The following is a 72089-nucleotide window of genomic DNA, read 5'->3' on the forward strand; positions in this document are numbered from 1 at the left end:
CTTTCCTCAGAAGCCTGTTCTGGAATGCAAACTTATGATACAACATGTGGTCCCTGGGCCACACAATGGAACATCTCCTGTCCCCAGAAGGAAACCGTGCCCTTTTATCTGTGCCAAAGCCCATGGTAGTAGAAGCCTGCACAGCACCTTAGCCACCAGCACATTCTAAGATCTCCCTGGTAACAAACCAGCATTGTGGCCCAACTGCAAGAGATTCCATTTCAACTCAAGGACTTGGTACTTCGCTCCAGAGACACCAGAACAAACCTGCCATATTCTTCAGCTGCAATGGTCAATGGAGTTGAGCTCTCCACGCATCCATGCGGTAGATCTCTGCTACCCAAACTTTCCACATGGGGGACCCTGGAGCAAATAAACCAGACTCTACCTGTCCAGTAGAAGGAAACATTGCTGTTTGGAGCATCTCAGAAGCTTCAGCATGGGAAATCCTCCATGGCCTCTTGACACCACCTCTCCACTTGTTGATCAGCATAGACACAATCTTCAGTGTGAGCAAAAGTCTGACATTTGCCCTTACTCAGTTGTTGGATGTCTAAAATGAGCTGCTGCACTTTGGAATGGTTTCTGCTTGGCACTGAATTAAACCGTAGCTTGTGATTACAATTCCATCCTCACCTGACTTGTCCCCATGCCCTCTTGATAGGGAATTCTGGAGCCACAATGCTGCATTCTGCCTTCCCCATAGAAAGAAGAATTGCCTGGTGAGTCTGCCCAGAAAACCCACATTAGGATCATTCTGCTCAGCCCTTGAGGGTACCACGATTTATAGGCTTCCCTGGCCACTAGTGCTGTGTCTGACAGAGCCTGACTATAAACAAAGAGCGAGTGGGAGGCGCTTTTTCAGGCTTTTGTCTCCGGAGTTTGTGTCAATGGTGGCCGTGGAATGTCGGGCTGGCCTCATCGGCCATGGACGAGTTTTTCTCTCTGTGGATCTGGCCCGATTCCAAGAATTTTGGGTCATTCTTTGGATGGTAGGAGTCCTTTCTCTATTTTATTTTACCTCATGTGTCCCACCAAAGAGGGATTCCAGAGAACCGAGTCAGTCATCCATTGTTTGGTGCCCATATCCAGCATGTTAGTGCGGCCATGGACCAAGTCCGTTCTCTCTACTCATCCTTGGTATTCAGGCATCTGTTCCCAGACCTTAGCTAGAATCCCTGCCAAAGGGGGAACCTGAAGCACAATAGATAACTGCTCCTTGGCTGTCCAAAGATTTGGATGGCTGTCCAAACCTCAGAGTGGAAGCCAGCTACATGGCCAATGAGACCATGCCCACTTATGAGGTCCGCCCTGGGCACAAGCAGGCATTGTGAACCTCAGCCTGAGCATGCATTCAAACAAGCCCTCTCAGTTGTACCACCAGAATCCCGCATTGCAGCCCTGGTACACCCCTTGGCCCAAATCCTAACACTTGGTAGAATTTCTTGGTGCCTGGGCACAGAGGCCGTCTCTAAAATCCCTGTTTTGGGGCACCCCTAAGAGAGAAAACAGTTCTCTTCCATTCACTGAATGGGCACCAAACTATTGGGAGCTGATAGGATTTTAGAGAGGAAAAATCTCCATGGCCCCTTCAGACCACACCTGCATTCCGAAGCCATCCTGGACACACAATTCAGATAACAAAAGCCTGTGCTACCACAGTCAGGTCACCCTAATTACAGTCCCTGATGAGCTGCCCTCCAGGTCTACACACTGCGCCTGTGATCACTTTGCCTAAACCCTAAACCGAGTTTTTGTTTGCAGACTACTCACCCAAAACCATGGCTCACATGCCCTCCAGGCTGGGGTCTTTGGAGCCACACCACAGGCCTGGACATGCCATCACCAAGAAATCTGTGCCCAAACCCTTAAGATTAAGAGAAATCTGCAAGACCCCTGAGCCCACCCCACTATTGGAGGCCACTCTGGAAGCAAATGCACATTCTGAAACACCCTGATAACCTGAATTCATGCACACACCCAAGTCAATGGTTCTGAGTAAGAAGATTGAAACTGACATGCCCCTTGGACCTCATTGGAACTCTAGATTAGGTTTCAGAAATCTGTCCTCAGAGGCCTGTCCTGGAATACCAACTTGTGATACAACATGTGGTCCCTGAGCAACACAAGAGAACATCTCCTATCCCCAGAAGGAAACGGGGCTCTTCTACCTGTGCCAAACCCTCAGGGTTGGAGAATCCTGCATGTCCCCTTAGCCACCATCACATTCCTAGATCCCATGGTAACAAACCAGTACTGTGACCCATGGGCAAGAGATTCCATGTCAACTCAAGGCTTTGGCACTTCGCCCAAGAACGAACCTGCTATGTACTTCAGCTGCAATGGTCAATGGAGGTGTGTTTTACAGGCATCCACGCGGGAGAGCTCTGCTACCCAAACTTTCCACATGGGGGACCCCAGAACAAACCAAGCAGACTCCACCAGCCCAGTAAAAGGAAACCTTGTTATTCAGAGCATCTCACAAGCCTCAGCGTGGGAAATCCTCCATGGGCTCTTGACGCCACCTCTCCATTTGTAGGTCATCATAGACACAAAGTCCAGTGTGAACAAACATCTGACATCACCCTTACTCAGGTGCTGGATGTCTCGAATCAGCCACTGAACATTGGAATTGTCTTCATCTTGACAATGAATTCAACCAAGCTTGTGTATATAATTCCATCTTCACCCAACTTGTCCCCAAGCCCACTTGACAGGGGATTCTGGAACAATGACACAGCATTTTGCCTTCCCCATAGAAAGAAGAAGTGCCTGGTGATTCAACCCATAACCCCACCTGAGGATCAATCTGCTTGGCCTTCAAGGGAACCCCGATTTATAGGCTGCCCTGGCCACTAGTGCTGTGTCTGACAGAGCCTGAGATCCGACTTAGTGTCAGCCTCCCAGGAGCGGGTCCTATATCTAGCATGTGGGATGGGCCATCTTACAAGTCCGTCAGCTCTTCTCATCCTTTGTATTCAGGCACCTGTTTTCAGACCTTTGCTGGAAGCCCTAATAATGGGGGAACCTGGAGCACAAAGAGAACTCCTCCTTCCCTATGGAAGGGGACCTGGCTGCTGGAATTGGTGTACAACCCCCAAAGTGGGAGATAGCTACATGACCAATGAGACCACGGCCAATCCTGAGGGACAACCTGTGCAGAAACCACAGTTATTGTGACCCTCATTCTGAGCATGCTTTCTAAAAAGCCTTCTCAGTTGCACGACAGGTATCCTGCATTGCAAGCCTTGTACGCCCTTCGGCCCAAATCCTAAAACTTGGTGGGATTTTCCAGGCATCCAGAACCAGAGCTCGTCTCAGGAATCCCTGTTTTGGGGCACCCCTAAGATGGAAAAGAGCACTCTTCCCTTCTCCGAAAAAGCCACCAAACTATGGAGAGCCACCAGAATCCTAAGTGAGATAACGTCTCCAATGGACCTAAGAGACCACACCTGCATCCAGAGTCCATCCTGGACACACAATACAGATAGAAATGTCTGTGATACCGCCTTCCAGTCACCCTAATTACAGTTTCAGACGAGCTCCACTCCAGGTCTATGTATTGTGCCTGCGATCCCCTCGTCACTAATCCTAACCCGAATTTGTGTTTGCAGACTTCTCTCACAAAACCATGGTTCCCATGACCTCCAGTATAGGGTCTCTAGATCCACACCACCGGACTGTGCCTGCCATCCCCAAGGAAATTGTGCCTGTCAAAGTTGCCCAAACCTTCCAGATTAAGAGAAACCTGCAAGGACCCTGAGCCCACCCCATTATTGTCAGAAGCGCTGGACAAAATGCGAAGTCTGAAACTTCCTGATCACCTACATCCAGAAAGACAGCCAAGTCATTGACCCTGAGTCAGAAGATGGAACCTGACATGCCGCTAGTACCTCATTGGAACCCTAGCTTAGGTTTTCAGGCATCTGTCCTCAGGGTCCTGTTCTGGAATACCACCTTAGGATACAACATGTGGTCCCTGAGTCACACAACAGTACATCTCCTGTCCCCAGAAGAAAACCGTGCCCTTCGACCTGTTCCAAACCCTCAGGGTTGGAGAATCCTGCACAGCACCTTAGACACCAGCACATACACTGAGTTTGTGCATTGCTCCAAACCATGTCCCCAAACCTAAGCCAAGTTTGTGTTTTTATACTTCGGTCACCATTATCCTGGCCCACACACCCTCAAGGCTGGGGCCCCTGTAGCCACATATCAGGACTGAGCCTGCCCTCTCCATGGGAATTCTGCTCATTCCTTTGGACACAACCCGATAGATTAGGAGAAACCTCCAAAGTCCCCGAGGCCATCCTAATAGTGTAGGACATCCAGGACAAACAGGGGCGATCTGATACAAGCTGAGCCACTACCTCTACTCAGACCTGTAGACAGATATCCATAGAAAAGAAGATTGAACACAACAGCCACCTAGGACCTAATCGGATCCATTGCTTTTGTTTCCAGGCATCTCTCCTCAGAGGCCTGGATTTCAATACCAGCATATGTGGGTTTCTGGAGCTATCAATCAGAACAAATCCCATCTCCACATGGGAATCATGCTCTATGGAGCTGTGTCAAAACCTCCAGTTAGAAAATTTCAGGTCACCGGAGCCACCGCCCCATTCCAATGTCTCCATGGACACAGACCCACATTATGACCCATCCTCAGGAGAGTCCATTTCAACTCAGCACCCTCGGTTTCTCACCCAGTGTCAGCAGATCAAAACTGCCTCGTCACTAGGAGACAATTGGAATGTGAGTTTGGTGCCCAGGCATCCATCTCTGGAGATTGGGTGTCCTTGATCCATCCAACCGGTCTCGAATGTCCCGCAGAAGGAATCCTTATGATTTGCAGCATCACACACTCGCACCTTGGGCAAACCTCCACAACCTCGTGATGCCCCCACCTTCATGTAGGGGATATTGTGGACAGAAACTCCAACCTGAGCCAACGTCTAATCCCCGAGAACACGTGGAGTCCATTTCATGTGAGGGGATGAACGCTCGAGGCAGAACGCGCGAGCCCTGCTATAGAGCCTGAGATAATCCCTTGAGAGAGGTACAAAGACCCAGCCCGTGTTCTTTGATACGGGACATTGTTTCAGAGCCTAAGATGCCTGAACCAAACTCTCCCCCCTGAGAGGTGTGTGAAGGCCCAGCCTGGTGCTTTCGGACCTGTGCCCCGTTCTCAGAGTCTGAGACCTGAGCACGACCCACAGTTTCCCCGGAAATTGGTGCACGCAAGCCGGGTACTCTTAGACCCAGGAAGACCAGGCACTCCCAGCCTGGGCCAGCGGAAGAATCTCAGTGTGCAATTGCTGCTTGGAACCTGTCTTGCAGTCTGGAGCTGCCCAGACAGCTGCCACGGCCTTGGCTTTGGGTACAAGCAAAAGATTCTGCATCCCAGGGACCGCGACTTGGAACCTGCTCTGCCAGCAGCCAAGGGGGAATTATTTAGGCTCTGCAGCCAGACTGAGGCTTCTCTCTGAGCGGGAGATCAGGGTGCAGTTTGTTTTCCTCCAAAACTTCAAAAACCATCAAAAGCAGTCAAAGTGAGAGAAAAAAAAAAGTGAACAAATAGAGAAACCGCCAGAGAAAAAAAAGCCTGAAAACAAACATACAAACAGAAAACAAACAAAAAAAACCCAGATTCCTCAGAGACAACCCACGTGAGGGGGGGGTACTTAACTCAGGGAACATCATTGACTGGAAACCCACATGGCAGCCCCCTCCCCCAGAAAACAAAGCAAGAAAGAAAAGAAAAGAGAAAAAAAAGGACTACAAGAGAACAACCACTACTTCATAGGAAGTTTTTCATTTTTCATTCATTCCCACTGTTCTGGTTCATTTTTTATATATATAGGTAATTTTAATAACCTATTCACCATCACAGCGAGCTGTCCAGTACATCAAATTCCATAACATTCTGACCTGAACTTTTTGATACATACACCTATGTTTTCCTTTTGCATTTCTATTTTTTGAATTCCTTTTTTTTAAATTTTAGTTTAGTTTAGTCTAGTTTATTCCTTTTTATCTTCTAATATTCTTATAGAGTTAAACTTCAAAGTAATCCCCTTTTCCCAATCAATACTACCCCTATAGGTAAACCAATTTTAATCACCCTTTATCTTAGGAAAGTTGAGTCCTTTAACAAAGATATCAAGATACATCCAGGAAGAATCAAAACAACCTTCCTCAGACACACTGAGAATCTATAACCACTCTCCCATCTTTTTCTTCCACCAGGGTTTCTGTGTTTTTGTGTTTGTCCTGATAGTATATAAATCTTACACTTGGGGCTCTTTTTGATGAGGTTCTTCCTTTATTTGCATATATATATATATTTTTTTTTCTCTTGTCATATATTTTTCTCAGTCTTTTTGTTTGTCTGTTTTTGTTTGTCTACTTCATAAATCCTACCTTGGGGCCCATTTGGGCTGAACCTTCTCTTTCATCTTCACTTTCTTTCCTGTCTCTCTCTCTATTTTTTTCTTTTTCTTTTTCTTTTCTTTTGTTGCTCGTTTGGGTGGGGAATCCTGATTGCTCAGAAGTGTTCCAGGGTGTACGTTGAATGCACCATGGTTGATACATCCAGCTACATCTGTTAAGTCATCTCCCACCAAAATGACTAGGAGGAGGAATGCCCAAGAGAAGAAAAATACAGAGGATGGACCTTCTGCAACAGAGCTAATGACTATCAACATAGTCAATATGTTGGAGATAGAATTCAGGCTAACAATTATCCAGGCAATAAATAGGTTGGAGAAAGCCATGGATGACCAAACGGAATTGATTAAGGCCGAGCTGAATGCGATGAGAGATGATGTTTACAATGTTAGGGTGGAGTTTAAAGCTACCAGGGAGGAGGCTCACAATGCTCTCAATGAGTTCCAATCTAATCCAAACTCTCTCAAAGCTAGGCTAACGGAGAGAGAAGATAGATAGTGTGATGTGGAGGACAAACAGATAGAGAGAAAGGATCAGGAGGAAGCCTGGAACAAACAACTTAGAAACCACGAAAACAGAATCAGGGAAATAAATGATGCCATGAAGCATTCCAACGTCAGAATTATTGGAATCCCTGAAGGGAAGGAGAAAGAAAGAAGTCTAGAAGATGTAGTGGAACAAGTCCTTCATGAAAATTTTCCCAATCTCGCGAATGGAACCAGCGTTCATGTACTAGAGGCTGAATTGTCTCCACCCAAGATTATAAATTCCATAAAATCATCACGACGCCTGATAGTCAAATTGAGGAATTATAATTGTAGGTATAATCTCTTGGAGGCCGCTAGGGCAAAGAGGCTTTTTACTTACAGAGGAAAGCCCATCAGAATAACATCAGAACTGTCCTCAGAGATCTGGCAAGCCAGAAAGGGTTGGCAAGATATATTCTGGGCACTAAATGAGAAGAACATGCATCCAAGAATACTTTATCTAGCAAGACTGACATTCAAAATGTATGGAGAGATAAAGAGTTTCCAAGACCGGCAAGGCTTAAAACACTATGCAACCACCAAGCCTACACTGCAAGAAATATTAAAAGGGGTTCTATAAAAGGGGAAAAATCCTAAGAATACCATTGAAGAGAAATACAGAGACAATCTACAGAATGAAAGACTTCAAAGGTAACTCAATGTCAATAAAAATGTATCTATCAATAATCACTCTCAATGTGAAAGTCCTAAATGGGCCCATAAAATGGCACAGGGTTCAGATTGAATAAAACGACAGGACCCATCCATATGTTGTCTACAAGAGACCCATTTTGAACCTAACGATGCACCCAGACTGAAAGTGAAGGGATGGAGAAGCATTTTTCATGCCAATGGGCCTCATAAGAAGGCTGGGGTAGCGATTCTTATATCAGATAAATTAGATTTTAAACTAAAGATTTTAGTCAGAGATACAGAAGGACACTACAGAATCCTTAAAGGGACTATCCACCAAGATGATCTAACAATTGTAAATATCTATGCCCCCAATATGGGACCAGTCAATTACATAAGAAAACTGTTAATCAAGATAAAGAGTCATATTGATATGAATACACTAATCGTAGGAGATCTTAACACGCCTCTCTCAGAAATAGACAGATCATCGAAGCAGAAAATCAGTAAAGAAACAAGAGCATTGAATGACACATTGGACCAGATGGACCTCATAGATATATACAGAACATTCCACCCTAAAACAACAGAATACTCATTCTTCTCAAGTGCACACGGAATCTTCTCAAGAATAGACCACATGCTGGGTCACAAATTAGGACTCATCTGATACCAAAAGACTGAGATAATTCATTGCGTATTCTCATGTCACAATGCCTTGAAACTGGAGCTTAATCACAAGGAAAAGTTCAAAAGGAACTCAAACACCTGGATGCTAAAGGCAACCTTGCTTAATAAGGCTTGGAGCAACCAGGAGATCAAAGAATAACTGAAACAATTCATGGAAACCAATGACAACGAAGACACTTTGGTCTAAAACCTATGGAATACAGCAAAGGAGGTCCTTACGGAAAAATGCATAGCCATCCAAGCTTCCCTCAAAAAAATTGAAAAATCCAGAACACAGCAGCTGTCTCTACACCTTAAAGAACTGGAGAATCAACAACAAATAAAACCAACTCCACACATAAGAAGGTAAATCATCAAGAATAGAGCTGAGATCAATGACATAGAAACCAAAGATACAGTAGAACGTATCAATGAAACTAGTAGTTGTTTTTTTGAAAGAATAAATAAGATTGATAAACCATTGGCCACACTAATCCAAAAGAAAAGAGAGAAAGCCCAAATTCATAAAATTATGAATGAAGTGGGAGAGATCACAAGGAACACCAAGGAAGTAGAAACAATCATCAGAAGTTATTATCAACAGATATATGCCAATAAGCTTAGCAAACTTGATGAAATGGATGCATTCCTGGAAAACTATAAACTCCCAAAATTGAACCAGGAAGAAATCAACAACCTGAATAGACCGATATATAGTAACGATTTTGAAGCAGTGATCAAAAACCTCCCAAAAAAAAAAAAGATCCCAGGACTTGACGGATTCCCTGGGGAATTCTACCAAACGTTCAAAGAAGAAATAACACCTATTCTCCTGAAGCTGTTTAAAAACATTGAAGGAGAAGGATAACTTCCAGAATCTTTCTATGAAGCCAGCATTACCCTGATCCCCAAATCAGGCAACGACCCTACCAAAAAGGAGAATTTCAGACCAATATCACTGATGAATATGGATGCTAAGATTCTCAACAAAACCCAAGCAAACAGGATCTAACAGCACATTAAAAAGATTTTCCACCATGACCAGGTGGGATTCATCCCTGGGCTACAAGGATTATTCAACATTTGCAAATCAATCAATGTGATATAACAAATTAATATGAGAAGAGAGAAGAACCACATGGTCTTCTCAACTGATGCAGAAAAAGCATTTGACAAAATCCAGCATCCGTTCCTGATTAAAACGCTTCAAAGTATAGGGATAGAGGGAACATTCCTGAACCTCATCAAATCTATCTATGAAAGACCCACAGCAAATATCATCCTCAATGGGAAAAAGCTTGCATCCTTCCCATTGACATCAGGGACAAGACAAGGATGCCCACTCTCACCACTCTTGTTCAACATAGTATTAGAAGTCCTAGCAAAAGCAATTAGACAACAAAGATAAATAAAAGGTATCCAAATTGGCAATGAAGAAGTCAAACCCTCTCTTGTTGCAGATGACATGATGCTTTATATGGAAAACCCAAAAGACTCCACCCACAAAGTACTAGAACCCATACATCAATTCAACAATGTGGCAGGATACAAAGTCAATGTGCAGAAATCAATGGCTTTCTTATACACTAACAATGTAAATACAGAAAGGGAAATTAGAGAATTGATTCCAATTACTATAACACCAAGAACCATAAGATACGTGGGAATAAACCTAACCAATGTGGTAAAAGATCTGTACTTGAGGAACTACAGAACACTCAGGAACGAAATTGAAGAAGACACAAAAAAGATGGAAGACCATTCCATGCTCTTGGATCGGAAGAATAAACATTGTTAAAATGTCTATACTGCCTAGAGCAATATATACTTTTAATGCCATTCTCATCAAAATTCCACCAGTATTCTTCAAAGAGCCGGAGAAAATAATTCAAAAATTTTTTTGGAATCAGAAGAGACCCTGAATCGCTAAGGAAATGTTGAAAAACAAAAATAAAATTGGGGACATCACGTAACCTAATTTTAAACTTCATTACAAAGCTGTGATCACCAAGACAGCATGGTACTGGAATAAACACCAACACATAGACCAGTGGAACAGATTAGAGAGCCCAGATATGGACCCTTAACTCTATGGTCAATTAGTCTTCGACAAAACAGGAAAAATTATACAGTGGAAAAAAGACAGTGTCTTCAATAAATGGTGCTGGGAAAACTGGGCAACTATATGTAGAAGAATGAAACTCGACCCTTCTCTTACACCATACACAAAGCTAAACTCAAAATGGATAAAAATGTGTGACAGGAATCCATCAGAATCCTAGAGGGGATCATAGAGAGTTATCTCTTCGATATCAGCCAGAGCAACTACTTTCAAGATATGTCTCCAAAGGCAAAGGAAACAAAAGCGAAAATAAACTTTTGGGATTTCATCAAAATCAAAGGCTTCTGCACAGTAAAGGAAACAGTAAAAAAAAACAAAACAAAACAAAACAAAAAAAAAACAAAGAGGCAATGCACGGAATGGGAGAAGATATTTGCAAATGTTAGTACAGAAAAAAGGTTGATATCCAGGATCTATAATGAACTTCTCAAACTCAACCCACACAAAACAGGCAATAATATCAAAAAATGGGCAGAAGATATGAACAGACACTTCTCCAACGAAGACATAGAAATGGCTATCAGACACATGAAAAAATGTTCATCACTAGCCCTCAGTGAGATTCAAATTAAAACCACATTGAGATATCACCTTACACCAGTTAGAATGGCCGAAATTAACAAGACAGGAAACAACATGTGTTGGAGGGGATGTGGAGAAAGGGGAACACTCTTACACTGTTGGTGGGAATGCAACTTGATGCAGCCTCTTTGGAGAACAGTGTGTAGATTCCTCAAGAAATTAAAAATAGAATTTCTCTATGACCCTACAATTGCACTCCTGGGTATTTATCCCAAATATACAGATGTAGTGAAAAGAAGGGCCATCTGTACCCCAAGGTTTATAGCAGCAATGACCACGGTCGCCAAACTATGGAAAGAACCAAGATGCACTTCAACGGATGAATGAATAAGGAAAATGTGGTCCATATACATTATGAAGTATTATGCCTCTATCAGAAAGGATGAATACCCAACTTTTGTAGCAACATGGACGGGACTCAAAGAGATTATTCTGAGTGAAATAAGTCAAGCAGTGGAAGGTTAGGGTACCAGGTGGTGGGTATTATAGAAGGCACGGATTGCATGGAGCACTGGGTGTGGTGAAAAAATAATGAATACTGTTATGCTGAAAATGAATAAATTAATTAAAAAAATAAAAATAAAAATGTAAAATATATATTAAAAAAAAAACAGATATGACTCCTCCCATCCACAGAATGACCCCAAACATTTGGAATCTGGCAAAATCCTCAGAGTGAAAGACTGATCCATGGCCCATGAGGCCAACCTGATATTCTACGGCCACCGTTTACACAAAATCCAGAGACAAAAGCCTATGCAAGGATCTCACACTTGCCCTTTGTTCATAGCTCGAAAAATTCTCCTCATAGTCTATAGATTGGGCCTGCATACCCATGTCGCCAAACCTAAGCCAAGATTGTGTTTTCACACTTCAGTCGCAACAGCCCTGGCCCTCACACCCTCCTGGATGGGTCCCCGGGAGCCACAACTCAGGACAGTGCCTGCCCTCTCCAAGGGAATTCTGCCCATTCCATTGGCCACTACTATACAGATTAGGAGAAACCTCCAAAGTCCCCGAGGCCATCCCAATAGTGTAGGTCGCCCAGGACAAACAGGGGCAATCTGTCATAAGCTGAGTAACTACCTCCCCTCAGACCCATAGACAGATATGCCCAGAGAAGAAGATTGAACCGGACAGGCACCTAGGCCCTAAATGGATCCATTGCTTTTGTCTCCAGGCATCTCTCCACAGAGGTTTTGTTTCCAATACTAGAATAAGGGGGTTTCCTGAGGTACCAATCAGAGGAAATCTCGTCTCCACATGGGAAACTAGTACTTTGGAGCTGTGTCAAAATCTCCAGTTAGGACAAATATTCAGGTCGTCGGAGCCACAGCCCCATTCCTAGGTCTACATGGATACAAACACACATTATGACCCATCCACAGGAGAGTCCATTTCAAATCAGTCCCCTCGGTTGCTCTCCCACAGCCAGCAGATGGAAACTGCCTTATTGCTAGGATATAATTGGAATGTGAGGTGGGTGCTCCAGGGATCAATCCTTAGAACGCTGCTCTAGCGTCATTCAGTGTGGGACATCCTGGAGCCATCTAACAGGTCTTGACTGTCCAGCAGAAGGAATCCTTGCGGATTGGAGCATCTCACAACTCCTATCGTGGGAAAACCTCCATGGCCTCATGATAACCCCTTCCCTTAATGAAAGGACCATCATGGACAGAAACTCCAACCTGAGCCAAAGTCTGATCCACAAGATCTCGATTCAGCTCTGCATAGTGTGCCTGCCATGCCCTCGCCCAGAAACCTAAGACTATTTGTGTTCTCAGACGTCCGTCCACACACTCCTGGCCCACAAGCCCTCCAGTTTGGGAATTCTGGAGCCACAATGCAGCACTCTTCTTGCCCTCCAGAAGAAAAACGTTGCCCTATGGGGTTGTCCAGAAACGCCAAATAAGGATCAACTTGCACGTCACTCGACTGTACCCCAATTATACAGTCTAGCCTGAGCATTAAAGAGCTGTCTGACACAGCCTGAGCCCAGACCTCCCGACCGACACGCAGACAACTAGCCATACACTGAGAACATTAGACCCTCCATGGCCTTATGTCGTCATCTCTTCCCAACCTCGGTTTTCAGGCTTCAGAAACCTAGACTTTATCTCCACTCACTTCCCAGGGGTGAACGTGATGCAGAACTCAGAACTCCTTCTTCCCCCTGGCCAGAACATTGTGGTTGGCATGTTGTCCAACATTCATTGTAGGAGAAACCAGCTGACTCCTGAGGTCCAGCCCATGCTTGAAGGTCACGATTGACACAAACACACATTGTAATCCTCAGCGTGAGCACTGTCCTCAAGTAAAGCCTGTCAGTGGCTGAACCAAGAGCCACATATGGGGCTTGCCATGCCCCAAGTCTCCCAATCTTAACCAGAGGTCGAGATATCTAGTCACCCCTACTCAGGGCTCTGCTCTGGAATCCCTCTTTGGTGGCTCACCCGAGGTAAATAAATACAGAAAGGACTCCTCCCATCCACAGAATGACCACAGCCACTTGGGATAGGGCTAAATCCCCAGAGAGAAAGACTCGTCCATGAGCCATGAGGCCAGCCCGACATTCCACGGCAACCATTGACACAAAATCCAGAGATATAAGCCTGAGCAATCACCTCACACTCGCCCTTTGTTCATTGCCGGAATAATTCTCCTCACGGTCTGTAGATCGGACTTGCCATAACTACGTCCACAAACATAAGGCGAGTTTTGTTTCAGACTTCTGTATGACAGTCTTGGCCCACACATCCTCCTGGCTGGGGCCCCTGGAGCCACATCACAGGACTGTGCCTGCCTCTTCAAGGGAATCCTGCCCATTCCATTGGAAACAACCCTAGATATTTGGAGAAAACTCCAAAGTACCTGACGCCGTCCCAACAGCGTAGGCCACCCAGGACAAACAGGGGTGATCTGTCCCAAGCTGAGCAACTACCTGAATTTAGACCCATACACAGATATCCCCAGAGAAGTAGATTGAATCGGACAGGCACCTAGGCCCTAATTGGATCCATTGTATTTGTTTCCAGGCATCTCTCCTCAGAGGCCTGGTTTACAATACAAGCATACGTGGGTTTCCAGAGGTATCAATCAGAACAAATCTCATCTCCACATGGGCAACTTGCTCTTTGGAGCTTTGTGAAAAGCTCCAGTTAGGAGAAACTTTTAGGTCCCCGGAGCCAACGCCCCATTCCAAGGTCTCAATGGACATAAATCCACATTATGACCAATCCTCAGGTGAGTCCATTTCAACCCAACCCCCTCGGTTGCTCCCCCAGAACCAGCAGATCGAACCTGCCTTGTCGCTAGGAGACAATTGGAAAGCGAGGTGGGCTGCCCAGGCATCCATCCTTAGAATCCTGCTCTGGAGATCTTCCTTATAGGACGTCCTGGATCCATCCAACAGGTCTCGACTGTCCCGCAGAACAAATCCTTGCAGTTTGGAGCATCACACTCTCCCATCATGGAAAAACCTTCATGGCCTTGTGATGCCCCTGCACTTTTATGAATGGACCATCATGGAGAGAAACTCCAGACTGGGCCAACGTATGATCCTCACCCTTACTTCAGATACACGAGATGTCGACTCAGCTCTGCAGAGTGTGCCTGCCGTGTCCTCGCCCCAAATCCTAAGCCTAGCTTGTGTTCTCAGACTTTCGTCCTCACACTCCTGGCCCACAAGCCCTCCAGTTTGGGCATTCTGGAGCCACAATGCAGCACTCTGCCTTCTCTCCAGAAGAAAAACGTTGCCCTACGGGGCTACCTAGAAATGCCAAATGAGAATCAACCTGCACTCCTCTCGACTATACCCCAAATATACAGTCTAGTCTGGGCACTAATGCCCTGTCTGACACAGCCTGAGCTCGGACCTCCCAACCAACACCCAGACAACTAGGGCCACACCACAGGACTGTGACTGCCCTCTCCAAGTGAATTCTGCCTTTTCCATTGGAAACAACCCTACAGATTAGGAGAAACCTCCAAAGTCCCTGAGACCATCCCAGTAGTGTAGGCCACCCGGGACAAATAGGGACTATCTGACAGAAGCTGAGCAACGCCCTCCACTGAGAACCATAGACAGATGTGCCCAGAGAAGATTGAAGCAGACAGGCCCCTAGAGCGATTCATATCTATTGCTTTGGATTCCGGGCATTTCTCCTCAGATGCCCGGTTTCCAATACCAGCTTATGGGGATTCCTGAGGCACCAATCAGAACAAATCTCGACTGCACATGGGAATCTTGCTCTTTGGAGCTGTGTCAATACCTCCGGTTAGGAGACTCCTTCAGGGCCCCAGAGCCATCGCCCCATTCGAAGGTCTCCATGGACACAAACCTACATTATGACCAATCTTCAGGAGATTCCATTTTAACACAGTGCCCTTGGTTGCTCCCCCAGAGCAAGCAGTTCGAACCTTCCTTGTCGCTAGGAGACAATTGGATTGCAATGTGGCCTGCCTAGGCATCCATCGTTAGAACCCTGCCTTGGAGAAGTTCCTTATGGGATGTCCTGGATCCATCCACAGGTCTCCACTGTTCTGCAGATGGAGTCCTTGCAGTTTGGAGCATCAAACACTCCCACTATGGGAAAACCTCCATGGCCTCGTGATGTCCCCCTGCTTTCATGAAGGGGCTATCATGGACAGGAACTCCAACCTGAGCCAAAGTACCCTCGCCCTGACTTCAGATGCACGAGATCTCGATTCAGCTCAGCAGAGTGTACCTGCCATGCCCTCTCCCCGAAACCTAAGCCTAGCCTGTGTTCTCAGGCTTCCGTCCTCACATTCCTGGCACACAAGCCCTCCAGTTTCGGTAATTCTGGAGGCACAATGCAGCACTCTGACAACTTTCCAGAAGAAAAAATGTTGCCCAATGGGGCTACCTCAAAACGACAAATGAGGATCAACCTGCATGCCACTTGACTCTACCCCAATTATACAGTCCAGCCTAAGCAGTAATGCACTGTCTGACACAGCCTGAGCCCAGACCTCGTGATCGACACCCAGACAGCTGACTGCACACTGAGCACATTGGACCCGCCATGGCCTTAGGTTGTCATCTCTTCCCAATTTCGGTTTTCAGGCATCAGATCCTAGACCTTATCTCCACTCACTGCCCAGCGGTTAACGTGATGCAGAAATCAGAACTTCTCCTTCCCCATGGCAAGAAGCCTTGTGGTTGACATGTTGTCCAACGTTCAGTGTAGAAGATACCATAATGGCCCATGAGGCCCCGGTCATGCTTGAGTGGCACGATGGGCACAAACACATATTGGGACCTTTAACATGAGCCATGTCCTCAAGTAATGCCTCTCAGGGGCTGGACCAAGAGCCTGCATATGGGCCTAGACATGCTCCTAGTCCCCCAATCTTACCTAGAGGTCAAGATGTCTTGTCACCCCTACTCAGGGCTCGGCTCAGAATCCCTCTTTGGTGGGACACCTGAGGTAAAAAAATACAGAAAGGACTACTCCCATCCACAGAAGGACACCAACCACTTGGGATCGGTCCAAATCTCCAGAGAGAAAGACTCAACCACGGCCCATGAGGCCAGCCCGACATTCCATGGCTACCGATGACACAAAATCCGGCGACAAAAGCCTGAGTAATCACCTCAAACTCGCCCTTTGTTCAGAGCCTGAAAAATTCTCCTCATGGTCTACAGATTGGGCTTGCCATACCTACGTCCCAAAACCTAAGCCGAGTTTGTGTTTTAAGACTTCTTTCCCCACAGTCCTGGCCCACCGACCATCCAGGCTGGGCTCCCTGGAGCCACACCTCAGGACTATGCCTGCCCTCTCCAAGGAAATTCTGCCCATTCCATTGGACACAACCTGACAGATTAGGAGAAACCTCCAAATTCCCCGAGGCCATCCCAATAGTGTACGACACCAGGACAAAGAGGGGCAATCTATCACAAGCTGAGCAATGACCTCAACTCAGACCCGAAGACAGATATCCCCAGAGAAGAAGATTGAAATGGACAGGCCCCTAGACCATAATCGGTTCCATTGCTTTTGTTTCTAGGCATCTCCTCTCAGAGGCCTGGTTTCCAATACCAGCACATGGGGGTTTCCAGAGGTACCAATCAGAACAAATCTTGTCTCCAGATGGGAAACCTCTCCTTCGGAACTGTGTAAAAACCTTCAGTTAGGAGAAAATTTCAGGTACTCAGAGCCACCGCCCTATTCCAATGTCTCAATGGAGACAAACCCACATTATGACCATTCTGCAGGAGAGTACATTTCAACTCAGCCCCCTAGCTTGCTCCCCCAGAGCCAGCTCTCTCGTTGGGAGACAACTGGAATGAAAGGCGGACTCTCCAGGCATCCATCCTTGGATTCCTGCTCTGGCGTCGTTCCGTATGGGACATCCTGGAGCATTCCAACAGGTCTTGACTGTCCCACAGAAGGAGTCCTTGCAGATTGAATCATCTCACAACAACCATTGTGGGAAAACCTCCATGGCTTCGAGATGCCCCCCTACCTTCATAAAGGGGCCATCATGGACAAAAACTCCAACCTGAGCCAACTTCTGACCCCTGAATTCAGATGCACGAGATTTCAATTTAGCTCTGCAGAGTGTGCCTGCTGTGCCCTCGCCCCGAAACCTAAGCCTAGCTTGTGTTCTCAGACTTGCGTCCTAACTCTCCTATACCAAAAGCAGTCCAGTTTGGGAATTCTGGAGCCACAATGCAGCACTCTGCCTGCCCTCCAGAAGAAAAATGTTGCCCTATGGTGCTACCCAGAAATGCCAAATGAGGATCAATCTGCACGCCACTTGACTGTAGCCCAATTAGACAGTCTACCTTGGGCAAAAAATGCCCTGTTTGACATAGCCTGAGCCTGGACCTCCCAACCGACTACCAGAGAGCTGGGGCCACACCTCAGGACTGTGCCTGTCCTCTCCAAGGGAATTCTGCCTATTCCATTGGCCACAAACTTACAGATTAGGAGAATCTCCAAAGTCCCCCACAATACCAATAGTGTAGGCCTCCCAGGAAAAACAGGGGTGATATGAGAAAAGCTGAGCAACGATCTCCACTCAGAACCCTAGACAGATGTTCCCAGAGAAGAAGATTGAAGTGGACAGGCCCCTAGGCCCTAATCAGATCCATTGCTATGGGTTCCAGGCATCTTTCCTCAGATGCCTGGTTTCCAATACCAGCTTATGGGGTCTCCTAAGGCAACAGTCAGAACAAATTTCGTCTCCACATGAGAAACTTGCTCTATGAAGCTGTGTCAATACCTCCGGTTAGGAGAATCCTACAGGGCGCCGGGTCACGGCCCCATTCCAAGGTCTCCATGGACACAAACCCACATTAGACCCATCCTCAGGAGAGTCCATTTCAACTCAGCCCCCTCGGTTGCTCCCCCAGAGCCAGCAGATCGAAACTGCCTTGTTGCTAGGAGACAATTGGAATGTGAGGTGGGCTGCGAGGCATCCATTCTTAGAACCCTGCTCTGGAGAACATCCTTATGGGACGTCTTGGATCCATCCAACAGGTCTCGACTATCACTCAGAATGAATCCTTGCAGTTTGGAGCATCACACAATCACACCGTGGGAAAACCTCCATTGCCTAATGATGCCCCTGCACCTTCATAAATGGGCTATCAAGGACAGAAACTCCATCCTGAGTCAACGTCTGATCCTCGCCCTGAATTCAGAAGCACAAGATCTCGATACAGCTCTGCAGTGTGCCTGCCGTGCCCTTGCCCCGAAACCTAAACCTAGCTTGTGTTCTCAGACTTCCATCCTCACAATCCTGCCCACAAGCCCTCTAGTTTGGCAATTCTGGAGACACAATGCAGCACTCTGCCTGCCCTCCAGAAGAAAAACGTTGCCCTATGGAGCTACCCAAAAACCCCAAATGGGGATCAACCTGAACGCCAGTCGACTGCACCCCAATTATACAGTCTAGCCTGTGCACTAAAGCCCTGTCTGACACAGCCTGAGCACAGACCTACCGTCTGACACCCAGACAGCTGGTCGAACACAGAGCACATCGCACCCACAATGGCTTTAGGCCATCATTCTACCCAACCTCGGTTTTCACATTCAGAACCGCCATTATCTCCACTCACTGCCCAGCAGTGAACGTGATGTAGAAATCAGAACTCCTCCTTCCACATGGCCAGAAAGCTTGTGGTTGGCATGTTGTCCAACGTTTATTGTAGGAGAAAGCAGTGTGGCCCATGAGGCCCCAACTATCCCTGAGGACCGCAATTTGCACAAACATACATTGTAACCCTCAGCGTGAGCTGTATCCTCATGTAAAGCCTCTCAGTGACTGCAACAACAGCCCACATATGGGGCTTGCCAAGCACCTAGTTCCCCAATCTCAACCAGCGTTCAAGATGTCTAGTCACCCCTACTCAGGGCTCTGCTCTGGAATCCCTCTTTGGTGGGACACCTGAGGTAAAAAATATATATCTACAGATAGGACTCCTCCCATCCACAGAATGATCCCAACCACTTGGGATCGGGCCAAATCCCCAGAAAGAAAGACTTGTCCTTGGTCCTTGAGGCCACCCCAACATTCCACAGCCACCGTTGACACAAAATCCAGAGACAAAGCCTGAGCAAGCACCTCATACTTGCCATTTGTTCATAGCCCGAACAATTCTCCTCACGGTATGTAGATTGGGCCTTTCATACATATGTCCCCAAAACTAAGCTGAGTTTGTGTTTTCAGACTTCTGTCCCCACAGTCCTGGACCACTCACCCTCCAAGCTGGGGCCCCTGGAGCCACACCTCAGGACTGTGCCTGCCCTCTCCAGGGGAATTCTGTCCATTACATTGGCCACAACCCTATAGATTAGGAAAAACCTCCAAACTACCCGAGGCCATCCCAATAGTGTCGGCCGCCCAGGACAAAAAGGGTTGATCTGTCACAAGCTAGGCAACTACCTCCACTCAGACCCAGAGACAGATATCCCCATAGAAGAAGATTGAACCAGACAGGCACCTAGGCCCTAATCAGATCCATTGCTTTGCTTTCCAGGTATCTGTACTCAGAGACCTGGTTTTCAATACCAGCATATGGGGGCTTACTGAGGCACTCATCAGAAAAATCTTGTCTCCACATAAGAAACTTACTCTTTGGAGCTCTGCCAAAACCGACGGTAAGGAGAATCTTTCAGGGCCCCGGATCAAGCGCCCCATTCCAAGGTCACCTTGGACTTAAACCCACATTTTGACCCATCCTCAGGAGAGTACATTTCAACTCAAACCCCTTGGTTTCTCCCCCAGAGTCAGCAGATCAAACCTTACTTGTTCCTAGGAGACAACTGGAATGGGAGCCGGGCTTCCCAGTCATCCATCCTTAGAAACCTGCTCTGGAGTCGTTCCATATGGGACATCCTGGAGCCATCCAAGAAGTCTCAAGTGTCCCACAGAAGGAATCTTTATGGTTTGGAGCATCTCACAATTCCCATTGTGGGAAAACCATGCCCTCGTGAGACGCTCCACTTTATAAAGGGGCTGTCATGGACAGAAACTCCAGCCTGTGCAAACTTCTGATATTCTCCCTGGCTTCAGGTGCATGAGATCTCGATTCAGCTCTGCAGAGTGACTTCCATGCCCTCACTACGAGAGATCAGCCTAGCTTGTGTTTTCAGACTTCAGTCCTCACACTCCTGGCCCCAAAGCACTCCAGTTTGGCAATACCGGAGCCACAATGCAGCACTCTGCCTGCCCTCCAGAAGAAAAACGTTGCCCTATGGAGCTACCCAGAAACCCCAAATGAGGATCAACCTGAACGCCACTCGACTGCACCCCAATTACATAGTCGACCCTGTCTAATTCCCTGTCTGACATAGCCTGAGCCTGCACACTGAACTCATCGAACACGCCAGGTTCTTACGTCTTCATCTCTTCCCAACCTCAGTTTTCAGGCTTCAGAACCTAGACCTAAACTTCAATCACTGTCCAGGGGTGAATGTTATGCAAAAATCAGATCTCCTCCTTCCCGATGGCCGGAAACCTTGTGGTTGGCATTTGTCCAACGTTCACTGTAGGAGAAACCAGTGTGGCCCATGAGGCCCCCCCCATGCTTGAGGGCCTTGTTGGGCACAAATAGGCATTGTGACCCTCAGCATAGGCCCTTTCCTCAGTGTCTGGATCAAGAGCCCACATATGGGACTAGCCATACCCTTAGGCCCCCAAACTTAACCAGAGATGGGGTTGTCCAGATGCCACTCACAAGGACTCTGCTCTGGAATCACTTTTTTTTGGGACACATGAAGTACAAAAACAAACAATCAACAACAAAAATAAAAACCAGAAAGGACTCTTCCTATCTCACAGAATGTACCCAAACTCTTGGGATCAGGCCAAATCCTCAGAGAAGGAAAGACGTCCATGGCCCATGAGGGTACGCCAACATTCCACCCACATTGTTGACACAAATCCAGAGACAAACCTGAGCAAGCACCTCAAACTCACCATTTTTCATATCCCAAAGAGTTCTCACAGTCTGTAGATCGGGTGTGCCATACCTACGTCCCAAATCCTAAGCAGAGTTTGTGTTTTCAGACTTCTGTCCCCATAGGCCTGGCCCACACACACTCCAGGCTGGGGACCCTAGAGCCAACCTCCGGGCTGTGCCTGCCCTCTCCAGAGGAATTCTGCCCATTCCATTGGCCACAACCCTACAGATTAGGAGAAAACTCCAAAGTCCCGAGACCATCCCAATATTATAGGCTGCCCAGGACAAACAGGGGCGATCTGACACAAGCTGAGAAACTACCTCCACTCAGACAAGTCGACAGATGTCCCCAGAGAAGAAGATTGAACCAGACAGGCCCCTAGGCCCTAATTGGATCCATTGCTTTTGTTTCCAGGCATCTCTCCTCAGAGGCCTGGTTTCCAATACCAGCATACGGTGGTTTCCTGAGGCACCAATAAGAACAAATCTCATCACCCCATGGAAAACTTGCTCGTTGAAGCTGTGTCAAAACCTCTGGTTAAGAGAATCCTTCAGGGCCCTGGTGCCACTGCCCCATTCCAAGGTCTCCATGGACTCAAACCCACATTATGACCCATCCTCAGGAGAGTCCATTTCAACTCAGCCCCTTCGGTTGCTACCGAAGAGCCAGCAGATCAAACGTGTCTTGTCACTAGGAGACAATTGGACTGTGAGGCCGGCTGCCCAGGAATCCATCTTTAGAACCCTGCTCTGTTGAAGTACTTTTTGGGACATCCTGGAGCCATCCAACAGGTCTTAATTATCCCACAGAAGGAATCCTTGGGTAATCCTCCATGGCCTCATAATGTACCCCCCCTTCATTAAGGGCCCAATATGGACAGAAAATCCAACCTGAGCCAACGTCTGAACCTCGCCCTGACTTCAGATTCATGAGATCTCGATTCAGCTCTGCAGAGTGTCCCTGCCATGCCCTCGCCCCAAAACCTAAGCCTAGCCTGTGTTCTCAGACTTCCATCCCCACTCTCCTGGCCCACAAGTCCTCCAGTCTGGGAATCCAGAGCCACAATGCAGCACTCTGCCTGCCCTCCAGAAGAAAAACTTTGCCCTATGTTGCTAACGAGAAACCCCAAATGGTTATCTAATGCACGCCACATGACTGTACCGCAATTATAGAGCCTACCCTGTGTACTAATGCCCTGTATGGCACAGCCTGAAACCAGACATCCCAAAGGACACCTAGACAGCTGGCCCCAAACTGAACACATCGGACCTGTCATAGCCTTAGGTTGTCATCTCTTCTCAACCTTGGTTTTCAGGCTTCAGAACCTAGACCTTGTTTCCAATTACTACCCAGGGTGAACGTGATGCAGAAATCAGAATTCCTCCTTCCCCAAGGCAAGAAACCTTGTGGTTGACGTGTTGTCCAACATTCAGTGTAGCAAAACCTGTGTTGCCGAGAAGCCACGCCAGTGCTTGAGGGCCGCCTTGGGCACAGACATGCATTGTGACCCGCAGCGTGAGTCCCATATTCAAGTAACGGCTCTTAGTGGCTGGAACAAGAGCCTGCATATGGGGCTTCCCATGCCCATACGGCCCCAGGCCTTACCAGAGGGCAGGTATTCCAGTTGTCAGTGTGCACTGCGACACTCACAAATCCCGCTATTGCGGGGACACATGAGGCAGAAAACAGGACTCCTCCCTTCCCACAGAATGACCCCAAACTCTAGGGAGTTGGGCAAATCACCAGAGAGGGAATACTCTTCCTAGGCCATGAGGCCACCTGTACATTAAACAGCAATCGTGGACACAACATCCAGAGACAAAAGCCTGAGTGACTGCCTCGACTAGCCCTCTTTTCATATCCCGAGGAGATGCTTTCACAGACTGTAGGTCAGACCTACCATAACCTCAGCCCCAAACCTGAGCCGAGTTTCTGTTTTTGGATGTCTTTCCCCACAGCCATGGCACACATAAACTCCAGGCTGAGTCCTCTGGTGCCCCACCACAAGACTGTGCCTGCTTTCTCCTAGGAAACTATGTCCATTCAGTTGGACACAACCTTACAAAATAGGAAAAACTTCAAGGTCCCCGAGGACATCACACTACTGTAAACAGCCATGCACAAACGGGAATTCTGACAAAAGCTGAGCAACTACCTCCACGCACACATGCAGACAGATGTCCACAGAAACAGAAGATTGAACCTGGCAGGACCCTAGGCCCTAATATGAACGCTTGCTTTGGTTTTCATCTATCACTCCTCAGATGTCTGGGTTCAAAGACCAGCATATGGGGCTTTCCTGAGGTACCAAACAGAACACCTCTCATCTCCACAGGGGAAGCTTCCTTGTTGGAGCTGTGTCAAACCCTTCAGGTTGGAGAATCCTGAAATGTCCATGAGCCACAGCCACATTCCAAGTTCTCCATGTCCATAAAACCACATAATGACCCATTCTCAGGAGAGTCCATATCAACTCAGCCCTCTGGGTAGCTCGCCCAAGAGCCTGCAGATTGAGCCTGCCTTGTCCCGATCAGCCAATGGCAATGTGAGGTGGTGTTTCTAGTCATACATGCTTAGACACGTGCTCTTGAGTCTTTCTATATGGGGCATGATGGAAACATCCAAGAGGACTCAACTCTCCTGTAGAAGGAAACCTTGAGGTTTGGAGCATCTCATAACTCCCAGCGTAGGAAAAGCTCTCTGGCCTCATCATGGCCCCACCCGCTTCAGGATGGGGCAATCCTGGACACAAACTCCAGCCTGAGGCAACATCTGATACTCACCCTGACCTCAGATACAGGAGATCTCGATTCAACCTCTGCAGAGTGGGCCTGCCATGCCCTTGGCCAGAAACCTAATGCTAGCTTGTGTTTTCAGACTTCCTTCCTCACACTCCTAGCAAACAAGCCCTCCAGACTGGGAATTCTGGAACCAAAATGCAGAGTAACCCTCTGCCTGTCCACCAGAAGAAAAACTTTGCCCTATGGGGCTCTCTAGACACCCCAAATTACGATCAACATGCTCTGGCCTGGACCGCACCCCAATTGGATTGACTGCCCTGGGCACTAATGCTCTATCTGACACAGCCTGAGGCCAGACGTCCCGACAGACAAAGAGACAGCTGGCGGCACACCCAGCACATTGGACACACCATGGCCTTAGGCCGCCATCTCTTCCCAACCTGGGTTTACAGACTTATTAACATAGACATTATATCTAATCCCCACACAGGTGGGTACCTGAAGCACAAATCAGAACTCCTCCTTCCCCATGGCTTTAAATCTTGCTGTTGGCATGTAGTCACACCGTCATGGTAAGAGAAACCTTCATAACCCCTGAGGCCACGCCCTAAATTGATTGCCTACTTGGGCACAAATTCGCATTGTGACCCTCAGCGTGAGCCCCATCTCAATGTAAGGCCTTGAAGGGCCTGGACCAGGAGCCCACATATGGGGCTGGCCAAGCCCCTATGTTCCCAATCCTCACCAGAGTTCGAGTTCTCCAGTTGCACATACCCAGGGCTCTGGTCTGGAATCCCTCTCTTGGAGAGACCCTTGAGCCAGACAGCAGGACTCCACCCTTCCCACAAAATGACCCCAAACTGTTGGCAGCTGGGCCAAATCCACAGAGAGGGAAACTCATCCATAGCCCCGGAGGCCACCTTTACAATCCACAGCTATCCTGGACACAACATCCAGTGACAAAAGCCTGAGCGACCGGCTCCCAATCGCCCTTCTTTCATAAGGCGAGGAGCTCCCCTCATGGTCTGCCAATCTGGCCTGGAATACCCTCGGCAACACACCTGAGCTGAGACTGTGTTTTCAGACTTCTGTGCCCACAGCCCGGACCCACACAGCTTCCAGGCTAGGGCCTCTGGAGCCAGACCGAAGGACTGTGCCTATCCTCTCCAAGGAAACTGTGCCCAATCAATTGACCACAACCCTACAGATTAGGAGAAACCTCAAGGACCTCGAGGCCATCCCTATAGTGTAGGCCACCCTGGACTAAGAGGGGTACTCTGACACGAGCTGAGCAACTCTCTCCACTTAGACACTAAGACACTGTCCCCAGTGACAGAAGATTGAAACGGACAGGCCCCTAGGCCCTAATCTAAACCCTAGCTTTGGTTACCAGATGTCTGTCCTCAGAGGACTGGATTCGAAGACCAGCATCTGGGGCTCTTCTGAGGCACCAAACAGAACCTCTCTCGTCTCCATATGGGGAGATTTCTTATTGGAGCTGTATCAAAACCTTCGGGTACGTGAATTCCGCAGGGTCCCTGAGCCAGCAGCAACTTCCAAGGTCTCCATGGAATATACACATTATGACGCATTCTCAGGAGAGTCCATTTCAACTCAGCCCCCTGGGTAGCTCGCCCCAGAGCAAGCAGTTCAAACATGTCTTGTCACTAATAGCCAATGGGAATGTGAGGTATGCTCTACAGGCATCCATCCTTTGAACCCTGCTCTCCAGTCCTTCCTTATGGGACGTCTTGGAGCCATTCAAGAGGACTCGACTGTCCCATAGAAGGAAACCTTGTGGTTTGGAGCAACTCACAAACTCAGCGTGGGAAAACCTCCTTGGACTCATGAGGCCACCACTTCATGTAGGGGCCATGATGGACACAAACTTCATCCCCAGCCAAAGTCTGATCCTCACCCTGACTTCATATGCAGGAGATCTCGAATCAGCCTCTGAAGAGAGGGCCTGCTGTGCCCTTGGCCCCAAACCTCACCCTAGCTTGTGTTCTCAGACTTCCGTACTCACACGCCTGTCACACAAGCCTTCCAGTTTGGGAAATCTGGGGACAAAAGGAAGCACTCTGCCTGCCCACCAGAAGACAAACACTGTCTATGGCATTGCCCAGAAATCCCAAATGAGGATCAAACTGCTCGGCCCTCGGCAGCACCCAAACTGCATAGGCTAACCTAAGCACCAATACTCTGCCTTACATAGCCTGAGCCCAGACCTTCTGAAAGACACCAAGACACCCGGCACATCGGAACCCCCACGGCCTTAGTCCAACACCATTTGCTAACATGGGTTTTCAGGTCTTGGAACCTAGACATTATCTCTAATCCCTGCACGGGGGGAAGCTGACGCACATCGGAACACCTCCTTCCCCATGGCAGGAAACCTTCTTGTTGACAGGGAGTAAAACCTTCAGCATAGGACAAAACTGCATGGCCCATGAGGCTACACCCATGCTTGAGGGCCGCCTTGGGCACAAACAGGCATTGTGACCCTCAGCAAGAGACCCGTATTCAAGTAACGCCTCTCAGTGGCTGGACCAATAGCTCACATATGGGGCTTGCCATTCCCATAGGCCCCCGGGCCTAACCAGACGGCAGGTATTCCAGTTGTCAGTACCCACTGCCCTGCTCTAGAATCCCTCTACTGGGGGAACACCTGAGGCAGAAAACAGGACTCCTCGCTTCCCACAGAATGACCCCAAACTCTTGGGAGCTGGGCAAATCACTAGCGAGGGAGAAACTTCCACGGCCTATGAGATTACCCCTATATTAAGTGGCCATCGTGGACACAACATCCAGAGACAAATGCCTGAGTGACCGCCTCCCACTAGACCTCCTTTCATACCACGAGGACCTCCCCTCATGGACTGTAGATCAGGCCTGCCATCACCTCGGCCCCAAACCTGAGCCAAGTTTGTCTTTCCAGATGTCTGTCCCCACAGAACCGGCCCACACACCCTACAGGCTGGGGCCTGTGGAGCCACACCGCAGGACTGTTGCTGCTCTGTCCTAGGAAACCGTGCGAATTCCATTGGCTACAACCATACAGAACAGGAGAATGTTCAAGGCCGTCGAGGACATCCCACTACTGTAAGCCGCCCTGGACAAACAGGGTCATTCTGACACAAGCTGAGCTCCTCCCTCCATGCACACACGCAGACAGATGTCCGCAGAGACAGGAGATTTAACCGGACAGGCCCCAAGGCCCTAATCTGAACTCTTGCTTTGGTTTCCAGGTGTCACTCCTCAGTGGCCTGGGTTCCAAGACCTGCATATGGGGCTTTCCTGAGGCACCAAACAGAACACCTCCCGTCTCCACATGGGAAACTGCCTTTTTGGAGCTGTGTCAAGCCCTGCACGATGTAGAATCCTGCAAAGACCCTGAGCCACCGCCACATTCCAAGGCCTCCATGGACACCAACCCACATTATGACCTATCTTCAGGAGATTCCATTTCAACTTAGTCCTCTGGGTTGCTCGACCAAGAGCCCGTAGATGGAGCCTGCCTTGTCCCGATAAGCCAATGGGAATATGAAGTGGCGTTTCCAGGAATCCATGCTTAGACCCCTGCTCTCGAGTGTTTCTGTTTGGGGCATCCTAGAACCATCCAATAGGACTCGACTGTCCTGCAGAAGGAAACCTTGAGGTTTGGAGCAGCTCACAACTCCCAGCTTGGCAAACCTCCCTGGCCTCATGGTGCCCCCACCTCCTTCAAGAGGAGGCCAACATGGACACAAACTACAGCATGAGGAAAGGTCTGATACTCGCCCTGACCTCAGATACAGGAGACACTTATTCAGCCTCTACAGAGTGAGCCTGCCATGCCCAAGGCCCCAAAACTAATGCTAGCTTGCGTTTTCAGACTTCCTTCTTCACATTCCTGGCAAACAAGCCCTGGAGACTGGGAATTCCATAACCATAATGCAGCCCTCTGTTTGCCCACCAGAAGAAAAACGTTGTTATGGGGCTCTCCAGAAACCCCAAATGAGGATCAACCTGCTCATGCCTCGACCGCACCCCACCTGGATAAGTTGCCCTGGGCACTAATGCTCTATCTGACACAGCCTGAGGCCAGACGTCCCAACAGACAAAGAGACAGCTGGCGGCACACCCAGCACATTGGACACACCATGGCCTTAGGCCGCCTTCTCTTCCCAGCCTAGTTTTACAGACATCTTAACATAGACATTATATCTAATCCCCACACAGGTGGGTACCTGAAGCACAAATCAGAACTCCTTTTTCCCCATGGCTGTAAAGATTGCTGTTGGCATGCAGTCACACCTCCATGGTAGGAGAAACATTCACAGTCCCTGAAGCCGCACCCAAATTTGTGTACGGACTTGGGCACAAACTTGCATTGTGACCCTCAGCGTGAGCCCCATGTCAAAGTAAGGCCTCTCAGGGCCTGGAACAGGAGCCCGCATATGGGGCTTGTCAAGCCACTATACTCCTAATCCTCAAAAGAGTTCGAGTTTTCCAGTCACCCATACCTGGGGCTCTGGTCTGGAATCCCTCTCTTGGAGAGACACCTGAGCCAGACAACAGTACTCCACCCTTCCCACTAAAAGACCCCAAACTCGTGGGAGTTGGGCCAAGTCCCCAGAGAGGGAGACTTGTCCATAGACCCTGAGGCCACCCCTAGAATCCACAGCTATCCTGGACACAAAATCCAGTGACAAAACCCTGAGCGAGCGCCTCCCACTCGCTCTTCTTTCCTAAGCCGAGGAGCTCCCCTCACGGTCTGTCGATCCAGCCTGCCATACCCTCAGCGCCACACATAAGTCGAGTTTGTGTTTTCAGACTTCTGTTCCCACCTCCCTGATCCACACACCCTCCAGGCTAGGGTCTCTGGAGCCACATTGAAGGACTTTGCCTGTCCTCTCCAAGGAAACTGTGCCCAATCCATTGACGACAACCCTACAGATTAGGAGAAACCTCCAAGGCCCCTGAGGCCATCCCGATAGTGTAGGCCGCCCTGTACAAAGAAGGGCACTGTGATAACAGCTAAGCAACTATCTCCACTTAGACACTCATACAGTGTCCCCAGAGACAGACGATTGAAATGGACAGGCCCCTAGACACTAATCTGAATGCTAGCTTTTGTTTCCAGGTCTCTCTTCTCAGAGGACTGGTTTTAAAGACTAGCATATGAGGTTTTTCTGAGGCACCAAACAGATCCTCTCTCATTTCCACATGGGGAGGTTTCTTATTGAAGCTGTATCAAACCTCAGGTGGTCCAGTTCTCTACAGACCCAGAGCCACCAGCACATTCCAACGTCTCCATGAACAGAAACCCACATTATGACCCATCTTCAGGAAAGTCTATTTCAACACATCCCTTGGGTAGGTCAATCCAGAGCCAACAGTTCAAACATGTCTTGTCACTAATAGTCAATGGGAATGCGAGGTATGCTGGACAGGCATCCATCCTTTGAATCCTGCTCTCCAGTCGATCCATATGGGACGTCCTTGAGCCATCCAACAGGACTCGACTCTCCCACAGAAGGAAACATTGTGGTTTAGAGCAACTCAAAAGCTCAGCGTGGGAAAACCTCTTTGGCGTCATGAGGCCCCCACTTCATGAAGGGGCCATCATGGACACAAACTACACCCTCAGCCAACGTCTGATTGTCACCCTGACTTCAGATGCAGGTGATCTCGATTCAGCCTCTGCAGAGTGGACCTGTTGTGCCCTTGGACTCAAACCTCCCCTAGCTTGTGTATTCAGACATTCGTCTTCACACTCCTGGCACACAAGCCCTCCCAATTGGGAATTCTGGGGCCACAATGAAGCACTCTGCCTGCCCACTAGAAGAAAAACATTGTCTGTGGTGTTGCCCAGAAACCCCAAAGAGGATCCACCTGCTCGGCCCTCAGCAACATCCCAGTTGCATAGGCTACCCTAAGCACTAATGCTCTGTCTTACATAGCCTGAACCCATTCCTTCTGACAGACACCGAGACAGCTTGCCGCACACCCAGATGAATTGACCTGCCATGGTCTTCGGCCATTCATCCCCTCCCATTGTCCTGCGTGTCTTCCTGGAGGTATGTTCTTAAGCTGTGTCAGACTGTGCATTTTTTCCAGAGTGGCCTGTGAAATTGGGGTAGACTCAAGGGACTTGCAGGTTTCTCCTAATCTGGAGGGTTTGGGAATCTGAGACAGGCAGAGTTTCCTCAGGAGAGCAAGCCCAGTTATGTGGTGTGGTTCTGGAGGCCCCATCCTTGAGGGCATGTGGGTCAGGACTTTGGGACCAAAGTCTTCAGACACAAACCCAGGTGAGAGTTATGGTTGAGGTGATGGCATTCCCGATCTGCAGACCCTGATGGCAGCTCCTCGGGATTTGAAATTAAGATGGCTGGGAGTCAGGAGCACAGGATTTTCTGTCTGGATTGTGTGTTTAGGATGGCCATGAAATGAAGAGGAATCCTCATGGGTCCATGGGAGATTCTACCTCTCTGGGAATTGGGTGCCCAGCACCCAAGATTTTGGTGTCTTTCTGGGAAAAGAGGAGAGTGCAGTTTTCCGTGTCAGGAGTGCCGTCCAAAAAGGAATTCCAAGCAGGAATTCTGTCCATGGGTTCTGGGTCTGGACACCAGGATAACCGAAGCAAAGCTTAGGATTTGGGCCCAGAGGCATGACAGGCCAGCTCTGTAGGCTCCTGGTCCAGCTCCCGAGGTGCTTTTTGGAATGGGGTCTCAGGCTGAGGATCAAAATGCCTGTTTTTGCCCAGCTCCCCATTGTAAGTGGGCTTTGTCTCATGGGCCATTCACTTGGCTCCCACTCTGAGGGTTGGACAGCCATCTCAACATTCAATTTTCCTGCCATGGGGAAGGAGGAGTCCTCTTTTGTGCTTCAGGGTCCCCCATGGGCAGGAACTTGAGTTAAGTTCTGGGACAGGTACCTGAATATCCTGGTCGGTTCAAGATGACAGCCTCGGGCAAAGGCAGGACCCACCTGCAGGAAATGGGGCCTGCTGTCTGGGTGGCTGACAGGAGGTCAGTGCTCGAGCTGTGTCAGAGCATTTGTGTAGAGAGTGGACTATGATCTTGGGGTGCTGTTGAGAACTGTACACCTGGATCCTCACGTGGGTTTTCTCTGCAGACCCTTAGGGCACTTCTTCTTTCTGGTGGGCAGGCGGAAAGCTGCATTGTGGCTCCAGAATTACCATTATGGAGGGCTTGCAGGCCAGGAGTGTGAGGACAGAAGTCTGAGAACACAAGCAAAGGTTAAGCTCAGTGCCGAGCACATGGCCGTTCCAATGTACAGCGGCTGTTTCGAGATCTCCAGTACCTGATTTTGGGCGAGAGTCAGATAGACTCTCACGCTCACACTGGAGTTTGTATCCATGATGGCCAACAAATGGTGGGGCGGCCTCGAGAAGCCTTGGAAGTTTTCCCAAGCTGCTCCAAACAGCAAGATATATTACTGCGAGACAGGGGAAGTCCGCGTAGAGGGCTCCAGGGTCCCCCATATGGCCGACTCGATAGCAGAGCTCTCTGAATGGAGGCCTGGGAAGTCCACCTCACATTACCATTGCAGTCGAAGAATAGGGAAGGCTTAATCCACTGGCTCTGGTTCCAAGTTCCAAGTGATCTGTGTTGTCAGAAGTTCTCAGTCTAATGGGTCCTTATTCTGCTTGGTGTCCAGGGAGACCTTAAAATGTGGCAGTGGCCCTGGGGCCATGCAGGGTTCTCCTACCTGAGTGTTAGGCCCAGTTCCCAGGAGCAAGGTTTCCTTTCCAGGAAAGGAGGGGTTCTCTTGTACGGCTCACGGACCACAGGTTGGACCATATGTTGAATTTCCAGAAGAGTCCTCTTGAGAGAGAGGCCTCAAAACTTAAGCTAGGGTTCTAATTAGGTCCTTGGGGCAGGGCAGGTTCAATTGATGACTCAGGGCCATTGACCTTCGTGTGTTCCTGGAAGTAGGTGCTTAGGCTGTGTCAGAGTGAGCGTTTTTTCTAGAGCGGCCTATGAATTTGGGGTGGGCTCAGGGGCCTTGCAGTTTTCTTCTAATCTGGAGGGCTTGGGAAACTGAGACAGTCAGAGTTTCCTAGGGAGAGCAGGCACAGTGATGTGGTGTGGTTCTTGAGGTCCCATCTTGGACGGCTTATGGGTAAGGGCTTTTGGACCAAAGTCTTCATACACACACTGAGGTAAGAGTTAGGGGGGAGGTGATGGCAGGCCCAATCTGCAGACCCTGAGGGCAGCTCCTCAGAATTTGAAATTCGGATGGCTGAGAGGCAGGAGCACAGGCTTTTCTGTCTGGATTTTGTGTCTAGGATGGCCACGGAATAGAGGTGTGGCCTCATGGGTCTACGGAATATTCTTCTATCTGGTATTCTGCCCGGCACCCAATATTTTGATGTCTTTCTGGGGAAGAGGTAAACGCTGCTCTCTCTATCGGGGTTCCCATCCAAACAGGGTTTCAGAGATGGGCTCTGGGTCCAGGTGACTTGATAACCTAACCACGGCTTAGGATTTGGGTCTAAAGGCATGGGAGGCCCACTCTTTGGGCTCCTGGTCCAGTACCCGAGTGGGCTAGTTTGAAGAGGTTCTCAGGCTAAGGGACAAAATGCCTGTATGTGCCCAGCTGCCTATCTTGGGTGTGCATGGTCTCATGGGCCATGTACTTGGATCCAACTCTGAGGGTTCCACAGCCATCTCAATGTTCAGTTTTCCTGCCATTTGGAAGGATCAGTACTCTTTTGTGCTTTAGGGACTCCTATGGGCAGGAATTTGAGCTAAGTTCTGGGACAGGTATCTGAATACCCAGGTTGGTTCGAGATGACGTCCTCGGACCAAGGCAGGACCCACCTTCAAGATATGGGGCCCGCTATCTGGGTGGCTGGCAGGAGGTCGGGGAACGGGCTGTGGTAGACAGAGCATTCGTGCACAGGATGGCCTATGATATTGGGGTGCCATTGAGAGCCATGCAGGTGGATCCTCATGTGGGGTTTCTGCGCAGACCCATAGGGCACTTCTTCATTCAGTTGGGCTAGAGGAAGGCTGTGTTGTGGCTCCCGAATTCCCAATCTGGAAGGCTTGTAGGCAAGGAGTCTGGGGACGGAAGTCTGAAAACACAAGCCACAGATAAGCTCAGTGCTGAGCACATGGCCCTTCCAATGTGCAGCGGTTTTTTCAAGAGCTCCAGCAGCTGAGTATGTGCGAGGCTCATATGTCTGCTCACACTGGAGTCTGTATCAATGATGGCCAACGAATGGTTCAGTGGCCTCCATAAGCCTTGGAGGTTTTCCCAAGCTGGAGCTTGTGAGCTGCTCCAAACAGCAAGGTGTCTTACTGTGGGACAAGCGAAGTCCGCTTCAACCACTCCAGGGTCCCCCATATGGAAAGATTTGATGGGAGAGCTCTCTGAATGGAGGCCTGGGAAGCTTTCCTCGTGTTACCATTGTAGCTGAAGAACAGGGCAGGCTTGATCCACTGGCTCTCTTCCAAGTACCAGGTGATCTGCGTTGATGGTTCTTCTCAGTCTAATGGGTCCCAATGCTGCTTCTTGTCCAGGGAGACTTTACAATGGGATCATGCAGGATTCTCCTACCTGAGGGTTAGACCCAGTTCCCAGGAGCCATGTTTCCTTCTTGGAACAGGCAGTGTTCTTTTGTATGGCTCACAGACCACAGGTTAGGCCATATGTTGGATTTCCAGAACAGGCCTCTGGAGACAGAGACCTGAAAACCTATGCTATGTTTCTGATTAGGTTGGGGGCATGACAGGTTTAATCTTTGGATTCAGGACCATTTACCTCCGTGTCTTCCTGGAGTAGGGTGCTGAGTCTGTGTCAGACTGCATTTTTTCCAGTGTGGTCTATGAAATTGGGGTGGGCTCAGGGGCCTTGTAGGTTTCTCCTAATCTGGAGGGTTTAGGCAAATGAGAAGGGCAGACTTTACTCCAGAGAGCAGGCCCAGTGATGTGATGTGGTTCTGGAGGATCCATTATTGAGTGCATGTGCGTAAGGGGTTTGGGAGAAAAGTCTTCAGTCACTAACTCGGGTAAGAGTTAGGGGCGACCCTCCATGGCCTCTTTTTTTTTCAACTTATTTATTTTCAGAAAAACATTATTCATTATTTTTTCACCACACCCAGTGCTCCATGCAAGCCGTGCCCTCTATAATGCCCACCACCTGGTACCCCAACCTCCCACCCCCCCGCCACTTCAAACCCCTCAGATTGTTTGGTCTCTTGACACCACCCAGCCATTTGTTGGTATTCATAATTGCAAATTCCAGTGTGATCATACATCTGACAGGCACACTTACTCAGGTGCTGGATATTCGATTCAAACACTGCACACTGGAACTGCCTTTCTCTGGAAACTGAATTTAACCATAGCTTGCGTTTACAATTCCATCCTCACCCTCCTGGTCTGCAAGCCCTCTTGATAGGGAATTCTGGAGCCACAACGCAGCATTCTGCTTTTCTCATAGAAAGAAGAAGGTCCTGGTCAGTCTCCACAGAAACTCCACATGAGGATCAGTCTGCTCAGGGCTTGAGGGAACCCCGATTTGTAGGCTGCCCTGGCCACAGTGCTTTGTCTGAGAGAGCCTGAGCCCTGACCTCGTGTCAGCCACCCAAAGGTCTGTCCCCAGACCTTTACTGGAATCCCTCCCAATGGGGAACCTGAAGCACAATAGAAAAATCCTCCTTCCCCATGACAGGAATCATGGATGTTGGGATGGGTGTCTAACCCTCAAAGTAGGAGTCAGCTGCATGGCCAATGAGACCACGCCCACCTCTGAGGGCCGCTGTGGGCAAAAGCAGGCATTGTGACCCTCAGCCTGAGCATGATTTCAAACAAAAACTCTCGTTGCACCTCCAGGATCCTGCATTGCAGACCTGCTTCATCCCAAGGCCAAAATCATAACCCTTGGTTGGATTTTCCATGCGCCCAGACTCAGAGCCTGTCTCTGGAATCCTTCTTTTGGGGCTCCCCTAAGATGGAAAACAGCACTCTTCCTTTCCCCGACAAAGCCACCAAACTATGGGGATCCGCCAGGATCCTTAGAAAGTTTCCCATGGACTCATGAGACCACACCTGCATTCCGAGGCCTTCCTGAACACACAATCCAGATTGAAAAGCCTGTGTTACTGCCTTCGAGTCACCCGGATTACATTTCCTGATGAGCTGCCCTCCAGGTCTACGCATTTGGCCTGCGATCACTTTGCCATTAACCCCAGCCCGTGTTTGTGTTTGCAGACTTCTTTCCCAAAACCATGGCTCACATGACCTCCAGGGTGGGTTCTCTGGAGCCACACCACAGGACTGTGCCTGCCATCCCCAAAAACTGTGCACATCACAGTTTCCCAACCCTCCTGATTAGGAGAAACCTGCAGTGCCCCTGAGCCCACCCCAATATTGGAGGCTGTTTTGGACGCAAATGAGCCGTTTGAAACTCCCTGATCATCTACATCTAGGCAGAAACCCAAGTCAACTGTTCTGAGTCTGAGGATTGAATCTGTAATTCCCCTAGGACATCATTGGAACCCTAGATTAGGTTGCCAGGCATCTGTCCTCAGAGGCCTGTTCTGGAATACCAATTTATGATACAAAACGGGGTTCCCGAGCCACACTACAGAACACCTCCTGTCCCCTGAAGGAAACCGTGCTCCTTGACATGTCTCAAACCCTGAGGGTAGGAGAATCCTGCAGGGCCCCTTAGCCACCAGCATAATCTAAGATCTCCCTTGAAACAAACCAGCTTCGTGGCCCATCTGCAATAGAATCCATGTCAACTCAAGGCCTAGGTAATTCGCTCCAGAGCAACAAGAACAAACCTGCCATGTTCCTCAGCTGCAATAGTCATTGGAGGTGTGCTTTCCAGGCATCTATCCAGGAGAGCTCTGCTACCCATACTTTCCACATGGGGGACCCTGGAGCAAACAAACCAGAGTCCACCATTCCAGTAGAAGGAAACCTTGCTGTTTGGAGCATCTCACAAACCTCAGCGTGGGAAATCCTCCATTGACTCTTGACGCCACCCATCCATTTGTCATAAACACAAACTCCACTGTGAGAAACATTTGAAAACCGCCCTTACTCAGGTGCTTGGTATCTCGAATTAGCCGTTGCACATTGGAACTGCCTTCTGCTTGGCACTGAATTTAACCATAGCTTGTGTTTACAATTCCATCCTCACCCTACTGGTTCCCAAGCCCTCTTGATAGAGAATTCTGGAGCCACAACGCATCACTGCCTTCCCCATAGAAAGAAGTAGTGCCTGTTGAGTCTTCCCTGAAACCCCACATGAGGATCAAACTGCTCAGCCCCTGAGGGAACCCCGATTTATAGGCAGCCCTGGCCACTCGTGCTGGGTCTGATAGAGCCTGAGCTCCGACCTAGTGTCAGCCACTCAGAGAGTGGGGCCCATATCTAGCATGTGAGACCAGCCATGACCCAATCCGTCCTCTTTCTGCATCCTTGGTATTCTGGCATTTGTCCCCATACCTTTGCTGGTATCCCTGCCAATGGGGGAACCTGAAGCCCAATAGAGAACTGCGCCTCCCCATGGCAGGAAACCTAGCTGTTGGGATGGCTGTCCAACCCTCAGAGAGGGCACCAACTGCATGGGCTATGATACCATGCCAAATCCTGTGGGGCGCCCTGGGAATAAACGGGCATTGTGACCCTCATTCTGAGCCTGCTTTCAAACAAGCCCTCTCTATTGCATCCCCAGGATCACGCATTACAGGCTTGGTACACCCCTAGACCCAAATCCTAACCCTTGGTCGGAATTTCTTGGTGCCCAGACCCAGAGACCGTCTCTGGAATCCCTGTTTTTGGGCACCCCTGAGATGGAAAACCACACTCTTCCCTTCCCTGGAAAAGCCACCAAACTATGGGGAGCCACTAGGATACTTAGAGAGGAAAAATCTCCCATGGACCCATGATACCAGACCCGCATTCCGAGTCCATCCTGGACACACAATGCAGATAGAAAAGCCTGTGCTACCGCCATTGAGTCACCCTAATTACAGTTCCTTACGAGCTGCCCTCCAGTTCGATGATTTGGGCCTGTGACCACCAAGCCACAAAGTCTAATCCGAGTTTTCTTTGGCAGAATTCTCTCCCAAAACCATGGGTCACATGCCCTCTAGGATGAGGTCTCTGGAGCCATACCACAGGACTGTGTCTACTATCCCCAAGGAAACTTTGCCCATCACAGTTGTCCAAACCCTCCCGATTAGTTGAAAACTGCAAGGCCCTTGAGCCCACCCCAATATTGGAAGCCGATCTGGACGCAAATGCACAGTCTGAAACACCATGAGCTGGAGCTTGTGTGCTGCTCCAAACAGGAAGGTGTCCTATGGCGGGACAGGGGAAGTCCACTTAGAGGGCTCCAGGGTCCCCCATATGGAAGATTCGATAGCAGAGCTCTCTGAACAGAGGCCTGGCATGCCCACCTCACGTTACCTTTGCAACCAAGGAACAGGGCAGGCTTGATCCACTTGCTGTGGTTCCAAGTTCGAAGTGATCTGCGTTGTCAGATTTCTCAGTCTAATGGTGGCTGGCTCTCGGGCCATGCAGGATTCTCTGTCCTGAGGGTTAGACCCATTTCCCAGGAGCCATGTTTCCATCTCGGGACAGGAGGGGTTCTCTTGTATTGTTCATGGACCACAGGTTGGACCATTGTTGAATTTCCAGGCGAGGCCTCTGGGGAGATAGGCCTCAAAACCTAAGCTAGGCTTCTAATGAGGTCCTTAGGGCATGGCAGGTTCAATCTTCGGACTCAGCGCCATTGACCTGCGTATCTTATTGGAGGTAGGTGCTGAGGCTGTGTCAGACTGTGCATTTTTTCCAGAGCGGCCTATGAATTTGTGGTAAACCAGGTGCCTTAGAGTTTTCTCCTAATCCGGAGGGTTTAGGAAAACTGAGACGGGTAGTTTACTCGGGAGAGCAGACCCAGTGATGTGGTGTGGTTCTGGAGGCCCCATCTTGGAAAGCTTATGGGTAAGGTCTTTGGGACCAAACTCTTCGGACCCAAACTCGGGTAAGAGTTATAGGCGAGGTGATGGGAGCCTGATCTGCAGACACTGTGGGCAGTTGTTCAGGGTTTGAAATTCAGGAGGCTGGGAGTCAGGAGCACAGGATTCTGTCTGGATTGTGTGTCTAGGATGGCCACGGAATGGAGGGGTGACCTCATGGGTCCATGGGAAATTCTTCCTCTCTGGGAATTCTGCCCGACACCCAAGAGTCTGATGTCTTTCTGGGGAAGAGGAAAACGGTGTTTTCCGTCTCAGGTGTCCTATCCAAACAGGGATTCCAGAGATGGGTTCTGAGTCCAGGCGCCTGGAAAACCAAACCAAGGCTTAGAATTTGGACTCATGGGCATGAGAGACCCGCTCTGTGGGTTCTTGGTCCAATTACCAAGTGATCTTGTTTGAAGAGGGTCTCAGGCTGAGGGTCACAATGCCTGTTTGTGCCCAGCTGCCCATCCTGTGTGTGCATGGTCTCATGGGCCATGAACCTGGCTGCCACTCGGAGGGTTGGACAGCCATCTCAACATTCAGTTTTCCTGCCATGGGGAAGGACAAGTACTCTTTTGTGCTTCAGGGTTCCCCATAGGCAAGAATTTCAGCTAAGTTCTGGTATAGGTACCTGAATACCCAGCTTGGTTCGAGATGATGGCCTCAGGCCAGGCAGGACCCACCTGCAGGATATGGAGCCTGCTGTCTAGGGGACTGACAGGAGGTCGGGGCTTGAGCTGTGTCAAACAGAGCATTCGAGCAGAAGGTGGCTATGATATTGAGGTGCTGTTGAGAGCCGTGCAGCTGGATCCTCATGTGGGGTTTCTGCGCAGACCCTTAGGGCACTTCTTCTTTCTGGTGGGCAGGCAGAACGTTGCATTGTGGCTGCAGAATTCCCCATATGGAGGGCTTGCAGGCGAGTAGTGTGAAGACAGAAGTCTGAAAACACAAGCTATGATTAAGCTCAGTGCCGAGCACATGGCCGTTCCAATGTACAGCAGTTGTATTGAGATCTCAAATGTCTGAGTATGGGCGAGGGTCAGCTGTCTGCTCACGCTGGAGTTTGTATCAATGATGGCCAATGAATTGTGAGGTGGCCTCAAGAAGCCTTGGTGTTTTTCCCAAGCTGGAACTTGTGAGTCTCTCCAAACAGCAAGGTGTCCAACTGCGGGACAGGGGAAATCCACTTCGAGGTCTCCAGAGTCTCCCATATGGAAAGTTTCAACTCCAGAGCTCTCTGAATGGAGGTCTGGGAAGCCCACCTCACATTACCATTGCAACTGAGGAACACGGCAGGCTTGATCCACTGGCAATAATTCCAAGTTCCATGTGATCTGCGTTGTCGGATGTTCTCTATCTAATGGGTTCCAATGCTGCTTGGTGTCCAGGGAGAACTTAGAATGTGGCGGTGGCCCTGGGGCCAGGCAGGATTCTCCTACCTGAGGGTTAGACCCAGTTCCCAGGAATCAGGTTTCCTTCTTGGGAAAAGAGGCGTATTCTCGTATGGCTCAGGGACCACATGTCAGACCATATGTTGGATTTCAAGAAAAGGCCTCTGCTGACAGAGGCCTGAAAACCTAAGGTAGGGTTACGATGAGGTCCTAGGGGCATGTCAGGTTCAACTTCGGACTCACAGACTTTGACCTGCATGTCTTCCTGGAGGTAGGTGCTGAGGCTGTTTCACACTGTGCATTTTTTCCAGACCAGCCTATGAAATTGGGGTGGGCTCAGGGGCCTTGCAGGTTTCACCTAATCTGTAGAGTTTGGGCAACTGAGATGGGCAGAGTTTCCTGGGGAGTGCATGACCAGCGATATGGTGTGGTTCTGGAGACCCCATCCTGGAAGGCATGTGGATCAGGGCTCTGGGACCAAAGTCTTCACACAAAATGGTTAGAGTTAGGGGTGAGGTGATGGCATTCCCGATCTGCAGACACTGAGGTCAGCTACTGGGTATTTGAAATTCGGGCGGCTAGGAGGCAGGAGCATAGGCTTTTCTGTATGCATTGTGTGTCTAGGATGGCCACAAAATGGAGGGGTGTCCTCATGGGTCTATGGGAGATTCTTCCTCTCTGGGAGATTCTACCCAGAACCCTAGATTTTGATGTCTTTCTGGGGAAGAGGAATATGCTGTTTTCCGTCTCAGGGGTCCCATCCAAACATGGATTCCAGAGATGGGTTCTGGGTCCTGGTGCCTGGATAACCCAACCAAAGCTTAGTATTAGGACCTAGGGACATGACAGGCCCGCTCTGGGGGGTCCTGGTTCAGCTCCGGCGGGGCCTTGTTGGAAATGGGTCTCAGGGTGAGGATCACAATGCCTGTTTGTGCCCAGCTGCCCATTCTGAGTAGGTGTTGTCTATTGTTCCATGCACCTGGACCCCAATCTGAGGGTTGGACAACCATCTCAACATTTACTTTTCCTTCTATGGGGAAGGAAAAGTACTCTTTTGTGCTTCAGGGTCCCCTATGGCAGGAATTTGAGCTCTGTGCTGGGACAAGTACCTACCCATGTTGGTTTGAGATGGAGGACTCAGATCAAGCAGGTCACACCTGCAGGATATGGGGCCCGCTATCGGGGTGGCTTCCAGGAGGTCGGGACTCAGACTGTGTCAGACAGAGCATTAGTCCACAGAGTGGCCTATGATATTGAGGTGCCAGAGATGGCCGTGCAGGTGGATCTTCATGTGGGGTTTCTGCGCAAACCCATAGGGCACTTTTCTTTCTGATGGACAGGCAGAAGTCTGCATTGTGACTCCCATATTCCCAATATAGAGGGCTTGTAGGTGAGGAGTTTGAGGACAGAAGTCTGAAATCAGAAGCTACAGTTATGCTCAGTGCCGAGCACATGGCCATTCCAATGTGCAGCAGTTCTTTCGAGATCTCCAGCACCTGAATATGGGTGAGGGTGAGATGTGTACTCACTCTGGAGTTTGTATCTATGATGCCCAACGAAAGGGATTTCCAGAACCTGAGTAAGGACGGATGCCAGATGTTTGCTCACACTGAAGTTTGTGTCTATGATGACCTACAAATGGAGGAATGGCGTCAAGATGCCATGGAACATTTCCCACTTTGGGGCTTGTGAGATGCTCCAAACAGCAACGTTTGCTTCTCCTGGACAGGTGAAGTTAGGTTTGTTTGCTTCAGGGTCCCCCATGTGGAAAGTTTGGATAGCAGAGCTCTCCCGCATAGATGCCTGGAAAGCACACCTCCATTGGCCATTGCAGCTGATTAACATGGCAGGATTGTTCTGGTGGCTCTGGTGCAACGTTCCAAGGCCTTAAGTTGACACTGAATCACTTGAAATGGGAAACAATGCTGACTTGTTACCAGGGAAATCTCTAGCCCGGAGGGTTTGTTGGTCTGGACTGTGGGCACAGAAGTCTGAAAACACAAACTTCGCTTAGGTGTGGTGCCGAGGGTATGGCAGGCCAAATCTACAGACCGAGAGAAGAGCTCCTCGGCTATTGAAAGAAGGGCGAGTGGGACGTGGTCCCTCAGGATTTTGTCTCTGGACGTTGTGTCCAGCATAGCCGTGGATTGTAGGGTGTCCTCAGGTGCTATGGATGAGTCTCCCTCTCTGGGGATTTGGCCCACCTCCCAAGAGTTTGGGGCCATTTTGTGAGTAGGGTGGAGTCCTGTTGTCTGGCTCCGGTGTCTCTCCAAAAGAGGGATTCCAGAGCAGAGCCAAAGGTACGGGAGACTGGAAAACTCGAACTCTGGTGAGGATTGGGATCATAGGGGCATGGCAAGCCCTATATGCGGGCTCTTGGTCCAGGTCCTGAGAGGCCTTACTTCGACATTGGGCTCACACTGAGGGTCACAATGTGAGTTTGTGCCCAAGTCGGCACTCAAGTTTGGGCAAGGCCTCAGGGGCTATGAAGGTTTCTCCTACCCTGAGAGTGTGACTATATGCCAACAGCCATGGGGAAGGAGTTATTATTTGTGCTTCAGGTACCCATCTGTGCGAGGATTTGATAAAATGTCTAGGTTCAGATGTCTGTAAACCTAGGCTGGGAAGAGATGGCGGCTTAAGGCCATGGTGTGTCCGAAGTGCTGGATGTGTGGCCAGCTGTCTCCTTCTCTGTCGAGACGTCTTGCTTCAGGCTCTGTCAGACACAGCATTAGTGTCCAGGGCAGCCTATCCAATTGGACTGCGGTCAAGGCCCGAGCAGGTGGATCATCACTTGGGGTTTCTAAAAGGCCCCATAGGGCTTTTCTTCTGGTGGACAGGCAGAGGGCTGCATTTTGGTTGTGGAATTCCCAGTCTACAGGGCTTGTTTGCCAGGAGTGTGAGGAAGGAAGTCTGAAAACACAAACTAGCGTTAGGTTTGGGGCCGAGGGCATGGCAGGACCACTCTGCAGAGGCTGAATCGAGGTCTCCTGCATCTGAGGTCAGGACAAGTATCAGACATTGCCTCAGGCTGCAGTTTGTGTACATAATGGCCCCTTCCTGAAGGGGGTGGGGTCGTCATGAGGCCAGGGAGGTTTCTCTAAGCTGGAAGTTGTGAGCTGCTCCAAACCTCAGGGTTTTCTTCTGCAGGACAGTCGAGTCCTATTGGAGGGTTCCAGGTTGCCCCATACGTAAAGACTCGAGAGCAGGGGTCTAAGCATGGATTCCTTGAAACGCCACTTCACATTCCCACTGGCTGGTCGGGACAAGGCATGCTCAATCTGTGGGCTCTTGGGCAAGCTACCCAGAGGGATGAGTTGAAATGTACCCTGCTGAGGATGGGTCATAATGTGGGTTGGTGGCCATGGAGACCTTGGAATGTGGTGGTATCTCAGGGTCTTTGCAGGATTCTCCAACCCAAAGGATTTGACAAAGCTCCAACAAGGAACCTTCTGATGTAGAGATGAAAGGTGTTCTGTTTGGTGCCTCAGGAAAGATCCAAATGCTAGTCTTCGAACCAAGGCCTCTGAGGAGTGACACCTGGAAACCAAAGCAAGAGTTCAGATTAGGGCCCAGGGGCCTGTCCTGTTCAATCTTCTGTCTCTGTAGACATCTGTCTTAGTGTCTGTGTGGAGGGAACTTCTCAGCTTGTGTCAGGATGCCCCTGTTTGTCCAGGGCATCTTACATTAGTGGGATGTCCTCAGGGGCCTTGAGCTTTCTCCTATTCTGTAGGGTTGTTGGAAATGGAATGGGCACAGTCTCGTAGGAGAGAGCAGGACAGTTCTGTGGTGTGGCTCCAGAGGCCCCAGCCTGAAGGCTGTGGGGACAGACGTCCAAAAACACAAACTTGGCTCAGGTTTGGGGCCGAGGTTATGGCAGGACTGATCTACACTACGTGAGAGGAGCTCCTCGCGTTATGAAAGGAGGGCAAGTTGTAGGAAGTCGTTCAGGCTTATGTCTCTGGATGTTGTATTCATAATGGTCATTTAATGTAGGGGTGGCCTCATGGGCTGTGGAAAAGACTCCCTATATGGTGATTTCCTCAATTCCCAGGAGTTTGCGGTCATTCTGTAGGAAGGGAGGAGTCCTGATTTCTGCCTCATGTGTCCCCCGAATAGAGGGATTCTAGAGCAGAACACTGGGTAAAAAACTGGAATATCTGCCCTCTGGTTAGGCCTTGGGGCCTAAGGGCATGGCAAGCCCCATATGTGGGCCCTTGTTCCAGCCATAGAGAGGCATTACTTGAATTCGGGAATCACGCTGAGGGTCACAATGTGTGTTTGAGCTCAAGATGACCCTCAATCATGGGCGCAGCCTCTCTGACTATGCAGGTTTCTCCTACACTGAACCGTGGACATGCCAACCTCAAGGATTCTTACCATGGGAAAGGAGGATTTCTGATTTCTTCATCACGTTCACCTCTGGGCAGTGACTGGAGATAAGGTCTAGGTTCTTAAGTCTGAAAACCGAGGTTGGGAAGAGATGACGACTTAAGGCCCTGGCGGGTCTGATGTATTCAGTTTGGGGCCAGCTTTCTAGGTGTTGTTCAGGAGGTCTGTGCTTAGGCTGTGCCAGACAGGGCATTAGTACCCAGATAAGCTGTATAATTGGGGTACAGTCGAGTGGCATGCAGAAGATAATCATTTAGGGTTTCTCGGTAGTCCCATACGGCAACATTTTTCTTCTGGAAGGCAGGCAGTGTGCTGCATTCTGGCTCCGGTATTGCCAAATTGGAAAGCTTTTAGGCCAGGAGTGTGAGGACGGAAGACAGAACTGAAGCTAGGCTTAGATTTCGGGGAGAGGGGACGGCAGGCAAACCCTGCTGAGCTGAATCGAGATTTCGTGCATCTGAAGTCAGGGCGAGGATCAGACGTTGGCTCAGGTTGGAGTTTCTGTCCATGATGGCCCCTTCATGAAGGGGGGGTCACATGAGGCCATGGGGACTTTCCCATGATGGGAGTAGTGAGATGCTCCAAAGCAGAAGGATTTTCTCTGGGTCAACTGAAACTTGTTGGATGGCTCCAGGACATCCCATACGGAATGACTCCAGAGAAGGGTTCTAAGGATAGACGCCTGGGCAGCCCACTTCGCATTCCAATTTTCTCCTAGCGACAGGACACATTTGATCTGCTGGCTCTGGCATAGCAACCGAGGGGGCTGAGATGAAATGGATTCTCCTGAGGATGAGTCATAATGTGGGCTTGTGTCCATAGAGACCTTGGAATGGGGCGGTGACACCGGAGCCCTGAAGGATTCTCCTAACTGGAGTTTTTGACACAGCTCCAATGAGCAAGTTGCCCATGGGGAGATGAGATTTGTTCTCATTGGTGCTTCAGTAACCCCCCCCCATATGATGGAATTGGCAACCAGGCTTCTGAGGAGACAGGACTGGAAACCAAAGCAATGGATATGATTAGGTCCTAGGGGCCTGTCCGATTTAATTTTCTTCTCTGGGGTTATCTGTCTACAGATCTGAGTGGAGGTAGTTTCTCATCTGGTATCAGATCGCCCCTGTTCGTCCGGGCAGTCTACACTATTGGGATGGCCTCAGTGACTTTGGAGTTTTCTCCTAATTTGCAAGTTTGTGGCCAATGAAATGGGCAGAATTCCTTTGGGGAGGGAAGGCACAGTCCTGAGGTGTGGCTCCAGGGGCCCAAGCGTGAAGGGTGTGTGGGCCAGAACTGTGGGGACAGAAGTCTGAAAACAAAAAACTCGGCTTATGTTTGGGGACATAGGTATGGGATGCCCGATCTACAACCTTGGGGAGAACTCTTCAGGATACGAACAAAGGGCGAGTGTGAGGCGCTTACTCAGGCTTTTGTCCTTGGATTTTGTGTCACCAATGGCCGTGAAATGTCGGGGTGGCCTCATGGGCCATGGATGAGTCTCCCTCTCTGGGGATTTGGCCCGATCTCAAGATTTTGGGGTCATTCTGTGGAATGGGAGGAGTCTGTTCTGTTTTTTTACCTCAGGTATGCCACAAAAAGAGGGATTCCTGAGCAGAGCCCTGGTGAGGGGCGACTGGACAACCCGAACTCTGGTTAAGATTGGGTGCCTAGGGGCATGGCAAGCCCTATATGCATGATCCTGGTCCAGCCACTGAGAGGCCCTACTTGAGGACAGCGCTCACACTGAGGGTCACAATGCATGTTTATGCCCAACACAACCCTCAAGCATGGGCATGGACTCATTAGCTACGCTGGTTTCTGCTACACTGAACATTGGACAACATGCCAACCACAAGGTTTCTGGCCATGGGGAAGGAGGAGTTCTGATTTCTGCATCACGTTCACCTCTGGGCAGTGATTGGAGATAAGGTCTAGGTTCTGAAGCCTGAAAACCGAGGTTAGGAAGAGATGATGACCTAAGGCCATGGCAGGTCTGATGTGCACAGTGTGCAGTCATCTGTCTGGGTGTTGGTAAGGAGGTCCGGGCTTAGGCTGTCAGACAGTGCATTAGTGCCCAGGTTAGACTATATAATTTGGGTACAGTCGAGTGCCATGTAGTTTTAAGGTGTCTGGGAAGCTCTATAGGGCAACCTTTTTTTTGTGGAGGGCAGGCAGAGTGCTGCATTGTGGGTCCGGAATTGTCAAACTTGAGGGCTTGGGGCCAGGAGTGTGAGGACAGAAGTCTGAGAACACAAGGTCAAGTTAAGTTTCAGGGCGAGAGCACGGCAGGCACCCTCTGCAGTTCTGAATCGAGAGCTCGTGCATCTGAAATCGGGGTGAGGACCAGACGTAGACTCAAGTTGAAGTTTCTGTCCATGTTGGCCTCTTCATGAAGGGGGCGGAATCTCGAGGCCATGGAGGTTTTCCCACGATGGGAGTTGTGAGATGCTCCAATCCTCAAGGATTCCTTCTGCAGGACAAATGAGACCTGTTGAATGGCTCCAGGATGTCCCATATGGAATGAATCCAGAGCACCGCTCAAAGGATGGATCCTAGGCAGCCCGCCTCGCATTCCAATTGTCTCCTAACAAGACAGGTTCGATCTGATGGCTCTGTGAGAGCAACCGAGGGGGCTGAGTTGAAATGGACTCTTTTGGGGATGAGTCCTAATGTGTGTTTGTATCCATGAGGACCTTGGAATGGGGCGGCGGCATCGGGTCCCTGAAGGATTCTCCTAAGATTTTGACACAGCTCCAATGCACAAGTTTCCCAAGTGGAGACCAGATTTGTTCTGACGGGTGCCTGAAAAAACCCCCATATGCTAGTATTGTAAACTAGGCCTCTGAGGAGAGATGCCTGGAAACCAAAGCAATGGATCCGATTATGCCCTAGGAGCTGGTCTGGTTCAATCTTCTTCTCTGGGTACATCTGTCTACGGGTCTGATGGAAGTATTTGCTCAGCTGGTGTCAGATCGCCCTTGTTTGTCCTGGGCAGCCTACACTATTGGGATGGCCTCGCGGACTTTGGAGGTTTCAACTATTTGTACCGTTGTGGCCAATGGGATAGGCAGAACTCCCTTGGAGAGGGCATGCACATTTGTGAGGTGTGGCTCCAGTGGCCCCAGTCTGTAGGGTGTGTGGGCCAGTGCTATGGGGACAGTTGTCTGAAAACACAAACTCCACTTAGGTTTTGGGACGTAGGTATGGCAGACCCTATCTAAAGACTGTGGGGAGAACTCTTTGGGATATGGAGGAAGGGCGAGTGTGAGGCACTTGCTCAGGCTTTTGTCTCTGGATTTTGTGTCAACGATGGCGTGGAAAGTGGGGGAGGCCTCATGGGCCATGGACGAGTCTTCCTCTCCATGGATTTGACCCGATCCCAATTGTTTTGGGTCAACCTGTTGGATGGGAGGAGTCCTTTCAGTTTTGTTACCTCAGGTGTCCCACCAAAAGAGGGATTCCAGAGCAGAGCCCTGGGGAGGGGAGACTGGACAACCAGAAATCTGGTTAAAAATTGGGGCCGAGGGACATGGCAAGCAAATTATGACGTCTAATGGTCCAGCCACTGAGAGAACTTACTAGAGGACATGACTCATGCTGAGGGTCACAATGGGTTTTTATGCCCTCGCACACTCAAGCATGGGCTGGGCCTAATGGTGAATGCTGGTTTTCCTACACTGAACATTGGAAAACCTGCCAACCGAAAGGTTTCTTGCCATGGGGAAGGAGGAGTTCTGATTTCTGCATCATGTTCACCCCTTGAGAGGTTTGGAGTTAAGGTCTAAGTTCTGAAGCCTGAAAAGCTAGGTTGGGAAGAGATGACGACCTAAGGCCATGACAGGTCCGAATCATTTTCTTCTGGAGGGTAGGCAGAGTGAAGCATTGTGTGTATGAAATTGCTAAAATTGAGGGCTTGGGGGCCGGGAGAGTGAGGATTTAATTCTGAGAACACAAGCTAGACTAAGGTTTCAGGGCGAGGACAAGGCAGGCACAATTTGGAGAGGTGAATCGAGATCTCGTGCATCTGAAGTCAGGGCGAGGATCAGACGTTGGTTCAGGTTGGAGTTACTGTCCATGATGGCCCCTTCTTAAGGGGGGAGGCATCACAAGTCATCGAGGTTTTCCCACGTTGGGAAATGCAAGGATTCCTTCTGCAGGACATTTGAGACCTGTTAGATTGCTCCAGGACGTACCACATGGAACATCGCCACATCAGGGTTCTAAGGATGGAAGCTTAGGCAGACCGCCTAGCATTCCAATTGTCTCCTATCGACAAGACAGGTTCGATCTGCTGGCTCTGGGGGAGCAACTGAGGGGGCTGAGTTGAAATGGAATCTCCTACGGTTGGGTCCTAATGTGGATTTGTGTCCATGGAGACCTTGGAATAGGATGGTGGCACTGGGGCCCTGAACAATTCTCCTTACCAGAGGTTTTGAGACAGCTCCAAGAGCAATTTTCCCATGGGGAGACGAGATTTGTTCTAATTGGTGCCTCAATAAACCCCCATATGCTGGTATCGGAAACCAGGCCTCTGAGGAGAGATAACCTGGAAACCACAACAATGGATATAATTATGGCCTAGGGGCCTGTCCGGTTCAATCTTCTTCTCTGGCAACATCTGTCTATGATATGAGTGTAGGTAGTTGCTCAGCTGTTGTCAGACCTACCCTGTTTGTCCGTGATTCTTACACTATTTGGATGGTCTTGGGGACTTTGGATGTTTCTCCTAATTTGTATGATAAGGGACAATGCAAGGGGCAGGATTCCCGTGGAGTGGGCAGGCACAGATCTGATGTGTGGCTCCAGGGATCCCAGCCTGGAGGGTGTGTGGTCCAGGACTGTGGGGACAGATGACTGAAAACACAAACTCAGCTTAGGATTGGGGACGTAGATATGACAGGCCCGATCTACAATCTACAGACCGTGAGAACTCTTCATGATCTGAAGAAAGGGCGAGTGTGAGGCGCTTGCTCAGGCTTTTCTCTTTGGATTTTGTGTCAACGATGGCCGTGGAATGTCGTGGAGGCCTCATGGGCCAAGGACGAGTCTTCCTCTCCGTGTATTTGGCCTGATCCCAATTGCTTTGGGTCAATCTGTGCGATGGGAGGAGTCCTTTTAGTCTTGTTACCACAGGTGTCCCACCAAAAGAGAGATTCCAGAGCAGAGCCCTGAGGAGGGGCGACTGAACAATCAGAATTCTTGTTAAAAATTGGGGGCTAGGGGCATGGCAAGCCCAATATGCCGTCTAATGGTCCAGCTATTGAGAGGCCTTCCTTGAGGACAGGACTCACGCTGAGGGTCACAATGTGTGTTTATGCCCTCGCATCACTCAGTCATGGGCAGGAACTCATGGTGCACGCTGGTTTCTCCTACACTGAACGTTGGACAACATGCCAACCACAAGATTTCTTGCCATGGGGAAGTAGTAGTTCTGATTCCTGCATCCCATTCACTCTGGGGCAGTGATTGGATATAAGGTCTAGGTTTTGAAGTCTGAAAACCGAGGTTGGGAAAGATGATGACCAAAGGCCATGTCGGGTCAGATATGCTCAGTGTGGCGCCATCTTTCTGGGTGTTGGTCGGGAGGTCCGGGCTCAGGCTGTGTCAGATAGGGCGATAGTGCCCAGGGTAGATTGAATAATTGAGGTACAGTCGAGTGGTGTGCAGGTTGATACTCATTTGGTGTTGCTGGGTAGCCCCAAGGGCAACATTTTTCTTCTAGAGGGCAGGCAAAGTGCTGCATTGTGCCTCCAGAATTCCCAAACTGGATGCCTTGTTGGCGAAGAGTGTGAGTACGGAAGTCTGGGAACACAAGTTAGGCATAGGTTTCGGAGCGGGGGCACGGCAGTCACCCTCTGCAGATCTGAATTGGGATTTCGTGCATCTGAAGTCAGGGCAAGGTTCAGACGTAGGCTCAGGTTGGAGTTTCTGTCCATTATGGTCCCTTCATGAAGGGGGCAGCATCTCGAGGCCATGGAGGTTTTCCCACTATGGGTGTTGTGAGATGATCCAAACTTTAAGGATTCCTTCTGATGGACAATTGAGACCTGTTGGATCGCTCCAGGATGTCCTACACGAAACGATGTCAGAGAAGGGATCTAAGACTGGATGCCTGGGCAGCCCGCCTCGCATTCCAATTGTCTCCTAGCGAATAGACAGGTTTGATATGCTCGCTTTGGGGGAGCAACCGAGGGGGCTGAGTTGAAATGGACTCTCCTGCAGATGGGTCCTAATGTGGCTTTGTGTCCATGGAGACCTTGGAATGAAGCGGTGGCACATGGGCCCTGAAGGATTCTACTAACCGCAGGTTTTGAGACAGCTCTAAAGGACAAGTTTCCCATGTGGAGATGAGATTTGTTCTGATTGGTGCCCCCAAGAAACCTCATATGCTGATATTGGAAACCAGGGCTCTGAGGAGAGATACCAGGACACCAATGCAATGTATCCAAATAGGGCCTAGTGGCCTGTCCGTTTCAATCTTCTCTGGGGACATCCATCTATGGTATGAGTGGAGGTAGATGCACAGCTGGTGTCCGACTGCCCTTGTTTGTCCCCGGATGGCCTCAGGGACTTTGTAGGTTTCTCCTAATTTGTACAATTGTGGACAATGGAATGAGCAGATTTCCCGTGGGGTGGGCAGGCACAGTGCTGTTGTGTGACTCCAGGGGCCCCAGCCTGCAGGGTGTTTGAGCCAGGACTGTGGGGACAGAAGTCTGAAAACACAAACTCGGCTTAGGTTTGGGGACGTAGGTATGGAAGGCCCAATCTACAGACCGTGAGAGGAACTCTTTGGGATATGAAGAAAGAGCGAGTGTGAATCATTTAATCAAGCTTTGTCTCTGGATTTTGTTTCAATGATGGCCATGGAATGTTTGGGAGGCCTCATGGGCGATGGACGAGTTATCCTCTCTGTGGATTTGGCCCGATCCCAAGAGTTTTGGGTCAATCCGTGGGATGGGAGGAGTCATTTCTGTTTTGTTACCTCAGGTGTCCCATCAAAAGAGGGATTCCAGACCAGAGCCCTGGGGACGGGAGACTGGACAAACCGAACTATGCATAAAAATTGGGGCCAACCAGCATGGCAAGGCCAATATGCCGTCTCTTGGTCCAGATTCTGAGAAGCCTTACTTGAGGACAGAGCTCAAGTTGAGGGGCACAATTTTGTTTGTGACCAACCTGGCCCTCAAGAATGGGCGGGCCTAATGGGCCACAAAGTTTTCTCCTACACTGAAAGTTGGACAACATATCAACCACAAAGATTTCTGCCATGGGAAAGGAGTTCTGATTTCTGCATCATGTTCAACCCTGGCCAGTGATTGAAGATAAGGTCTAGGTTCTGAAGCCTGAAAACCGAGGTTGGGAAGAGATGATGACCTAAGGCCATAGCAGGTCCGATATGCTCAGTGTGCGGTCAGCTGGCTGGGTGTGGGTCGGGACGTCCAGGCTCAGGCTGTGTCAGACAGGGCATTAGTGCTTAGGGCAGCCTGTATAATTGAGGTACAGTCAAGTGGCATACAGGTTTATCCTCATTTGGGTTTTCTGTGTAGCCCCATAGGGCAATATTTTTCTTCTGGAGGGCAGGCAGAGTTCTGCATTGTAGTTCTGGAATTGCCAAGCTGAGGGCTTGTGAGCCAGGAGTGTGAGGACAGAAGTCTGAGAACACAAGCTAGGCGTACATTTCTGGGCAAGGGCACAGTAGGCACACTCTGTAGAGCTGAATCGGTATCTCGTGCATTGAAGTCAGGACGAGGATCAGACGATCGCTCAGGTTTGAGTTTCTGTCCATGATGGCGCCTTAATGAAGATGGGGGGGGGATCACGAGGCCATGAAGGTTTTCCCATGATGGGAGTTTTGAGATGCTCCAAACCACAAAGATTCTTCTGTGGGACAATTGAGACCTGTTGGTTGGCTCCAGGACTTCCCATACGGAATATTCAGAGCAGGTTCTTAGGATGGATGCCTGGGCAGCCCGCCTCCCATTCCAAATGTCTCCTAGCAACAAGACATGTTAGATCTGCTGTCTCTGGGGGAGCAAACTAGGGGGCTGAGTTTAAATGGACTCTCCTGCAGAAGGGTCCTAATTTGGGTTTGTGTACATGTAGACCTTGGAATGAGGAGGTGGCACTGGGGCCCTGAAGGATTCTCCTAACCAGAGGCTTTGACACAGCTCCAACGAACAAGTTTCCCATGTGGAGACGAGATTTGTTCTGATGGGTGCCTCAAGAAACAGCTTTATGCTGTATTGGCATCCAGGCCTCTGAGGAGAGATGCCTGGAAACCAAAGCAATGGATCCAATTAGGGCCTATGGTCCTGTTCGTTCTAATTTTCTTGTCTTGGGACATCTGTCTACGGGTCTGAGTGCACGTAGGGGCTCAGATGGGCTAAGATTGTCCCTGTTTCTCCTGGGAGGCCTACACTATTGGGATGGCCTCAGGGCCTTTGGAGTTTTGTAAGGTTATGGCCAATGTATCAGGCAGAATTCCCTTGGAGAGGGCATGTACAGTCCTCATGTTTCGCTCCAGGGGCCTGAGCCTGTAAGGTGTGTGGGCCAGCGCTGTGGAGACAGTTGTCTGAAAACAAGAACTCGGCTTAGGTTTCAGGTGGTAGGTATGGCGTACTGATCTACAGACCGTGAGGAGAACTCTTTGGGATATGAACAAAGGGCCAGTGTGAGACACTTACTCAGGTTTTTTTCTCTGGAATTTGTGTCCCCGATGGACGTGGATTGTCATGGGCAATGGACAAGTCTTCCTCTCTGGGGATTAGAGATTAGGTCCAGCAGTCAGTGGTCCTGACGCCTGCAGCCCCTTACGCCAATGTTCCCGAGACACCAGCAGTCCAGCAGTCAGTGGTCCCGATGCCTGCAGCCCCTGGACGCTAGCTGTCTGAGACACCAGTGGCCCTGAGATACAAACGGCCCCTAGCCGCCAGCAGGCTCACAGCAAAATGCCTCACCACCCCGAACCACGAGCGGCCTTGTCCACAGAGATGGCCTCCTCTGGGTGGCAGCCTTGTCAGAGTGGCATCGTGGGAAGCAGAGTCTGTGTCATCTGGGTTGTCCTCCTTGTCATCGTTACTGTCATCGTTGTCTCTTCATTGTCAGGAGCTGCCTCATTCGAGAGGCGGTCTTGTCCAGAATGGCCTCTTCTTGGGTGTGGCCTTGTCTGGGGAGCAACCTCATCGAGAAGCAGGCTCGTCCTGGGAGAGGCCTTGTCCGGAGTGGCCTCTTCTTGGCAGTGGCTCCGATCATGGAGTGGCCCTATCTGTGGAGAAGCCTCATCCAGAGCAGCCTCGGCCAGAGCGGCCTTCTTGGGAGTGACCTAGTCAGGATCATCGTTGTCGCCTTTTCATAAGAGATAGCCCTAACCACTCAGTTTGATTATTGATGCTTGGCGCGAAATAAAGTTTTGCTTGACCTTCGCTTTGTATCAGTCTCGTTCCTTTGATCACGGACCCTAACATTAACCACAAGGATCGTGCCATGAGGAAGGAGGAGTTCTGATTTCTGCATCACTTTAACCCCTGGGCCTTGATTGGAGATAAGCTCTAGGTTCTGAATCCTGAAAACCGAGTTTGGGAATAGATGATGACATAAGGCCATGGCAAGTCTGATATAAAATACAGAAAGGATACCTCCCATCCACAGAATGACCCCAAACATTTGGGATCTGGCCAAACCCCAGAGTGAAAGAATCACCCATGGCCCATGAGACCACCCCGACAGTCTATGGACACCATTTACACAAGATACAGAGACAAAAGCCTGTGCAAGGGCCTCACACTCGCACTTTGTTCTTAGCCCGAAAAATTCTCCTCACAGTCTGTCGATTGGCCCTGCCATACCCATGTACCCAAACCTAAGCCGAGATTGTGTTTTAAGACTTCTGTCCCAACATCCCTGGCCCACACACCCTCCTGGCTCGGTCCCCTAGAGCCAAAATTCAGGACTGAGCCTGCCCACTCCAAGGGAATTCTGCCCATTCCATTGGCCACTACTGTACAGATTAGGAGAAACCTCCAAAGTCCCCGAAGCCATCCCAATAGTGTAGGTCACCCAGGACAAAAGGGGCGATCTGTCACAAGCTGAGCAACTACCTCCCCTCAGATCCATAGACAGATATGCCCAGAGAAGAAGATTGAATTGGACAGGCAACTAGGCGCTAATTGATTCCATTGCTTTTGTCTCCAGGCATCCCTCCACAGAGACCTGGTTTCCAATACCATAATAAGGGGGTTTCCTGAGGTACCAATCAGAGGAAATCTAGTCTCTGCATGGGATACTTGTCCTTTGGAGCTGTGTCAAAACCTCCAATTAGGACAAATAGTCAGGTCGCCGGAGTTACCGCCCCATTCCAAGGTCTCCTGGACACAAACACACATTATGACCCATCCACAGAAGAGTCCATTTCAACTCAGCCCCCTCGGTTGCTCTTCCAGAGCCAGTAGATGGAACCTGCCTTGTTGCTAGGACACAAATGGAATGCAAAGCTGGCTCTCCAGGGATCCATCCTTAGAACCCTGCTCTGGCGTCCTTCTGTATGGGATGTCCTGGAGCCATCCGACAAGTCTCGACTCTCCAGCAGAAGGAATCCTTGCGGATTGGAGCATCTCACAATTCCCATCATGGGAAAACCTCCATGGCCTCGTGATGCCCCCTTCCCTTCATGAAAGGGCCATAATGGACAGAAACTCCAACCTGAGCCAAAGTCTGATCCATGCCCTGACTTCTGATGCCCATTCCATTGCCCACCACCCTACAGAACAGGAGAAACCTCAAGGCCCCCGAGGACATCCAAACTACTGTAAGCCGCCATGGACAAACAGGGGCATTCTGACACAAGCTGAGCAACTACCTCCACTTAGACACTCAGACAGTGTCCCAGAGACAAAAGATTATCCCTGGGCCACACAACAGACTATCTCCTGTCCTCAGAAGGAAACCATGCTATTTGTCCTGTGCCAAAACCTCAAGGTAGGAGAATCCTACATGGCACCTTAACCAACAGCACATTCTAAGATCTTCCTGGTAACAAACAAGCATTGTGATCCAACTGCAAGAGATTCCATGTCAACTCAAGGCCTTGGTATTTCGCCCTAGGGCTACCAGAACGAACCTGTCATGTTCCTCAGCTGCAAAGATCAATGGAGGTGTGCTTACCAGGCATCCATTTCGGAGAGATCTGCTACCCATACTTTCCACATGGGGGACCCTGGAGCAAACAAACCAGACTCCACCTGTTAAGGAGAAGGACCTTACTCTTAGGAGAATATCATAGGCCTCGGCATGGGAAATCCTCCATGGCCTCTTGAAGCCTGCCCTCCATTTGTCAGTCATCATCGACACATACTCCAGCATGAGCAAACATCTGTCATCTGCGTTACTCTTCTGCTGGATATCTCGAATAATCCGCTGCACATTGGGGATGCTATCTGCTTGGCACTGAAATGTACCTTAGCTTGTGTTTACAAATCCATCCTCACCCTACTGGTCCCCAAGTCCTCTTGATAGGAAATTCTGCAGCCACAACACAGAATTCTGCCTTCCCCATAGAAAGAAGAAGTGCTTGGTGAGTCTTCCCAGAAACTCCACATGAGAATCAATCTGCTCGGCCCTTGAGGGAACCATGATTTTTAAGTGGTCCTGGCTACTAGTGCTGTGTCTGACAGAGCTTGAGCCCAGACCTAGTGTCAGCCACACAGATAGCAGGCGCCATTTCCAGCATGTGAGATCAGACATGGCCCAAGTTCGTCATCTCTACACATCCTTGGTATTCAGGCTCCTGTTTCCAGACCTTTGCTGGAAACACTGTCTATGCGGGTACCTGAAGAACAATAGAGAACTCCTCTTTCTCATGGCAGGAAGCCTGGCTGTGTATGGGTATCCAACCCTCAAAGTGGGAGTCAGGTGAATGGATAATAAGACCTCACACCCTCCTGAGGGCTGCCCAGGGTATAAACAGGCATTGTGTCGCTCAGCCTGAGCATGCTTTCAAACAAGTCCTCTCAATTGCACCACCAGGTTCCTGCATTGAACGCCTGGTATGCCCCTAGGCTGAAATCCTAACCCTTGGTGGGATTTTCCAGGCTCCCAAAGTCAGAGCCCGTCTCTGGAATTTCTGTTTTGGGGCACACCTAAGATGGAAAACAGCACTATTCCTTTCTCCAAAAAAGCCACCAATCTATGGAGAGTCTCCAGGATCTTTACAGAGGAAAGGTCTCCCATGGACCAATGAGAACACACCTGTAATCCGAGCCCATCCTAGACACACAATCCAGACAGAAACACCTGTGTTACTGACTTCCATTCACCCTAATTACTATTCCTGACGTGCTGCCCTCTAGGTCTACACATTGGGCCTGCGATCACCTCGCCCTAACCCCAAACCAAATTTGTGTTTGTAGACTTCCCTCTCAACACCATGGCTCTCATTTCCTCCAGTATGGGGTCTCAGGAGCCACACCACAGGACTGTGTCTGTCATCCTCAAGGAAACTGTGCCCGTGACAGTTGCCCAAACCTCCAGATTAGGAGAAACCAGCATGGCCCCTTTGCCCAACCCTATATCAGCAGACGTAATGGACACAGATGCGCATTCTGAAACACCCTGATCACCTCCATCAAGGCAGACACCCAAGTCAATGGTACTGAGTCATAAGGTTGAACCCGCCATGCCCCTAGGACCACATTGGAATGCTCTATTAGGTTTTCAGGGATCTTTCCTCAGGGGCCTATTCTGGAATACCAATTTATGATACAACATGTGGTCCCTGGGCTACACAAGAGAACATCTCCTGTCCCTAGAAGGAAACCGGCCTCTTTGAACTGTGCCAAACCCTCAGGTTAGGAGAATCCTGCATGGCACCTTAACCACCAGCACATTCGAATATCTCCCTGGTAACAAACAATCATTGTGGCCCTTCTGCAAGAGATTCAATGCCAGTCAAGGCCTTGGTACTTCACCACAAAGTCACCAGAATGAACCTGCCATGTTCCTCAGCTTAGAGGTGTGCTTTCCAGCCATCCATGTGAGAGTGCTCTGATACCCAAACTTTAAACATGGGGAGCCCTGGAAAACAAACAGGACTCCCCCTGTGCATTAAAAGGAAACCTTGCTGTTTGGAGCATCTAACAAGCCCCAACGTGGGAAATCCTCAATGGCCTCTTTATGACACCGCTCGATTTGTCAGTCATCATAGACACAAACTCCAGTGTGAGCAAACATATGACATCCGCCCTTACTCAGGTGGTGGATATTCAAAATAGCCGAAGTACAGTGGAACTGCCTTTTGTTTGACACTGAATTGAAAAGGAGCTTGGGTTTACAATTCCATCCTCACCCTCCAGGTCTGCAAGCCCTCTTGATAGGGAATTCTGGAGTCACAACGCAGCATTCTGCCTTGCCCATAGAAAGAAGAATGGCCTGGTGAGTACACCCAAAAACCCAATATGGGGATCAATCTGCTCAGAACTTGAGGGAACCCCGATTTATAGGTTCCCTGGTCCTAGTGCTGTGTCTGACAGTGCCTTAGCCCCGACCTCATGTAAGCCATCCAGTGGGCGGGGCCCATATCCAGCATGTGAGACCAGCCATGGCCCAGGGCCGTCATCTCTAACCATCCTTGGTATTCTGTCATCTGTCCCCAGACCTTTGCTGGAATCCCTGTGAATGGGGGAACCTGAAGCACAATAGAGAACTCCTCCTTCCCCATGGCAGGAAACCTGGCTGTTGGGATGGTAGTCCAAACATCAGAGTGGAAGCCAGCTGCAAGGCCAATGAGACTATGACAACTCATAAGGGCCACCCTGGGCACAACAGGCATTGTGACCTCAGCCTGAGCATGTTTTCAAATAAACACTCTCAGTTGCACCTCCAGGATCCAGCATTGCAGCCCTGGTACGGCCCTAGGCCCAAATCCTAACCCTTTGTGGGATTTTCCAGATGCCCAGACCCAGAGCCCATCTCTGGAATCCCTGTTTTGGGGCACCCCTAAGATGGAAAACAGCACTCTTCCCTTCCCCGAGAAAGCCAAACTATTGTGAGCAGTCAGGAACTTTGATAGGAAAAATCTCCCATTAACCCATGGGACCACACCTGAATTTTGAGCCCATCATGAAAACAATATCCAGTTACAAACGCCTGTGCTACCGCCTTCGAGTCACCTGATTTACAGTTCCTAAAGAGCTGCCCTCAAGTTCTTATTGGGCCTGTGATCACCTCACCTCTAACGATAACCCGAGTATGTATTTGCAGATGTCTCTCCCCAAACCATGGCTCATATGCCCTCCAGGATGGGGTCTCAGGAGCCACACCACCGGACTGTGCCTGCCATCCCCAAGGAAACTGTGCCCGTCAAAGTTGCCCAAACCCTCCAGATTAGGAGAAACCTACAAGGCCCTGAGCCCACCCCAATATTGGAGGCCGCTCTGGACGCAAATGTGCAGTCTGAAACACCCTGAGCACCTTCATCCAGGCAGACGCCGAGTCAATTGTCCTGAGTCAGAAGATTGAAACTGACATGCCCCTAGTACTTCATTGAACCCTAAATTAGGTTTTCAGGCATCTCTCCTCAGAGGCTTGTTCTGGAATACAAACTTATGATACAACTTGTGGTCTCTGAGACCCACAGCAGAACATCTCCTGTCCTAAGACAGAAGCCATGCTCTTGGACCTGTGTCCAACCCTCAGGGTATATGAATCCTGCACAAGCCCTTAGCCACCAGCACATTCTAAGATCTCCCTGGTAACAAACCGGCATTGTGACCTGTCATCATGAGACTCTATGTCAAATCAAGGCCTTGATACTTTGCCCCAGAGACACCAAACGTACCTGCCATGTTCCTCAGCTACAAAGGTCAATAAAGGTGTGCTGTCCAGGCATCCTAGCAGGAGTGCTCTGATACACATACACAAACTTTCCACGTGGGGAACCCTGGAGCCAACAAACCAGACTACCCATGTGTGGTAGAAGGAAACCTTGCTGTTTAGAGCATCTCACAAGACCAAGCATTAGAAAACCTCCATGGCCTCTTGACACCACCCTTTGATTTTTCGGACACATAGACACAAACTGCAGCGTGAGTAAACATCTGACATCATCCTTACACAGTTCTAACAAAGGCTCACATTTGCACCTCCAGGATCCCACATTGCAGGCCTGGTAAGCCCCTAGGCCTAAATCCTAAAACTTGGTGGGATTTTCCAGGGGCCCAGACACGGAGCCCGTCTCTGGAATCCCTGTTTTGGGGCACACCTAAGATGGAAAACAGCACTCTTTCCTTCCCCGAGAAAGCCACCAAACTTTTGGGAGCCGTAAGGAACCTAGAGAGAAAAATCTTCCATGGACCCATGAGACCACACCTGCATTCCGCGCCCATCGTGGAAACACAATCCAGTTACAAAAGCCTGTGCTACCGCCTTCGAGTCACCTGATTTACAGTTCCTGACGACCTGCCATCCAGGTCTAATAATTGGGCCTGTGATCACCTCGCCTCTAACCCTAACCCGAGTATGTGTTTGCAGACTTCTCTCCAAAAACCATGGCTCACATACACTCCAGGATGAGGTCTCTGGAGCCACACCACAGGATCGTGCCTGACATCCCCAAGGAAACTTTTCCCATCACAGTTGCCCAAAACCTCCAGATAAGGAGAAATGTGCAAGGCCCTTGAGCGCACACCAAAATTGGAGGCCTCTCTGGATGCAAATGCACATTCTGAAACACCCTGAGCACCTTAATCCAGGCAGACATCCATGTCAATGGTACGCAAGCATGCTTGATAGGAAATTCTGGAGACACAACGCAGCATTCTTCCATCACCATAGAAAGAAGGCCACAGTGAGGCTGTCCAGTACTCCACATGAAGATCAATCTGCTCGGTCCTTGAGGGAACCCCGATTAATTGTTTGCCCTGGCCACTAGTGCTGTGTCTGATAGAACCTGAGCCCCAACCTCACATCAGCCACCCAGAGGGCAGGGTCTATATCTAGCATGTGAGACCAACCATGGACCAGGGCCGTCATCTCTATCCCTCCTTGGTATTCCGGCATCTGTCCGCAGACCTTTCCTGGGATCCCTAGCAATGGGAGAACCTGAAGCACAATAGAGAACTCCTCCTTCCCCATTGTAGAAATCCTGGCTGTTGGGATTGTTTTTCAACCCTCAGCTTTGGAGCCAGTTGCATTGCCAGTGAGACTACGCCCACTCCTGACAGCCAACCTGGGCACAAGCAGGCATTGTGACACTCAGCCTGAGCCTGCTTTCAAACAAACGCTATCATTTTCTCCTCCAGGACCTGCATTGCAGGTCTGGTATGCCCCGAGGCCCAAATCGTAACCCTTGGTGGGATTTTCCAGGTGCCCAGACCCAGAACCCATATCTTGAATCCCTGTTTTGGGTCACCCCTAAGATGGAAAACAGCACTCTTCCTTTCCCCGTGAAAGGCACTAAACTATTGGGACCTGCCAGGATCCTTAGAGAGGAAAACTCTCCCTTGGAAGCATGAGAAAACACCTCCATTCCGAGGCTATCCTGGACACACAATTCAGAGAGAAAAGCCTGTGCTACTGCCTTCCAGTCACCCTAATTACTGTTCCAAACGTGCTGCCCTCCAGGTCTACATATTGGGCCTGCGATCACCTTGCCACTAACCCTAATCCGAATTTGTGTTTGCAGACTTCTCTACCAAAACCATGGCACACATGCCCTCCAGGATGGGGTCTCTGGATCCACACCACAGGACTGTCCCTGCCATCCCCAAGAAAACTGTGCCCATCACAGTTGCCCAAACCTTCTAGATTAGGAGAAACCTGCAAAGCCCCTGAGCCTACCCAATACTGGCAGCCGCTCTGAATGCAAGTGCGCAGTCTGAAATACTCTGATAACCTACATCCAGGCAGAGCCAAATCAATGGTCCTAAGTCAGAATAATGAAACTAACATGTCCCTAGGACGTCATGAGAACACTAGCTTTGGTTTTCAGACATCTGTCCTCAGAAGCCTGTTCTGGAATGCAAACCTATGATACAACATGTGTTCCCTGGCCCACACCTCAAAACATCTCCTGTCCCCTGAAGGAAACCGTGCCCTTCCATCTGTGCCAAAACCCAGGGTAGTAGAATCCTGCACAGCACCTTAGCCACCAGCACATTCTAAGATCTCCCTGGTACAAACCAGCCTTGTGGCCCATCTGCAAGAGATCCCATGTCAACTCAAGGACTTGGTCCTTCACCCTGGAGCCACCAGAATGAAACTTCCATGTTTCTCAGATGCAATGGTCAATGGAGTTGTGCTTTCGAGACATCCTTGTGGGACAGTTCTGCTATCCAGACTTTCCACATGGGGGACACTTGAGCAAACAAACTTGACTCCAGCTGTCCAGTAGAAAACAAACCTTCCTGTTTGGAGCATCTCACAAGCCTCAGCGTGGGAAATTCCCCATGGCCACTTGATGCCACCCCTCGATTTGTTGGTCATCAAGACACAAACCCAGTGTGAGCGAATATCTGACATCACCCTTATTCAGGCTTATCTCAAATAAGCCTCTAAACAGTGGAACTGCCTTCTACCTCACACAGAATTGGACCGTAGCCTGTGTTTACAAGTCAATCCTCATCCTACTGGTCCTCAAGGCCTCTTGACAGGGAATTCTGTAGCCACAATGGCACATTCTGCCTTCCTTATAGAAAGAAGATGTGCCTAATGAGCCTGCCCAGAAACCCCATATGAGGATCAATCTGCTCGGCCCTCGAAGAAACCCAAATTTGTATGCTGCCCTGGCCACTAGTGCTGTGTATGACATAGCCTGAACCCCGACCTGGTGTCAGCCACCCAGAGAGCGGGCCCCATATCTAGTATGTGGGACCGGCCATGGTCTTACTCCATCATCTCTACCCATGCATGGTATTCAGACACCTGTCACCAGACCTTTGATGGCATCCCTTCCAATGGGGGAACCTGAAGTCCAATGGAGAACACCTCCTTCTCCAACGCAGGAAAACCTGGCTATTCTGATAGGAGTCCAAACCTCAAATTCAGAGCCAGCTGCATGGCCAATGAGACCACGCCCACTCCTGAGGGCTGCCCTTGGAACAAACAGGCATTGTGACCCACAGCCTGAGCATCCCTTCAAAGAAGCCCTCTCAGTTGCACCAGCGGGATCCTGCATTGCAGGCCTGGTACATCCCTAGGCCCAAATCCTAACCCTTGATGGGATTTTCCAGCCACCCAGACCCAGAGCCCCTGCCTGGCATCCCTGTATTGGGGCACCTCTAAGATGGAAAACAGCACTCTTCCCTTCCCCGAAAAAGCCCCCAAACTATGGAGAGCCACTAGGATCCTTAGAAAGGAAATGTCTCCCATGGACCCAAGAGAACACACTTGCATTCCGAAGACATCCTGGACACATAATCCAGATAGAAAAGCCTGTGCTATGGCCTTCCAGTCTCCCTAATTACAGTTCCTGATGAGCTGCCCTCCAGGTCTATGCCTTGCGCCTGCAATTACCATGCCACTAACCCTAATCCAAATTGGTGTTTACAGAATTCTCTCCAAAAACCATGACTCACATACCCTCTAGGATAGGGTCTCTGGAGCCACACCACAGTTCTGTGCCTGCCATTTCCAAGGAAATTGTGCCCGTCACAGTTGTCCATACCTACCAGATTAGGATAAACCTGCAAGGCCCCTGAGACCACCACAGTATTGGAGGCCTCTTTGGACACAAATGTGTAGTCTGAAACACCTTGTTCACCTACATCCAGGCAGACAGCCACATCAATGGTCCTGAAACAGAAGATTGAAACTGACATACCCCTAGGACCTCATTGGAGCCCTAGAATAGGTTTTTCAGGCGTCTGTCCTAAGGGACCTGTTCTGGAATACCAACTTATGATACAACATGTGGTCCATGAGCCACACAACAGAACATCTCCTGTCCCCAGAAGAAAACCATGCACTTCGACCTGTGCCAAACCATCAGTGTAGGAGACTCATACATGACCCCGTAGTAACCAGCACTGTCTAAGATCTCTCTGGTAACATTTCAGCATTGTGACCCATCTTCATGAGACTCCATGTCAACTTAAGGCGTTGGTACTTCGCCCCAGAGCTACCAGAACGAACCTGCCATGCTCATCAGCTACAATAGTCAATTGAGGTGTGCTTTCCAGGCATCCATTCGGGAGAGCTCTGCTCCACAAACTTTCCACATGGGGGACCCTGGAGCAAACAAACCAGACTCCACCAGTCCAGTAGAAGGAAACCTTGCTGTTTGGAGCATCTCAGAAATCACAGCGTGGGAAAATCTCCATGGCCTTTTGACGCGACCCCTTAATTTGAGTTCAACATAGACACAAACTCCAGTATGAGCAAACATCTTATACCCACCCTTACTCAGGTGCTGGATATCTCTAATCAGCCACTGCACATTGGAACTATCTTCTGCTTGGCACTGAAATGAACCTTGTGTTTACAATTCCATCCTCACACTACTCGTCCCCAAGCCCTTCTGATAGGGAATTCTGGAGGCACAACGCAGCATACTGCCTTCCACATATAAAGAAGAAAGGTCTGGTGAGTCTTCCCAGAAACCACACATGAGGATCAATCTGCTCAGCCCTCGAAGGAACCCTGATTTATAGGATGCCCTGGCCACTAGTGTATTGTCTGAAAGAGCCTGACCCCCCCACCTAGTGTCAGCCATCCAGAGAGCCAGCCCCATATCAAGGATGTGATTCCAGCAATGACCCAATTCTGTCCTCTCTACCCATCCTTGGTATTTAGGCAACTCTCCCCAGACCTTTGCTGGAATCCCTGCTAATGGGGGAACTTGAAGCACAATAGAGAACTCCTCCATCGCCATGGCAGGAAACATGGCTGTTGGGATGGGTGTCCAACCCTCAAAGTGGGAGCCAGTTGCATGGCCAAGGAGACCACACCCAATCCTGAGGGCCGCACTGGGTACAAACAGGTAATGGGACCCTCAACCTGAGCATGTTTTCAAACAAGACCTTTCAGTTGCACCACCAGGATCCTGCATTGCAGGTCCGGTATGCCGCTAGGCCCTAATCCTAACCCTTGGTGGGATTTTCTAGGCGCCCAGACTCAGAGCCCATTTCTGGAATCCTTGTTTTGGGGCACCTGTATATTGGAAAACAGCACTTTCCCCTTCAAAGAAAAAAACCACCAAACTATGGGGAGCTGCCAGAATCCTTAGGGAGGAAAAGTCTCCCATGGACCCATGAGACTACACCTGCAATCTGAGGTCATCCTCGAAACACAATCCAGACAGAAAAGCCTGTGCTACCGCCTTCCAGTCACTCTAATTACAGCTCCTGATAAGCTGTCCTCTAGGTCTACACATTAGGCCAGCAATGACCACGCCACTAACGCTAACCCATGTTTGTGTTTGCAGACTTCTCTCCCAAAACCATGGCTCATATGCCCTCAATGATGGGGTTTCTGGATCCACACCACAGGACTGTGCCTGTCATCCCCAAGGAAACTGTGGCTGTCACAGTTGCCTAAACCTTCAAGATTAGGATAAACCTGAAACACCCCTGAGCCCACCCCAATACTGGCGTCTGCTCTGTATGCAAATGCAGTCTGACACTCCCTGAACATCTACATCCAGGCATACATCCAATTCAATGGTCCTAAGACAGAAGATTGAATCTGGCATGCCCTTGGACCTCATTGGAACCCTTGATTAGGTTTTTAGGCATCTGTCCTCAGGGTTCTGTTCTGGAATACCAACTTTTGATACAACATGTGGTCCCTGAGCCACACAACAGAACATCTCCTGTCCTCTGAAGGAAACTGTACACTTCTATCTCAGCCAAACCCTCAAGGTAGGAAAATCCTGGATGGCACCTTAGCTACCAGCACATTCTAAGTTCTCCCAGTTAACGAACCAGCATTGTGGTCCATCTGCAAGAGATTCCATGTCAACTCAAGGCCTTGGTCTTTCACCCCAGAGCCACCAGAATGAACCTGCCATGTTCATCAACTGCAATGGTAAATGGATATGTGCTTTCCAGGCATCCATGACGGAGAGCTCTGCCAACCAGACTTTCCATATGGAGGAATCTGGAGCAGACAAACCAGACTCTACCTGTCTGTAGAATGAATACTTGCTGTTTGGAGCATCTCACAAGGCTCAGCGTGGGAAATCCTCCATGCCCTCTTGAAACCACCCCTCCATTTGTCAGTCATCTTAGACACAATTTCCAGTGTAAGCAAACATCTGACAACAGCCCTTATTCAGGTGCTGGATAGCTGAATAGCCGCCGCACATTGGAACTCCCTTCCGCTTGTCACTGAATTGAACTGAAGCTTGTGTTTACAATTCCATCCTCACCCTACTGGTCCCCAAGGCCTCTTGATAGGATATTCGGGACCCACAATGCAGCACTCTGCCTGCCCTCCAGAAGAAAATCTTTGCCCTTGGGGCTACACAGAAATGCCAAATGAGGATCAAACTTCACGGCACTCAACTGCACACCATTTATGCAATCTACCCTTGACACTAATGCCCTGTATGAAACAGCCTGAGCCTGAACCTCCCAACCAACACCCAGACAGCTGGCTCCACACTGAGCACATTGGAACTGACATGGCCTGAGGTCGTCATCTCTTCCCAACCTCGGTTTTCAGACTTCAGAACCTACACTTTATTTCCAATCACTGCCCAGGGGTGAATGAGACACAGAGATCAGAAGAACTACTTCCCCATGACAAGAATACATGTGGTTGGCACGTTGTCCAACATTCAGTGTAGGAGAAACCAGCGTGCACCATGAGTCTCCACTTATGCTTGAGCGCCACGAGGGCATAAACACGCATTGTGATCCTCAGCATGAGCCCAGTCCTCAAGTAAGTCCTCAGTGGCTGGACCAAGAGACGGCATACTGGGCTTGCCATGCCCACAGGCCCCAATTTTTAACCATAGTTCAGGTTGTCTATTCGCCACTCCCTAGGGCTCTGCTTTGGAATGCTTCTTTTGATGGGATACCTGAGGTTACAAACCTAAAAGGACTCCTCCCATTCCACAGATTGGCCAAAACAATTGGGATCAGGCCAAATCCACAGATAGGAAACTCGTCGATGGCCCATGAGGCCTCCTCGACATTCCACGGACATCCTTGACACAAAATCCAGAGACAAAAGCCTGAGCAAGTGCCTCACACTCGCTTTTTCTTCATATCCCGAAGATTTCCCCTCACAGTCTGTAGATCGGGCCTGCCATACCTACGTCCACAAACGTAAGCCGAGTTTGTGTTTTCAGACTTCTGTCCCCACAGTCCTGGCCCACATACCCTCCAGGCTGGGACCCCTGGAGCCACACATTAGGACTGTGCCTGCACAATCCATGGGAATTATGCCCATTCCATTGTCTACAATTGTACAAATTAGGAGAAACCTCCAAAGTCCCTGAGCCCATCCCAATAGTGTAGGCCGCCCGTTACAAACAAGGACCATCTGACACCAGCTGAGCATCTACCTCCACTCATACAGTAGATGGATGTCCCCAGAGAAGAAGATTGAAGGCCCCTAGGCATAATCGGATCCATTTCTTTGGTTTCCAGTCATGGCTCCTTCAAGGCCAGAGGTCCAATACCAGCAAAGGGGGTTTCCTGAGGCACCCATCAGAACAAATCTCGTCTCCACAAGGAAACTTGTGTGTTGGAGCTGTCTCAAAAGCTTAGGAGAATCCTTCAGGGTCCCGGTACCACCGCCTCATTCCAAGGTCCTCATGGACACAAACACACATTAGGACCCATCCTCAGGAGAGTCCAACTCAGCCCCCTGGGTGCTCCTGCAGACCCATGAGATCGAACTTGTCTTGTTGCTAGGAGACAATTGGAATGCAAGTCGGGCTGCCCAGGCATCCATCCTTAGAAAGGTGCTCTGGAGTCATTCCATATGGGATGTCCTACAGCCCTCCAACAGGTCTCAATTGTCCCGCAGAAGGAATCCTTGCAGTTTGGAGCATCCCACAACTCCCAACGTGGGAAAACCTCCATGGCCTCGAGATGCCACCCCCTTCATGAAGGGGCCATCATGGACAGAAACTCCAACCTGAGCCAATGTCTGATCCTCGCCCTGACTTCAGATGCATGAGATCTCTATTCAGTTCTGCAGAGGCGTGCCCTCGCCCTGAAACCTAAGTCTAGCTTGTGTTTTCAGACTTCCGTCCTCACATTCCTGGCCCCCAAGCCCTCAAGTTTGGCAATTCCGGATCCACAATGCAGCACTCGGCCTGCCCTCCAGAAGAAAAATGTTGCCTTAATGAGCTTCCCAGACACCTTAAATGAGGATAAACCTACACGGCACTCGACTGTACCCAAATTATATAGTCTACTCTGGGCACTAATACACTCTCTGACACAGCCTGAGCCCGGACATCCTGACCAACACCCAGAAAGCTGACTGCACTGAGCACATCAGATCCGCCATGGCCTTAGGTCATCATCTCTTCCCAACCTCAGTTTTCAGGCTTCAGAACTTAGGCCGTATCTCTAATCACTGACCAGGTGTGAACGTGGTGCAGAAATCAGAACTCTTCCTTCTGCATGGCAAGAAACCTTGTGGTTGGCAAGTTGTCCAAAGTTCAGTGTAGTAGAAACCAGCATGGCCCATGAGGCTCCAGTCATGCTTGAGGGCTCCGTTGGGCACAAACATGCATTGTGAACCTCAGTGTGAGCCCTGACCTCAAGTAAGACCCCTCAGTGGCTGGACCAAGGTTTCGAATATGGGGTTTGCCATGCCCTTAGGCCCCCAATATTAACCAGAGTTTGGGTTGTCCAGTCACTCCTCCCTGGGCTCTGCTCTGGAATCCCTCTTTTAGTAGCACACCTGAGGTAAAAAATTAGAACAGACTCCTCCCACCCACAGAATGACCCCAAAATCTAGGGATCAGGCCAAATCCCCAGAGAGGGAGACTCGTCCATGGCCCATGAGGAAACCCCGACATTCTACAGCCATCGGTGACACAAAATCCAGAGAAAAAAGCCTGAGCAAGCACCTCACACTCACCCTTTGTTCATATCCTGAAGAGTTCTCCTCAAGACCTGTAGATCGGGCCTCACATACCTACGTCCCCAAACCTAAACCAAGTTTCTGTTTTCAGTCTTCTATCCCCACAGCTCTGACCCACACACCCTCCACTATTGGGCTTCTGGAGCCACACCTCAGGACTGTGCCTTCCCTCCCCAAAGGAATTCTTCCCATTTCATTGGCCACAAACTTGCAAATTAGGAGAAAAATCCAAAGTCACAGAGGCCATCCCAATAGTGTAGACCGCCCGGGACCAAGAGGGGCTTTTTGACACCAGCTGAGGAACTACCTCCACTCAGAACCGTAGACAGATGACCCAAGAGAAAAAGATTAAACCAGACAGGACACTATGCCCTAATCAGATCCATTGCTTTGGTTTCCAGGCATCTCTCCTCAGAGTCTGGTTTCCAATACCAGCATATTGGTTAACCAGGGGTTACTGAAGCACCAAAGAGAACAAATCTTGTCTTCCCATGGGAAACTTGCTCGTTAGACCTGTGTCAAAACCTCAGGTTAGGAGAATCCTTCAGGGACCCAGTGCCACAGCACCATTCCAAGGTCTGCATGGACATAAACACACATTATGACCAATCCTCAGGAGTATCCACTTCAACTCAGCCCCCTGGTTAGCTCGACCCAGAGCCAGTAGTTCAAACATGTCTTGTCGCAAAGAGTCAATGGGAATGCGAGGTATGCTGTACAGGCATCCATCCTTCGAACCCTGATCTCCAGTCCTTCCGTATGGGATGTCCTGGAGCCATTTAACAGGACTAAACTGTCCTGCAGATGGAAAGCTTGTGGTTTGGAGCAATGCACAAACTAGCGTATGTGCTGGTGTCTAAGGTGCTGTGCAGGATTCTCCAACCCTGAGGGTTTGGCACAGGTCGAAGGACATGGTTTCCTTCTGGGGACAGGAGATGTTCTGTCGTGTCTCAGGGACCACATGTTGTATCCTATGTTGGTATTCAAGAACAGGATGCTGAGGACAGATGCCTGAAAACCTAATGTAGGGTTCCAATGAGGTCCTAAGGGCATGTCAGGTTCAATCATCTAACCCAGGAACATTGACTTGGCTCTCTGCTTGAATGTAGGTGATCAGGGTGTTTCAGACTAGCATTTGTGTCCAGCGCTGCCGACAATATTGGGGTGGGCTGAGGGCCTTGCATGTTTCTCCTAAACTGTAAGGATTGGGCAGTTTGACGAGCACAGTTTCCTTGGGGATTTCGGGCACAGTCTTGTGGTGTGGATCCAGAGACCCTATCCTGGAAGGCATATGAGCCATGGTTTTGGGAGAGAAGTCTGCAAACACAAATGCGGGTTAGGGTTAGTGGAAAGGTGATCGCAGGCCCAATGCGTAGACCTGGAGTGCAGCTCATCAGGAACTGTAATTAGGTTGACTGGAAGGCGATAGCACAGGCTTTTATTTCTGGATTGTGTGTCCAGGATGGACTCTGAATGCAGGTGTGTTCTCTTGGGCCCATGGGAGACATTACCTCACTTAGGATTCTGGTGGCTCTCCATAGTTTGGTGACTTTTTGGGGAAGGGAGGGTGCTGTTTTCCATCTTAGGGGTTCCCCAAAACAGAAATTCCTGAGACGAGGTCTGGATCTGGGTCCCTGGAAAATCCCACCGTTGTTTAGGATTTGGGCTTAAGGGCATACCAGGCCTGCAATGCGGAATCATGTTGGTGCAACTGAGAGGGCTTGTTTGAAAGCATGCTCAGGCTGAGGGTCACAATGCCTGTTTGTGGACAGGGCATCCCTCAGGAGTGGCCGTGGTCCCACTGGCCACGTAACTGGCTCCCACTTTGGGGGTTGGACAACCATCCCAACAACCAGGTCTCCTGCCATGGGGAAGGAGGAGTTCTCTATTGTGCTTCAGGTTCCCCCATAGGCAGAGATTCCAGCAAAGGTCTGGAGACAGGTGCCTGAATACAAAGTATAAATAGAGGTGATGTACTTGGGCCATGGCAATCCCAAAAGCTAGATGTGGGGCCCTCTCACTGGTGACTGACACTAGGTCGGGTATCAGGCTCTCTCAGACAGCACTAATGGCCAGGGCAACCTATAAATTGGGGTTCCCTTGAGGGCCAAGCATATTGATCCTCATGTGGGGTTTCTAGCCCGACTCACCAGGCACTTCTTTCTATAGGGAAGGCAGAATACTGTGTTGTGACTCCAGAATCCCCTATCAAGAGGACCTGGGGACTGGTCACGTGAGGATGGAATTGTAAACACAAGCTAAGGTTCAATTCAGTGCCAAGACGGCAGTTCCAATGTGCAGCGGATAATTCGAGACATCCAGCACTGGAATAAGGGTAAATGTCATATGTTTGCTCACATTGGAGATTGTGTCTATGATAACTGACCAATGGAGGGGTGGCATCAAGAGGCCATGGTGGAGTTCACACGCTGAGGCCTGTGAGCTGCTCCAAACTGTAAGGATTCCTTCTATGGGGAAGGTGAATTCTGGTTTGTTTGCTCTAGGTTCCCCCATGTGGAAAGTTAGTGAACCGGAGCTATCCGGCATGGATGCCTGGAAAGCACACTTCCGTTGACCATTGCAGCTGAGGAACATGGCAGGTTCATTCTGGTGGCTCTGGGGCGAAGTAGCAAAGCCTTGAGTTGACAGGGACCTTTTGCAGATTGGCCACAATGCTGGTTTGTTACCAAGGAGGTTTAGAGTGTGCTGGTTGCTAAAGTGCCCTGTAGGATTCTCCTCCCCTGAGGGTTTGGCACAGGTCGAAGAGCACGGTATACTTCTGGGGACAGGGCATGTTCTGTCGTGTGGCTCCGGGACCACATGATGTGTCATAAATTGGTATTCCAGAGCAGGTCCCTGAGGACAGATGCCTGAAAACCTAATTGGGTTCCATTGAGGCTCTAGGGGCATTTCAGGTTCACTCTTTTAACTCATGATCATTGATTTGGCTATCTCCCTGGATGTAGGTGCTCAGGGTGTTTCAGACTGTGCATTTACGTCCAGACAGGCTGGCAATATTGGGGTGGGCTCAGGGGCCACACAGGTTTCTCCTAATCTGGAATGTTTGGGAAAATCTGATATGCACAGTGTCCTTTGGGATGGCAGCCAGAGTTCTGTGGTGTGGCTCCAGAGATCCCATTCTGGTGGGCATGTGAGCCATGGTTTGGGGAGAGAAGTCTGGAAACACAAATTCGTGTTAGCAAATTTATGACGATGTGATCGCAGGCCCAATGCAAATACCTGAGGACAGCCCATCTGGAACTTTAATTAGAGTGACAGGAAGATAGGAGCACAGGCTTTTCTCTCTATATTGTGTGTCCAGGATGTCCTTGGAATGGAGGTGTGGCCTCATGGGCCCATGGGAGACTTTTCCTTTTATGGATACTGGCGGTTCTCCATAGTTGGGTGGCTTTTTCAGGGAAGGGAAGAGTACTATTTTCCATTTTAATGGTGCCCCAAAACAGGGATTTCAGAGATGGTCTCTGGTTCTGGGCATCTGGGACATCCCACCAAGTCTTAGGATTTGGGCCTAGGGGAGTATGAGGCTTGCAATGCAGGACCATGGTGGTGCAACTGAGAGATTGTTTGAAATGTTGCTCAGGCTGAGGGTCACAATGCCTGTTTGCGCCCATGATGGCCCTCAGGAGAGGACATGGTCCCATTGGTCTTTTAACTTGCTCCCCCTTTGAGGGTTGGACACCCATTCCAAAAGCCAAGTTTCTTGATATGAGGAAGGAGGAGATCTCTATAGTGCTTCACATTCCCCCATTGGCAGGGATTCCAGCAAAGGTGTGGGGTCAGGTGCCTAAACACCAAGGATGGGTAGAGATGACGTATTTGGGCCATGACAATCACAAATGCTAGATGTGTGACCCACACTCTAGTGACTGACACTAGGTCGGGGCTCAGGCTTTGTCAGACCCAGCACTAGAGGCCATGGCAACCTATAAATCAGGCTTCCCTAGAGGGCCAAGCAGATTGATCCTCATGTGGGGTTTCTGGCCAGACTCTCCAGGCACTTCTTTCTATAGGGAAGGCAGAATACTGCGTTGTGGATCCAGAATTCCCTGTCAAGAGGGCTTGGTGACCAGTCGAGTGAAGATGGAATTGTAAA

The sequence above is a fragment of the Neovison vison genome, chromosome 5, assembly GCF_020171115.1.
Source record: "Neovison vison isolate M4711 chromosome 5, ASM_NN_V1, whole genome shotgun sequence".
Lineage (NCBI taxonomy): Eukaryota > Metazoa > Chordata > Mammalia > Carnivora > Mustelidae > Neogale > Neogale vison.